Raw genomic sequence first — 72,089 nt, 5'->3', positions numbered from 1 at the left:
ATCAATTTCAAAAGAAAATACTATATTTTTAAACAAAAAATCGAAATTAGCTCAAATATTGCCAGTGGGGCCCATGTCTCAAAATCCGGTAAAACTTATAAAATCCGACAACCCATTCAATTACGAGTCCAACCATACCAGTTTCACTCAATTCTGACTCTGAATCGACACCGAAATCTAAAAAATTCGTTTCTTTGAGATTTCTTAAAGTTTCTAAAAATTTCAATCTCAAAGCACTAATTAAATGGTGAAAATAATGATATATTCGTGTATATTTATCAAATCCGAGTTAGAATCACTTACCCAAATATTTTTCCTTGGAAATATATCAAAATCGCCTCTCCTCAAGCTCCAATTCGTTAAAAATGGCAAATGGGACGAAGTCACCTATTTTATAACTTACAGATCTGTCCAGGTTGCCTTTGATCCTGGACCTCGATCATGGACCTCGGTCCTGGCCCTCGATCATTGCTTCGATCATGGCCTTTGATTATGGGGCTCGATCATGGCCCTCGGTCCTGGACCTCGGTCTTGGACCTCGATTTTGACAAATAAAGGAAAAACCAAATCAGCCAAAAAACAACCCTGCAAACACAACTTTTGCAATCTCCCAGCTTCAATTCTTGATCCGTTAACCATCCGAAACTCACCCGAGGCCCTCGGGACCTCAACCAAATACACCAACGAGTCCTAAAACATCATACGAACTTATTTGAACCCTTAAATCACAAATCACACCCCAATTCAAGCTTAATGAAACATAAGAATTTCCAACTTCTACATTCGATGTCGAAACCTATCAAATCAAGTCCGATTAATCTCAAATTTTGCACACAAGTCATAAATGACATAATGGAGCTATGAAAAATTTTGGAACTGGATTCCGACCTTGATATCAAAAAGTCAACTCCCCGGTCAAACTTCCAAACTTAAATTGCTATTTTTGCCATTTCAATCCCAATTTCACTACGGACTTCCAAATAAAATTTCGTTCACGCTCCTAAGTCCAAAATCACCATGCAGAGCTGTTGGAATCATCAAAATTATATTCCGGGGTCGTTTGTACATAATTCGACATCCGGTCACTATGTGAACTTAAGCTTTTAAAACTTTTAATTTTTTATCAAAAATTTAGGGACTTCGGAATTAGATTTTGGGCATACGCCCAAGTCATAAATCACGATACGGACCTACTGAAACTATCAAAATACTGATCCGAGTCTGTTTGCTCAAAATGTTGACCAAACTCAACTCAGTTGAGTTTTAAAGCTCTAATTCACATTTTAATCCATTTTTCACATAACAAATTTTCGGAAAATTTTACGGACTATGAACGTAAGTCGAGGAATGATAAATAGTGCTTTCCAATCCCAGCGCAGATGTAAAATCCACCGAAGTTGGGTCTACCACAGGCACCTCACCATGTTCCAAAATAATGGGATTCTCTGCTGGACCCACTGGCGGTATAACTGGAATAGTCTTGGGACGTCCTCGTCATCTACCATGGACTGGAGCCCTCCCTCGTCCTTTTCCTCGGCCTCTAGCAACTGGGGGAGTAGCTCTTCCTTGGTCTAGAGTCTCATTAGAGCGCGTTCTCACCGTTTGTGAGAGTGTAAGAGAAAGATATTTAGTACTACATCAATTGCATGATGGTAGATGAAGAAAGGTAGTTTCCTAACACCATATACCCTCTCGAAAATAAATACATACGTTTCCGTACCGATCTGCAAGACTCTATTAGGCCTGCTCATAACTTGTGATACCTACGTGAACCTAGTGCGTTGATACCATGTTGTCACGACCCAATTTAACATATAGGTCGTGATGACACCCAACACTACAACTAGGCAAGCCAACTAGTAAATTAAACATATATCAATCATTCTTTAATAATTGTCTAAGTAATTGTATTCTTTTTCCTAGAAATATTTAATGAAAATAGAAAAGATACCGATTAATTTAAATCCAAGAAAATAAAACAAATCCAAATTCTACTAGTGTGTGTGCCAAGACCTGGTGTTACAAGTGTATGAGCATCTAGTAGGTTATACAAAACTTCAAATACTGTCTGAAATAAAATAGACAGAATGCAATTATAAGAATACGCACCGGTAGCTGCAGAATGGCTCAGAAAGGCTGCTCACCACTAAGCCTCAGGATAACGTGGGTGTGCGATGATAGGTCCTTCACTAGTGCCTGTCTCAGATCCTGCACAAAAAGTGCAGCAAGTGTAGCATGAGTACGTAAACAACGTGTACCCAGTAAGTATCAAAACTAATCTGGAAGAGGTAGAGACGAGAGGTCGACTTTAACACTCACTAAGGGTCAATAGTAATAAATAAAATAAAAATTGAAATATTTAAATCAACATAATTTATAGAGTTAACAACAATTTTATTTAACCAACAGAAACAATTTAATTCCTTCAAATAAAATAATTTCCAATCTATTAATTAAATTCACAAGCTGCAATTAAAATATCAAGGTATCGTATAATTATTATTTTTATTAGGCACGATTTCTTCCGAGGTCGTACAGACCGATCTAGAGTGTCGTATATACTGCCGAGGGACATGCGGTGTGATCTATAGATGCATCTATACTGCCGAGGCGTTCGTTCCGCTCCACAAGAAAGGAGGATATTTTCTTATGTACCTCCGGAATGAGAATATATTTTTTATAAGATTAATTCGAGAGGATGAACAATTTCTTCTTACAATTAATTAATTTAAATAGAAAATTAAGTATATGAGATTTTCATCTTTTAATATCTTTCCCTAAAAATTCACAATATATTCTAATAATTTAATTAAATAAGGAATACGATTTACATATGTAATTCATGATTTGAGTCCTAAACTACCCGAACTTTAGCATAAATGGTAGCTACGTACGGACTCTCATCACTTCGTGCGTATGTAGCCTCTACAATTTGCAACAATTATTAATTTAATCACCTATGGGGTAAATTTCCTCTTTACAAGATTAGACAAGAGACTTACCTCGTCTTGCTCCAATTTAATCCACTTGTAGGGCTTTTCCTCGATTATCCAACTTCAATTGGATCGAATCTAACCAAAATAATTTGATACAGTCACCAAAAATTATAGGAATTAATTTCATAAGAAAATACTACATTTTAAAATTAAAATCCGAAATTAGCTCAATTATTGCCCGCGGGGCCCACGTCTTGGAATCCTGTGAAACTCATAAAATCTGACAAGCCATTCAATTACGAGTCCAACCATACCAGTTTCACTCAAATCCGACTCCGAATCAACACCGAAATCTCAAAAATTCAATTCTATGAGATTTCTAAAATTTTCCAAATTTCAATCTCAAAACACTAATTAAATGGTAAAAACATTGATATATTCGTGCATATTGACCGAATCCGAGTTAGAATCATTTACCCCAATGCCTTTCCTTGAAAATCTATCAAAAATCGCCTCTCCTCAAGCTCCAATTTGTCAAAAATGGCGAATGGGACGAAGTCCACTCCTTTATATTTCTGCCAAGGCAGCCCTCGGTCCTGCCTCGATCATGGCCTCTATCTTGGGCCTCGATCGTGGCTTCGATCATGGCCCTAGAGCTTGGGTCTTCGATCATGACTCTTGAGCTTTCCTTCGATCATGGCCCTCGATCTTTTCCTTCGATCATGGCCCTCAAGCACGGGCGTTCGATCATGACCCTCGAGCCTTGCCTTCGATCATGACCCTCGATCATGGCCTCGATCTTGGGTCTCGATCCTAGGCCTCGATCTTGGGTCTCAATCTTGGGACTCGGTCCTACTTCGATCGTGGCCCTTGATCCTGGCCCTTGCTCCTGACCCTTGATCCTGACCCTCGATCCTGGCCCTCAATCGCGGGCTCGACCATGGCTTCGATTTCAGCCCCGTATTTTCAGTAGAAAAGAAATATTGCAGCAGCTGTTTTAAGTCCAACTTTTGATCCGTTAACCATCCAAAACTCACCCGAGGCCCTCGGGACCTCAACCAAATATACCAACAAGTCCTAAAATATCATACGAATTTATTTGAAACCTCAAATAACATAAAACTACTCTAAAACCACGAATCATGCTCCAATTCAAGCTTAATGAAACTTAAATTTTCCAACTTCTACATTCGATGTCGAAACCTATCAAATCAAGTCCGGTTGACCTCATATTTTGCACACAAGTCATAAACGACATAACGGAACTATGAAAATTTTCAGAACTGGATTCCAACCCCGATATCAAAAGGTCAACTCACCGGTCAAACTTCTAAACTTAAATTCCTATTTTAGCCATTTCATGCCTAATTTAACTACGGATTTCCAAATAAAATTTCGAACACGCTCCACAGTCTAAAATAACCATACATAGCTGTTGGAATCATCAAAATTCTATTCCGGGGTCATTTTCTAAAATTTTTGACCGAAGTCAAACTTAGCATTTTAAGGCCAACTTAAGGAACCAAGTGTTCCGATTTCAACCCGAACACTTTCAAATCCCAAACCAACCATCCCCGCAAGTCATAAATTAATAAAAGCACATAAAGGAAGTTTTATTTTGGGGAACAGGGTTCTAAAAGTCAAAATGACCGGTTAGGTCATTACATTTCTGTTGTTGAACTATCTACGCATTCAAATACCTATCATATCTCAGTCTCTGTTACTATTTATTGATACATCACTTCATTATTTTTGGGCTGATATTTTATGACTTTGAGAGCCCGAGAGACTGGAGAGACTGATGAATGAGTGAGGCTGAGGGCCTGATGGTGAGGATATATATATATACGGGATCGGGCTACACGTCGCACCATGCTTTACTGATTTATACCAATATTGGCTTGTTATAGCGCTTGGGCTGAAGGAGCCCATCCAGAGTCTGTACACACCCCCAGTGAGTGTAGGTACCAACCGAGTGCGAGTACCGAGTGATTGGAAGGACTGAGTGGCTATGAGGACTGAGTGGATGTGAAGACTGAATGATTGGGAGGACTGAGTGAACTAATACTCTGAGAGTATGCATATGGTTTTATCACCGAGTCGCCTCGCATTTGACATGCACATGACATATATGCATAGAGATGCGTTTTCCTCATGTTGTATGTTATCACGTCATTCACAACTTCTCACATATATTGACATATGGGCATCGGGAGGAATTTTACACTTGCTATCTGGAGAGAAAATGAAACTTCATATTTACTGTTGAAAGGATTTTTGGCAAAAACTCACAGTTTTCAAACATACTTGTACTTTCGACGATTTCGGTAAAGGAGTTGTGTTTTCATTGGTATACTGGAAAAGTGGAACTATTTTCAAAAAACTATGAAAAAGCTAAGCATTTTATCTCTGAGCTACTTCTTTATTTATTTGCTTTACGTTGTTATGAATTGTTGTTGTCTATTGGTGTTAGACCCGAACTTTATTCCAGCTCGTCACTTCTTTCAATCTAAGGTTAGGTTTATTACTTATTGAGTACATGGGATCGGTTGTACTCATACTACACTTCCGACTGTACTCATACTGTACTTTTGCAACTTGCGTGCAGATATTGACTGCTGATGTTGTTGTGTTCAACGAGAGCTGGATTTGAAGACATACCTGTGTTCCAGTTGCAACTGCCACTTGTTCGTGGTAGACTTAGATTCATTAAGACTCTGTTTATGAACTTTTCGAACAGATGATGTATTTATTTCATACCGACTTTGTAAATTCTATTCTTAGCAGCTCATGATTTGTACTACCAGTGCTTGGGGAATGTATAACATTCAATTAACTTCTCTTTTTAATTGTTTTGTTGATTTCATTAGAATTGGATAGTTGTTAGTTGGCTTACCTAGCGGGTTGGGTTAGGTACCATCACGACTAGTTGGATTTTGGGTCGTGATAGATTGGTATCAAAGCTCTAGGTTCATAGGTTCTACAAGTCACGAACAAGTGTCTAGTAGTATCTTGCGGTTCGGTATGATGACGTCCATACCTATCTTCGAAAGGCTACAGGGCATTTAGGATAAACTTCCCATATTTCTTTCCTTATCGTGCGGTATTGATTCAGCTTGAAGCGTAACTCTTTGAATTCCTTCCACGCATTCGTATGCACATATGAGCGCTCGCTATCAGCTGTGCATCAACAACTTGTGATTCCATGGATGAGGTGCGTGATGTGATTTCACTATGCTGATGATGTGCCAGTCTGGAGGACTTGAGGCCGGGTTTGAGTTGTGGGTGTATTGAGGGATCATTCATGTTGTTTAATTGTGGACTGAAGTAGAATTTCTGTGTCTTGTTGTCAGTTCAGACTCAGGAAGATTAAGTGATTGCGTAGTAGTTGTGATGTGACAGGGTATAAGAGATGTCAGTTTGAGGCTAAGCAGGTGGGTTACAACCTTGATGTTTGGCTATAATTTCATATTTATAGTGCATTGCTTACCTTATATTTTGGTGCTTTAATGCTAAACTATATTATATTTGTACTTAATTGAGTTTATTTTATGTGTAGGCACATTGGAGATGAAATTGTGAGCAAACCAAATATTTTGGAAGTATATTATATGTATTTAAATGATTGCATGCAATTGTAGACACAGGAATTAAAGATTGAAGGTTGGGAGAATATCTGGCAGCACTCAAAAGCAATGAGCTTCAAATGAAATCAGAAATGAAAGCAAAGCAGCAAAGAGTCTGGCGACATGAGGGAGTTCGCTCGCGTTAGAGCTCGTGCTGCCAGGGTTAACGCGAGATGATGTCCCACAGTAGAGGTTGCGCCACGAGGCTTACAACGAGGTTCACTGGGCGTTTTGCCTCGCACCGCGAGGCCTGTAGCGAGGGTGTTTCGAAATTTTCAAGCCCATTTTATCACCTTTTTGATTTTGGACTTGGTTATTTCATCTAGGACTTTTTCCCTACACATATAAATAGTCATTAAACACCATATTTAGGGGAGAGAAGACAAATATTAGACTTAGGGAGATCACAGAGCCGCCGTGGTGGCCGGAATTCATCAGATTCCATCTTTCTTCCATCAAACTTAATAATCTTTACTTTTTCTTGACGATTTTTTGTTTTTCTACCATGTCTATGTGGAGCTAAACTTCACGTTTTATGTCAAGACCCAATTTCACCTAAAGATCGCGATGGCACCCAACACTACTGCTAGGCAAGCCAACTAATAAATTAAACATATATCGATTAGATTTAAATCCAAGAAAATAATAAATACCGTTCCAAATTCTACCAATGTGTGTGCCAAGACCTGGTGTCACAAGTGTATGAGCATCTAGTAGATTATACAAAACTCCAAATACTGTCTGAAATAAAAATAGACAGAATAAAAATACAAGAAGAGGCACTGGTAGCTTCAGAACGGCTCAGAAAGGCAGCTCACCACTACGCCTCTGGATAACGTGGATGTGCGATGATAGGTCTTCCACTAGTACCTGCCTCAGATCCTGCACAAAAAATACAGCAAGTATAGCATGAGTACGTAAATAACGTGTACCCAGTAAGTATCAAGCCTAATCTCGAAGTGGTAGAGACGAAATGGCCGACTTGACACTCACTAAGAGTCAATAATAATAAATAAAATAAAAATAGGAATATCTAGATCAACATGGTTCATAGAATTTACAATAATTTTTCTTTAACCAGCAGAAATAATTAAATTCCTTCAATTTCAATAAATTTTCAATGTATTAATTAAATTCCTTCAAGTCTAGTAATTTTCAATTTAACAATTAGGTTCACAAGCTGCAATAAACTATCAAAGTATCGTGTATTTATTATTATTATTAAACACGGTTTCTGCCGAGGACGTACGGCCTGATCCGGAGTGTCGTGTACACTGCCGAGAGACGTGCGACACGATCCATAGATGCATCTATCCTGCCGAGGTATTTGGCCCGATCCACAAGAAAGGAGGACATTTTCTATGTACCTCCGGAATAAGAGTATTTATTGTAAAATATATTCGAGAGGATAACAATTTATTTTGACAATTAATTAATCTAAACAAAAATTAAGCATATGAGAATTTCATCTTTTACTACCTTGCATGACAATTCACAATATATACATCAAATAATTTAATTAATAAAGAATATAATTTACGCAAGTAATTTATGCTTTGAGGCCTAAACGACCCGGACTTTAGCATTAATAGTAGCTACGCACGGACTCTCGTTACCTCGTACATACGTAGCCCCTGCAATTAGCAATATTTATTTAATTTAATCCCTCTAGGATAATTTTCCCCTCACAAGATTAGACAAGAGACTTACCTTGTCTCAAAGTCCACTTTCTGATTACCGCATCGCGTAAAATTATCGATTCGGAGCCGACAAATCCGAAAATATCCAAATATTATACAAAATAATTAATATATGCTCAATAACTCGAAGTTCATCTATTAAATAAATTATCCTATCCAAAATGGTAAGATTCCTAAAATTCACCCAAGGCCCATGTGCCCAGATTCCAGAAATTTTCGGATGAAAACATCACTCATAATCTCAAGAACTCAAATATATAATTTCTATCCAATTCCATAACCATTTTCGTGGTTAAAATCTCATTTTTATAAAAATCTAGGTTTTTCATCTAAACCTTTGATTTCTAAGATTTACTAGTTATAATCTACCCATAATCTATGTATTTAACTCAAGGGGTGTAGAATTAACTTACCTTCCAATTGCTAGTTGAAATCCCCCTCTCAAAAACTCTGAAATCGCTCGGAAATGGAGGAAGAATGGGCTCAAAATGTCTGAGCCCCGACATTTTAACCATTCTGCCCAACATGCATTTCCGCATCTGCGGACAGTGTACCGCACCTACGGCTTTCGCACCTGTGGAAAATCCTCCCAGGTGCGAGTTTCCTCTTGGCCAGGCTTCGCACCTGCGGACGAGCTGCTCGCTTCTGCGCAAGCGCAAGTGCACCCATTCCTTCGCACTTGCGCATTCCTCCGCTTCTGCGCACAGGGCCTTCGCACCTGTGCTTTCGCTGGTGCGCCAAATGCTTCGCATCAGCGATGGCTGGGCAGGCTCCTCTCGTTCGCACCTGCAATTGGTGGCTGGCACCTGCGGCTGTCCAAGCGCAGGTGCAATTATGACAGTAGCTGGGAGCTTCAGTCCTTGCTCAATTTCCCAAAATTGGTCTGAGCCTCGTCCGGTTAACACTTGGGACCCTCGAGGCCCCGCCCGAACATACCAACAGGTTTGAATTCATAAAATGGACTTGCTCGAACTCTCGGAACGCATAAAACAATATCAAATCTAAGAATCATACCCTAAACCAAATTGATTCAAACTTAAGAATTTCAAGTTCTTCAATTTACTTCCAATGCGCCGAAATATACTTAAACTACTCGGAATGACACAAAATTTTGCGTGTAAGTCTTAAATAACTATAAGGAACTATTCCCAAACTCGGAATGCTAAACGAACTTCAATTACTCAAAAACATACTCCAAACCAAATTTAAAAAATTTTAAACCTTCAAATAGTTGATTTTTACTATTAAGCGTCAAAACGCTGCCGGGTTATCATAAACCCGATTCGGACATACGCCCAAGTCCAAAATCATCATACGAACCTATTGGAATCGTCAAATCCCGATTCCGGGGTTGTTTTCTCAAAATGTTGACCGAAGTCAAACTTGGCCATTTAAAGCCAACTTAAGTGTCACGACCCGATATTTCCCACCGACGGGATCGTGATGGCGCCTAATATTTCACTTGCTAGGCAAACCAACATTAGAGAATCATTTACCAATTTCTTATTTCCATTTAGTAATTAACATTAATTAACTACGACAAAATATAACAAGTGCGGAATATCATAAATCTATATTAACAAGTGCAAGGGGTCTCTCCCCAACTGGAATATATGCAAGGCTACCCATACTGACTGACTTCCTACTCAAAGCGTCGGCCACCACGTTCGCCTTTCCGCAATGATACAATATGGTGATATCATAGTCTTTCAATAGCTCCAGTCACCTCCTCTGCCTCAAATTGAGTTCCTTCTGCTTGAACAAATACTGCAAGCTCCAATGATCAGTGAATACCTCACATGGCATGCCGTAAATATAGTAACTCCAAATCTTCATCGCGTGAACAATGGCTGCCAGCTTTAGATCATAAACAGGGTAATTCTTCTCGTGAACCTTCAGCTGCCGTGAAGCATATGCAATAACCTTGCCACCCTGCATCAATACCGCACCTAGACCAATACGAGATGCGCCACAATATACTATATAAGATCCCGAACCAGTGGGTAACACCAATACCGGTGCCGTAGTCAAAGTAGTCTTGAGCTTCTGAAAGCTCGCTTTACACTCATCTGGCCCCTTGAACGGGGCACCCTTCTGGGTCAATCTGGTTAACATAGCTGTTATGGATGAAAACCCCTCTACAAATCGACGGTAATAGCCCGCCAAACCCAAGAAACTATGGAACTCTATAGCGGATGTGGGTCTAGGCTAGTCTTGAACTGCCTCAATCTTCTTAGGATCCACCTGAATACCCTCTGCTGATACAACGTGACCTAAGAAAGCAACTGAATTAAACCAAAACTCGCATTTTGAGAGCTTAGCATATAACTGGCTGTCTTTCAGTGTTTGAAGAACGATCTGAAGGTGCTGCTCATACTCCTCTCGACTGTGGGAGTAGATCAAGATATCATCAATAAACACAACTACAAAGGAATCCAGGTAGGGTTTGAACACCCGGTTCATCAAATCTGTGAATGCTGCTAGGGCATTTGTCAGCCCAAATGACATCACTAGAAACTCATAATGCCCATACAGAGTCCGAAAAGCTGTCTTAGGAATATCGGATGCCATAATCCTCAACTAATTGCAGCCATATCTCAAATCAATCTTTGAAAACACCTTGGAACCCTGAAGCCGATCAAATAAATCATCAATCCTCAGAATGGATATTTGTTCTTGATGGTGGCTTTGTTCAACTGCCGATAATCTATACACATCCTCATCGATCCATCTTTCTTCTTCACAAACAACACAGGTGCACCCCAGGGCGAGACACTAGGTCTAATGAAGCCCTTATCAAGCAAATCTTGCAACTGCTCCTTCAATTCTTTCAACTCTTGTGGGGCCATGCGATATGGCGGAATAGAAATAGGCTAAGTGCCCGAAGCCAAATCAATGCAGAAATCAATATCCCTATCGGGTGGCATCCCCGGCAGGTCTGCAAGAAACACCTCTGGAAACTCACGAACAATCGGCACCGAATCTATAGAAGGAACGTCCGCACTAGAATCATGGACATAAGCCAAATAAGCTAGACACCCCTTCTCGACCATATGTCGGGCCTTCACATAAGATATAACCCTGATGGAAGAATGGCCAAGATTCCCTCTCCACTCTAATCGAGGCAACCCCTGAAAGGCTAAAGTCACCGTCTTGGCGTGACAATCTAATATAGCATGATAAGGTGACAGCCAATCCATACCTAGTATGACATCAAAATCAACCATATCGAGAAGTAGGAGATCTACACGAGTCTCAAGACTCCCAAGGGTGACCACACACGAATGATAAACACGATCTACAACAATAGCATCTCCCACTAGTGTGGACACATACATATGAGCACTCAAAGAATCACGAAACACAACCAAATAGGATGACACATAGGAGTAAGTAGATCCCGGATCAAATAGAACTAAAGCATCTCTACTGTAAACTGAAACAATACCTGTGATAACAGCATCAGATAACTCAGCCTCAGGCCTGGCTGGGAAAGCACCACCCTGAATTTCGTCCCTGGGATGACCTCTAGGTGTTGGTCTCCACCTCTAACGTCCTGACCTCCACCTCTAACAGTCTGACCTCTACCTATGACTGTTTGACCCCTGCCTCTGGCTGGCTGAGTAGGTGGTGCAGCAACTGGTGCCGGAACCATGGCATGAGAACTCTGATGTTGTGAGCTGCCCGTTGCCCGAGGGAAAATCTAGCAATGTGCCTCGAATCACTACAAGTATAACATAACTTCGGCTGCTGACCTGAATAACCACCCTGATGACTCTAGAGTGAAGGTGCACTAATAGGAGCTGGTGGTGCACTGTAGGCTAGCTGGTCGGAATAATGCATCTGAGGGCCACGACCACCCGAGGCACCGTGAGATGCCTGAAGCACTTAATGAAAGAGCCTGGGAGGATGGCCTCTACCAAAAGTACTCCTGCCTCTAGGTGAGGCACCGCTAAACTCACCAGAATGATGAGGTCTCTTGTCAGACATTAGCAGTCGCCTGAAAAGAAATCTCACTTCCCGTCTCCTTAGCCATCTGCAATCTGATAGGCTGAGCAAGTCCATCAATAAACCTCCTCACCCTCTCTCTCTCGGTGGGAAGCAGAAGAATAGCATGACGGGCTAAATCCTCAAAACGAGTCTCATACTGAGTAACAGTCATACTGACCTACTGGAGACGTTCAAACTGACGACGACGCTCCTATTTCAATATGATAGGCAGAAACTTCTCTATGAAGAGCTAAGAGAACTGGTCCCAAGTAAGAGCAGGCGACCCAGCTGGTCTGGTCAACAAGTAATCTCTCCACCATTTCTTGGCGGAACCAGTCATCTGAAATGCAGCGAAATCGACCCCATTGGTCTCCACTGTACCCATGTTCCGTAAAACCTCGTGACAGCTGTCAAGATACTCCTGGGGATCCTCTGAAGGAGCACCGCTGAAGTGAACAGTAAAGAGCTTGATAAACCTGTCTAATCTCCATAAGGCCTCAGAAGACATAGCTGGCCCCTCTCTGACCTGTGCCGCAATAACCGGCTGAACTAAATCGATTGGTTGAGCTGCTGGAGCCTGATATTGGGGAGCTATCTACTCCAGAGCGGGAGTGGTGGGAGTATGGGCTCCTCCTCCAGCCTGAGATACTACTGGTGCCATGGGAAATGCGCCAGTCTGGGACACACTCTCCATAAGGCCCACCAAACCGAACAAAGCATCCTAAAGTACTGGGGTAGCAATGAACCCCTCCGGAACCTAAGTTAGTCCACCAGGAACAGTCTAGGCCGGAACCTCCTCGTCAAGCTCTATCTGAGGCTCCACTGCTGGGGCTGCTGTTCTGGCCCTAGGTTGAGCCCTGCCCCTGCCTCAACCTCTTCACCGCGTAGGAGCTGTCAGTGGAGGCTCTGGATGCTGCTCGGCTGAGGAAGCGGTACGTGTTCTCGCCATCTGCGAGAGAATAAGAGTAAAATAGTTCAATCATCATTGAGAAAGCAAAATCGCATGACAGAGAAGGAAAGAAGTGAAACTTGTTCCTAATCTTCATAGCCTCTGGAAGATAAGCACAGACGTCTCCGTACTGATCCTCCAGACTCTACTAATCTTGCTCGTGAATCACGAGACCTAAGCAACCTAGTGCTCTGATACCAACTATCACGACCCAAAATTTCCCACCGACGGGACCGTGATGGCGCCTAACATTTCACTTGCTAGTCAAGCCAACGTTAGAGAATCATTTACCAATTTCTTATTTCCATTCAGTAATTAACATTAATTAACTAAGACGAAATATAACAAGTGCAGAATATCATAAATCTGTATTAACTACTACCACCCGGATCTGGAATCGCAATTATCGAGCATTCTAGAATTTACAACAAGTAATAGTCTGAAAGAAATACAATTGTCTGAATGAAAGAAAACAGTAAGACATAAAGGATAGATGGGGACTTCAGGTCTTTGAACGCCGACAGATCTACCTTGAGTCTCCGGACAGCGGACTAGTAGCAAATTTTGATCAACCTGAGCCGGTATCAAAATTAGCACAGAAAATGCAGAGTGCAGCATCAGTACAACCGACCCCATGTACTGGTAAGTATCGAGCCTAACCTCGGCGAAGTAGTGACGAGTCTAGGACAAGACACCCACATATAACCTGAATAGTATAATCATGCTAGTGGAAATAATAGTAAATAAGAAATAACGCAGAAGTAATGGGAGGGGAACATACAGTGGGGGAATACAACATAAAGAGTGAGAATAATGAAAAGACAAAATTAAACTGAAAATCCTTATACGAATTGAGCAATTAAGACAGCAAGGCAAACTGCACGGCATCACCCTTCTTGCTTTTACTCTCAACCTTACCAAGTAATAAATAAGACTGCACGGCATCACCCTTCGTGCTTTTACTCTCTTCCTCACAATATAAATAAATCATGCACGACATCACCCTTCGTGCTTTACACTCTTCCTCACAATATAAATAAATCATGCACGACATCACCCTTTGTGTTTTACACTCTTCCTCACAATATAGATAAATCATGCACGACATCACCCTTCGTGCGTTACACTCTTCCTCACAATTCATAGAATCAATAACAACGGATAGAGAGAAGTTTCAAAAGGAATCAATATTTCATCCATGATTACTTTCACAATTTTATTGACCTTGGTGGAACCGGGTACAAGTCTCCCAACATTTCAACAACAACAGTAAGCATGGATAACAAGATTTAAGACTACAAATTTGCAAGAAAATGGAATTTCACTCGCATGCTATGACTCAACCACAATGTATAGATGCTCGTCACCTCAACTATACATCGTATTCAACAACAAAACACGTAGCAATTACTCACACAATACCTATTCCCTCAAGCCAAAGTTAGACATGACACTTACCTCGCTCCAAATGCCACTTAATTCTCAATCACAACTTTTCCTTTGAAATTCAACTCCAACCCACTCGTATCTATTCAAAAATGACTCAATAGTATCAAATATTGCTAAAGGAATCAATTACATTGCATAAATAGAGATTTCCTAAATTTTCCTCCAAAAAGTCAAAATTCGACCCCAGGCCTGCTTGGTCAAAACCCAAGGTTCGGACCAAAATCCATTCACCCTGAGCCCGAATATATAATTGGTTGTGGAATCCGACCTCAAATTATGGTCTAAATCCCCAAATTCCCGAAATCCCTAGTTTCTACCCTAACCCCTAATTCTACCATGAAAACTCTAGATTTTAGGTTGCAAATTCAAGAAATGTAATGGGTAATTGAAAGAAAATGGTTTAGAATCACTTACCAGCAATTTGGGGAAGAAAATGACTCTTGGAAATCGCCTCTACCCGTTTGGTTCTTGAAAAATGTTGAAGAAATGGTTCAAACCCGTGTTTGGAGTCTGTTTTAAGTCAGTGGACATGCCTTCATAGTGTTTGCCAGAGGCCTGTCGCGATCGCGATGCACAGCAGCCTAAGGCCTTCGCGATCGCGAGTCTTTCTACGTGTTCACGTAAGGCAGCTCCCCCCAAGCCTTCGCATTCATGACCATGTGGACGCGTTCGCGTACAAGAACATGACCCCCCTCCCCCAGGTCAGTTGAACTATCGCATTCACGTGAGACAGATCGCGTTCGCGAAGGGTAGCACCCCTAAGGCTTCGCGTTCGCGACCTGTCCTTCGCGTTCGCGAAGAAGGAAATTCCCCTGCCCCATTTTACCTTTCATGTTCACGACACTACCTACGCAAATGCGAAAAAAGGCACATCAGAACAACTGCTGCAGCAAAATCTCAGATTTTCTAAGTGTAAATCACCTTATAGCCTATCCGAAACTCACCCGAGCCCTTGGGGCTCCAAACCAAACATGCACACAAATCTGAAAACATCATACGAACTTGTTCGCGTGATCAAATCGCCAAAATAACACCTAGAACTACGAATTTAGCACCAAATCAAATGAGATTCTCAAGAACACTTTAAAATCCATATCTTCTCAAGTGGACGTCTAAATCACGTCATATCAACTCCGTTTCTCACCTAATTTCACAGACAAGTCTTAAATATCATAATGAACCTGTACTGGGCTCCGTAACCATAATACGGACCCGATACTAACAATGCCAAATATCAATTAATTCTTGAAAATAATTAATTTTCACACTTTTAATTTTCATCAAAAATTCAGAACTCCGAATTCGATTTCGGTTATATGCCCAGGTTCCATAATTTGTTACGGACCTACCGGGACCATCAAAATACGGATCCAGGCCCGTTTACCAAAAAAATGATCGAAGTCAACTAAAATCAACTTTTAAGGAAAAAATTCTTATTTTCATTAATTTTCAACATAAAATCTTTCTGGAATCCTGCCCGGACTGCGCACGCAAATCGAGGAGGGTAAAAATGAAAATTTTAAGGCTTAAGAGCGCAGATTCGAGTTCTAAAACATAAGATGATCTTTTGGGTCATCACATTAAGGAACCAAGTGTTTCGATTTCAACCCAGACACTTCCAAATCCCGAACCAACCATCCCCGCGAGTCATAAATCAATAAAAGCACGTTCAGGGAGTTTTATTTTAGGGAATGGGTTTCTAAAAGTTAAAATGACCAGTTGGGTCATTACATTCTCTACCTCTTAAACAAACTTTCGTCCTCGAACGGGTTAGAATAATACCTGGAGTGCTAAATAAATATCGATACTTGCTCTGCATGTCCTCCTCGACCTCCCAAGTCGCTTCCTCGATTGGTTGACCCCTCCACCGGACCTTTACTGCAGAAATCCTCTTGGACCTCAACTGGCGAACCTGTTTATCCATAATGGAAAATGGCTCCTTTTCATAACTCAAACTCTTATCTAGCTGAACTGTGCTGAAGTCCAACACATGTGACATGTCGGCATGATACTTTTGGAGCATAGATACATGGAAAACCGGATGACCTCTCGTTAGACTGGGAGGCAATGCAAGCTCATAAGCCACCTCCCCAACTCGTCTCAACACCTCAAATGAGCCTATAAACCTTGGGCTCAATTTCCCCCTTTTCCCAAATCTCATGATTCCCTTCATTGGTGAAACTTTCAAGAGAACTTTTTCACCTATCATAAATGATAAATCACGCGCTTTATGATCCGCATAACTCTTCTGTCTGTACTGTGCTATACGAAGTCGCTCCTGAATCAACTTTACCTTTTCAAAGGTATCCTTCACCAAATCAGTACCATATAACTTAGCCTTACCGGGATCAAACACCCGATGGGCGAACGACATCGCCGACCATATAAAGCCGCAAACGGAGCCATCTCGATGCTAGATTGTTAATTGTTATTATAAGAAAACTCAGCCAAAGGCAAGAATGAACCCACTGACCTCCAAAGACAATCACACATGCCCTGAGCATATCCTCCAAAATCTGAATTGTCCGCTCTATCTTCCCATCGGTCTACAGATGAAAGGCTATGTTGACCTCTACACGGGTCCCCAATTCACTTTGCACTGCTCTCCAGAATGTGAAGTAAACTGAGGGCCTCTATCCTATATGATGGAAATTGGCACACCATGCAACCGAACTATCTCCTTAATATAAATCTGGGCCAACCTCTATGAAGTATACGTAGTCACAAAAGGAATAAAATGTGTCGACTTGGTCAATCTGTCAACAATGACCCAAACTACATCAAGCTTCCGCAAGGTCCGCGACAACCCAACTACAAAGTCCATAGTGATACGTTCCCATTTCCATTCTGGTATAGTCATCTGCTGAAGTAGGCAACCTGGCCTCTGGTGCTCATATTTAACCTGCTGACAATTCAGACACCTAGCTACATACTCAACTATTTCCTTTTTCATTCGCCGCCACCAATAATGCTGCCTTAGATCATGATACATCTTCATGGCACCCGGATGAATAGAATACCTGGAACTATGTGCCTCATCTAGGATCTTTTTCCTCAGTTCATCTATAGTAGGAACACATAGATGACCCCTGGAGTCACAGAACACCATCCGCACAAATAGTAACTTCCTTGGCATCACCTTGTAGTACCGTTTCTCGAAGAACCATCAAGTGTGGATTATCATACTGGCGAGCCTTGATCTTCTCAAATAGTGAAGACTGGGCCACAACAAATGCAAGAACTCGGCTGGGCTCTGAAATATCTAGCCGTACAAGTATGTTAGCCAAGGAATGAATATCCCAAGTTAATGGCCTTTCCTTTGCTGAAATGAAAGCCAAACTACCCATACTCTCCGCCTTCCTATTCAAGGCGTCTGCAACCACATTTGCTTTGCCTGGATGATACATGATAGTACTATCATAATCTTTTAACAACTCCAGCCATCTGCGCTGCCTCAAATTTAGGTCCCTCTGCTTGAACAAATGCTGCAAACTGCGATGTTCAGTATAAACTTCACGGGACACCCCATAAAGATAATGCCTCCAAATCTTAAGAGCATGAACAATCGTAGCTAACTCCAAATCATGTACTGGATAATTATTCTCCTGGGGCTTCAGCTGACATGAAGCATATGCATTAACTCGCTTTTCCTGCATCAATACACAACCCAAACCAACGCGTGAAGCGTCACAATACACTGTATACATCCTCAAACCGGAAGGCAACACTAACACTGGTGTGGTAGTCAATGTTGTCTTGAGCTTCTGAAAGCTCACCTCATAATCATCGGACCATCAGAACGAAGAACCTTTCTAAGTTAATTTGGTCAAAGGCGCTGCAATAGATGAAAAACCTTCCACGAATCGACGATAAAAACCTGCTAAACCAAAAAACTCCTGATCTCCATTGCTGAAGTGGGACGATGCCAATTCTAAACTGCCTCAATCTTCTTGGGATCAACCTTAATACCCTCACCCGATATAATATGCCCCCAAAAATGCTACAGACTCTGGCCAGAACTCACATTTGGAGAACTTAGCATATAGCTTTTATTCCCGCAATGTCTGAAGCACTACTCGCATATGCTGCTCATGCTCCTCCTTACTGTGTAAGTAGATCAAAATGTCATCAATAAAGACAATGGCAAATGAATCAATATATGGCCCGAATACCATGTTCATCAAATCCATGAATGATGCCGGGGCATTAGTTAAACCGAAAGACATCACCAGAAACTCATAATGACCATATCTACTTCGAAAAGCAGTCTTCGGAACATCCGAATCCCGAATCTTCAACTGATGATAACCCGACCTCAAGTCAAACTTAGAAAACACCCTAGCACCCTGCAACTGGTCAAATAGATCATCAATACGTGACAACGGGTACTTGTTCTTTATAGTGACTTTGTTCAATTGGCAATAATCAATACACATCCTCATTGTTCCATCCTTCTTCTTCACAAATAATACCGGTACACCCCAAGGCGATACACTCGGTCTGATGAACCCTTTGGCTAGTAACTCTTCAAGTTGTTCTTTTAATTCTTTCAATTCTTTCGGAGCCATGCGATATGGTGGGATAGATATAGGTTGGGTATCTGGAGCCAAGTCAATACAGAAATCAATATCACGATCAAGTGGCATACCTGGAAGATCTGAAAGAAATACATCGGAGAACTCCCTAACTACAGGCACTGAATCAATAGCCGAAGTCTCTATAGTAGTATCCCGAACATAGGCTAGATAAGCTAAACAACCCTTCTCAACCATGTGTTGAGCCTTTATAAAAGAAATAACCCGATTAAATAAACTAACAGAAGAACCATTCCACTCTAGCCTAGGCAAAGATAGAATAGCCAAGGTAACAATCTTCGCATGACAATCTAGAACAGCATGATATGGAGATAACCAGTCTATACCCAGAATAATTTCAAATTCGATTATCTCGAGCAATAAGAGATCTACTCTAATTTCATAACCATAGAATGTAATAATACAAGATCGGTAGATCCAGTTCACAATAACAGAATCTCCTACAGGAGTGGACACATAAACAGGAGTACTCAAGGACTCACAAGCAATGCCCAGGAATAGAGCGAATAGAGATGACACATATGAATACGTAGAATTCGGATCAAATAATATCGAGGCATCTTTGCCGCAAACAGAAATAATACCTGCAATCACGACATTTGAGGCCTCTACATCTGGTCTGGCCGGAAAAGTCTAGAATCGAGTTGGAGTGCCAACTGGCTGGCCTCCACCTGGCTGAACTCCACCTCTAGGACGACCTCTACCCACCTGTCCTCTACCTCAAGGTGGTCGGACAAATGGTGGAGCAACTGGTCTAGTAATCATAGGCTGCTGACCCTGTTGCACTAGCTTACCCCGAAGCCTGGGGCAAAATCTCCGTATGTGGCTGGGATCCCCGCACTCGTAACAACTTTGCAGTGCAATAAACCGCTAACTAGAAGTCTGACCCTGTGAACCAGAATACCCACTGGAAGAGCCCTGAATAGCCGGTGAGAGATAAGAACTCTCTGGTATAGCACTGTAATAAGGTCGTACTAGAGCACCTCGAGGAGGCGGTGGTGCTGGATATGGGGGCCTGCTAGACTGTCCTCTCACGAACTGACCTCTGCCCTCAGACAGAGCACCTCTGAACTCTCTAGAATACCTGAACTGCTTATCTCTCATAAACTGCTCTCGGCTCCGCTGACGTACACCCTTAATCCTCCGGGCTATCTCTATGACTAGCTCATAAGAAATACCCATCTTAACCTCCGGAGCCATAGTGGCTTGAATGCCAGTATGTAAACCAGCTACAAACCTCTGCACTCTCTCTGCCTCAGTAGGGAGTATCATAAGTGCATGGCAAGATAACTCAGAGAACTCGCCTCATAATCAGTCACTGACATCTGACCCTACTAGAGCTGCTCAAACTGAAACAATAACTCTTCCCTCTGGGAGGGTGGAATATACCTGTCCAGGAAGATACGGGTGAACCTATCCCAAGTCATGGGAGGAGAATCTGCTGGTCTGCCAAGAACATAAGACTGCCACCATCTACGGGCCCTGCCCTCTAGCTAAAAAGTAGCAAAGTCGACCCCATGAGATTCTAGTATCCTCATGTTGTGCAGTCTGTCCCTGCACCGATCAATGAAGTCTTGTGGATCCTCACGTCGCTCACCCCCAAGGACATGAGGATGTAGTCTAGTCCATCTATCCAATAGTTTCTACGGATCAGCGGCTGCAGCTGGCCTGGGATCAGGTATAGCTGCTACCACTGGCTGGGCTCCACCCACGGGTAGTGCACCCTGGGTCTAATATACAGTAGTTGCATGTCCATGAGCTTCTGCGGTAGGGTTCTGTTCTCCCCCGCCCACCTGAGATGTGGATGGGTCTACCGAAAATAAACCGGCTTGAGTCATAATGTCCATGAATCGCAGCATATGACCCATAACATCCTGAAATCCTGGTGTAGATGTGAAATCCACCGGAGCTGGCTCTGCCACAGGTATTTCACCCTGCTCCTCAATAATGGAATCCTCTACTGGACCCACTATTGGAATAACTAGAACAGTCCTGGGACGTCCTCTACCTCTACCACGGGCTGGAGCTCTCCCCGGGCCTCTACCTCGGCCTCTAGCAACTGGGGAAGTAGCTCTTCCCTGGTCTGGAACCTCATTCGAGCATGTTCTCACCATCTGTGAGAGAGTACAGACGTCTCTCGAAGATATAGTTTCCTAACACCATATATCCTCTCGAAGATAAGTACAGACGTCTCTGTACCTATTTGCAAGACTCTATTAGGCCTTCTCATAACTAGTGAGACCTACGTGAATCTAGTGCTCTAATACCATGTTGTCACGACCCAATTTCACCTAAAGGTCGTGATGGCACCCCACAGTACTTCTAGGCAAGCCAACTAAAAAATTAAACATATATCGATTAGATTTACAAAAAAAATAATAAATCATCAAATTCTACCAATGTGTGTGTGCCAAGACCTGGTGTCACAAGTGTATGAGCATCTAGTAGATTATACAAAACTCCCAAAATTCTGTCTAAATGAAAATAGACAGAATGAAAAAAAAATACAAGGAGAGTCACTGGTAGCTGCAGAACGGCTCATAAAGGCAGCTCACCACTATGCCTCCGAATATTGAGGATATGCGATGATAGGTGCTCCACAAGTACCTGTCTCAGATCCTGCACAAAAAGTGCAGCAAGTGTAGTATGAGTACGTAAACAACGTGTACCCAGTAATTATCAAGCCTAATCTCAAAGTGGTAGAGACGTGATAGTCGACTTTGACACTTACTAAGGGTTAAAAATAATAAATAGGATGAAATAGAATTTATTAAATTCAGCATGTCCCATAGAATTAACAATAATTTTTCTAAATCAGCAGAAATAATCCAATTCTTCCAAATGCAACAATTCTAAATGTATTAATTAAATTCCTTCAAGTCTAGTAATTTCTAATTTATCAATTAGCTTCACAAGCTGCAATAAACTATCAAAGTATCGTGTATTTATTATTATTATTAAGCACAATTTCTGCCGAGGACGTACGGTCCGATCCAGAGTGTCGTGTACACTGCCGAGGGATGTGCGGCACGATCCATAGATGCATCTATCCTGCCGAGGCGTTTGGCCCGATCCACAAGAAAAGAGGACATTTTCTATGTACCTCCAAAATAAGAGTATTTATTGTAAAATATATTCGAGAGGATAACAATTTATTTCGACAATTAATTAATCTAAACAAAAATTAATCATATGAGAATTTAATCTTTTGCTACCTTGCATAACAATTCACAATATATACATCAAATAATTTAATTAATAAAGAATACAATTTATACAAGTAATTCATGCTTTGAGTCCTAAACTACCCGGACTTTAGCATTAATAGTAGCTACGCACGGACTCTCGTTACCTCGTGCGTACGTAGCCCCCGTAATTAGCAATAATTATTTAATTTAATCCCTATGGGATAATTTCACCCTCACAAGATTAGACAAGAGACTTACCTTGTCTCAAAGTCCACTTTCCGATTACTGCGTCGCGTAAAATTCTCGATTCGGCACCAAAAAATCCGAAGCTATCCAAATATTATACAAAATAATTAATATATGCTCAATAACTCGAAGTTCATCTATTAAATAAATTACCCTATCCAAAATGGTAAAATTCCTAAAATTCACCCCGAGCCCATGTGCCCGGATTCCGGCAATTTTCGGATGAAAACATCATTCATAATCTCAATAACTCAAATATATAATTTCTATCCAATTCCATAACCATTTTCGTGGTTACAATCTCATTTTCGTGGTTAAAATTCCTCTCGTTCACACCTGCGATTGGTGGCTCGCACCTGCGGCTGTCCAAGCGCAAGTGCGATTATTACAATAACTGGGAGCTTCAGTCCTTGCTCAATTTCCCAAAATTGGTCTGAGCCTCGTTCGGTTAACACTCGGGACCCCAGAGGCTCTTCCCGAACATACAAACAGGTTTGAATTCATAAAACGGACTCGCTCGAACTCTCGGAATGCGTAAAACAACATCAAATCTAAGAATCATACCCTGGACCAAATTGATTTAAACTTAAGAATTTCAGGTTCTTCAATTTATTTCCAATGCGCTGAAATATACTTAAACTACTCGGAATGACACAAAATTTTGCGTGTAAGTCTTAAATCACTATATGGAACTATTCCCAAAATCGAAATTCCAAACGGACTTCAATTACTCAAAAAAGTACTCCAAAACAAATTTAAAGAATTTTAAACCTTCAAATAGTTGAATTTTACTATTAAGCGTCAACATGCTCCCGGGTTATCCAAAACCCGATTCGGACATACGCCCAAGTCCAAAATTATCATACGAACCTATTGGAATCGTAAAATCCCAATTCCAGGGTTATTTTCTCAAAAGGAACCAAGTTTTCCGATTTCAACCCATACACTTCTAAATCCCGAACCAACCATCCCTGCAAGTCATAAATCAATAAAAGCACATTCGGGGAGTTTTATTTTAGGAAACAGGTTTCTAAAAGTTAAAATGACCGGTTGGGTCATTACATTCTAGGGTTGTGGTTGTCATGAATTATCATCTTTGGTTGTTTCTCTAATTATGTGCGTAATTGCTTAATTGTTTGACCAGCAGTTGAGTTCTATTTACTATCTATGCTATGCTTGGGAAAATCGTGTTTAGATTAGAGTAGAATTAGAGAGAGCTTGTTTCTGAACCCGTGGCTTGGGGAATGATTTCGCAGTTAGGATAGGAATATACCTAACAACCTTGCTTAGTTTAATACCGCATTATATTCGTTCATGATAGATTCAAGGCCATAGGAATATAAGGTTAATATATTATGGATAGATGGATAGTATTGTGGGAACATGCTCTTTATATAAACAATCCGTTCAACTAGAAATCATAGATATTCTGGTTTAACGAGTGTGATTATTGAACTTAATAGGATTGATAAACCGACCACAACCCTGGTATCTATATCTCCCTTGGTTACGTGTTTAAATTTTGTAATAGTAGTTGTAACAGAAAAATTAAACGTTTGATCATCTTGGACAATTAACTGATTTTAGTTTTCTTAGTTGACGATTGATCTAAGTCTCTGTGGGTTCGACATCCGACTTACGAGTCACTTTATTACTTGACGGCCACGTATACTTGCGTGTACTTGGGGAACCACCAAGTATTTGGTGTCGTTGCGTGGGACTTAGTTATTGTTTGCTTATCTAAGTTTAGCTTTTAGTTGATTTTTGTTCAAGTTTTTAATTTTCTTATTTAGTTAGCATTTTCTTTTCTTATTTCCACATGGCATCTTGGAATGAAAATTATTTGAATGATTATTATTCTTACTTTGATGATTCTTGTCCATATTTTGGAGGACCCCATTGGTGGAAATATTGTCAGAATATTCGCAGGAGCGAGTTGTGCACAAAATCTCAATCCTTTGAGTGGAATATTTGTAATATATGTGGTGGTTAAGATGGTCATTGGGATGGTTGTCTTAATTCTTTTCATCCTTCTCTAAGTCGTTATTATGATCTTTCTAACAGTGTTTGTGAGTTTGATAGGGGCAATGAAGTACATGATATGGAACATGATGCATATATTAGGGATATTTTGAGGCAAGTAGCAGAGCAACATGATGAACTCAAAAAAGATATGAAAAGAATGAGGGCAGAAATCACAAGAATGAAGGCCAATATGGAAGAATTAAATGAAGAAAGCGAGTACCATCAAGAAGAATATTTTGAAAAAGAGGAGATTTTGAGTCAAACTTGGCTGGTAGAACAAGCTGAAAAGTTAGAAATACATGACTCTCAATGTGAGAAAATTACAGATGAGGCTAAAGACTTAATAGAAGGAAGAGTTGAACTGGTACAAGAGATCGAAAAACTTGGTACTGCTATTCACGACTTGGAAGCTCAATTGAACGCAAAGGTTCATGCGTCTGAGTTGTGTGAAACTGAAAAAGAGCATATACGCCAAATTGAGGAGCTAAAAGTGGAGAGTCAATCATTCAACCGTACTTTTATTAATGATGTCCATGTTGAGGAAAGAATTCTAGAGTCATGTGAGGAAGTAGATAATATTATATGTGAAGACTCTAGTCTGTGTACATATGAGGATGTAAATAGTGATGCAATTCTAGATTTTGGGCGTACTGGTCCTCATTCCATGCATTTTTCAACATTGTGTTTGGATGATGACATGGAAATCGAGTCATCTGAGCCTTTGGAGGAGCCAATGGATGAGGAACGAGGTGCTTATGTTCTTGAATTTGTTGTGCCAAAAAGAAAAAAGTACATTCCTCATCTAAAGGTCAAGAGGTGTACAGCGAAACTTTATTGCTTGACATGGTTTTCTTTGTAGCCCCACCGAAGGAGCATAGCCACAGACTGGATGCCATGTTAGGGGTACAATTCATAAGTTCGAGGTGGAGGAAAAAGTGGTTCAAATCGTGTCGCGACGTTAAATCAGGCACTTGTTGGGAGGCAACCTAGCTTTACTACTTTCTTTTATTTTTATAGTGTCTATTTTTGATTTGTAGGATTATAAGCATAGGAAGCAAAGTCATTTGAAGAGTGAAAAAGCGAGCAAGATGGTGAGAACTAAGTGTGGGGTGCCCACACAAATGACCATGCCTGGGGAAAGTCTGAGTACCTCGAGCGTGATTGCTTCGGCCTTTGACCTTTCAGGGAGTTTCTTGTCAATCCTCGTTATGGTTTTGCTTTATTTGTGCATTGCAGACACTGCACTCTTTAAAGTGTGGGGTGGGAGAATTCCTCTAGATAATTAGTAGTAGTATATTAGAAAATGTTAATTTCTTATTTTGATTTTAGCTTCTTATTTTTGTTTTCGTAGTTGTGTAGTATTTTAGTAGCTTAATTATTTATTTTAAATGTAGAAAATAAGAAAAATCAAAAAAATAAAAAAAGGTAGAAAAATTAGACTTTTCCGACAATGGATCTCCTAGACAGTTTTCTTGAAGGATTAAATTCTAAACAAAAAATCCAAAAATATGACTTTTTATTATTTAATTTTTTTACGTAGTAATAATCCCCTGTAATTTTTCTTTGTGCATCGGTTCATTTCCATGGGATGTAGTTTGAACCGGGTAGTAGTTTTTCCTTTTATTTTGTTTCTTTTAGATTAGATTAAGAATTGAGGGAATAAATGGAGGAAGAAAGATGAGATTCCTAGGCACCTTGACTTGTTTGATAGTAACATATTTAGGCTTTGGCATGTGTAGTATCTTCACTATATTTTGAAGCTGATATTGATGCCTTTATATACTGGATAGCATGTTTTGTGACGCCTATATCTCATTTTCTTGATTTATGTTCACTCTGTGCTGAATGCTTAATATCTTGTGGCTCTGTGAATACTTGCATTAGTTTGAGAGTCGGAATGAAACTGTCCTTAGTGAGTCATGTGCCATGTGTGGTGAGGTTTTTGTGTTGTCTATGTATTGTACTTGTGTCTAGATCTTGCCTGGCATGTGAGTTAAAGCGAAATTTAAGGTGATGCTCGGTTTGAAAAATGATTTTAGGTTTTATTTGATATTTTCGAGTGTTATCGCTAGCACAAATAAAATCTATCCCTATTTAACCCTTTTGATCCTATAGACGTTTATTTGGCACCCAAATTACAAGCTTATACCTTTTTTTATTCTTAATTGACGTTTTTTTTATCCTTTTACCTCTTAAAGCACTTTAATCGTAAGATAAGCGCTAAAATAAGTAAGGAGGGAATTTGGGTCGCTTTCGAGTGGAACCAATAAAAGAAAGAAGGGTGCACTTATTTTGTAAATAATACACCACTAGCAGAAATTGAAAAAGAAAACAAATCTGAAAAAAGAGAAGGAAAAATATAGGTGAATAAATTGTTGTCTTGTTCTTGCTAGTGGGTATGGATTAAAGTAATGCCTAAAGAAAGAGAGAACATTGTTTGGGACGATTTTAGTTGTGAAATTAAAATTGTGATTGAAGAATTTGCACTTACAGTTGATTATGTGCGGTGTTAAAGTGCTTAGGCGGGTTAGACACTATTCCTAAATATATCCTGCCAGTCCCTTAGCCCACATTACAGCCATAAAAAAATTCCAAATTAATTTTCGACAGAGTGAGCCTACATTAGTAGAGATTTACATTAAGGGCAAGCCTATAGTGCCAATTGCATACATGTGACTTCTTTTGTGAGAGTGAGAGATTTTCTTTGATATATATGAGCCTTTAAAATATATTTGAGCATTTGATTTAAGTGTGTGGATTCAACTTACTCTTTTGTTCTAGTTGTGTGGCCACATGGTTTCATGAGGGATAGGTAACATTATTAGACATCTCTAGGATGTTGGTGTCATGACCCAAAAACATAATCTGTCGTGATGGTGCCTATCATAGAACTAGGCAAGCCGACTTATTTCCAAACAAACCGATAATTTCATTTCAAAGATAATTTCAATACTATTTAACATAAAACCTTCATTTAAGGAGTTCAAATCAAAGAAAACAGAACTGCGGAAAAGGAAAAGCCCGACATCAGGGTGTCACTAGTCATGAGCATCTACTACAATATGTCTAACAACATCAAGGCTAACTCAGCCTGGAAAATAGCTAAATACAACTATAGGAAAATAAGAGGGAGAAGAGCAGGGGCTGCGATCGCCAAACAGCTACCTTGCTATCTCCAAGAAAAATCTACAACCAGAACACTCAATAACGGCTACCGTGTCCAGCTACACCTGAATCTGCATACAAGGTGTAGGGAGTAACGTGAGTACGCCAACTCAGTAAGTAATAACAATAAATAAAGACTGAGCAGTAGTGACGAGCAATAAAGCATATAACGTTCATATCAGGAAATCTCAGTAAAGTACAATAGGCTTTAAAAATCATTGTTTGAATCAAATCATATCGTTTAAACCCGGTTCCAGTAAAAATCGTTTGAAGATATTTTTCCAATAGTTTTTCAAATAAAGGATCAATGCAAAGGTGAGAAAAAAATGATGAAATCATACACAGCCCCTCGGGCAAAACATCACTCATATATAGCCCCTCGGGCAAACCTCACAGTCACTCCTGCCACTCGGGCATACCTCAATATCAATCTTGCCACTCGGGCATACCTCACAATCACTCCTGCCACTCGGGCATACCGCACAATCACTCATGCCTCCCGGTAACTCAGCACTCAGCACTCGACACTCACAATCAGTAGGTACCTGCGCTCACTGGGGTATGTACAAACTCTGGAGGGGCTCCTTCAGCCCAAACGCTATAATCTGCACGGACAACTCACGTGCTGCAAGGACAACTCACGTACCATAATAATAAACTATGCTGCAGGCGGGAAGCTCCGATCCACACTCATTCTCACAAATCAGGCCCTCGGCCTCACTCAGTCATAAACCTCTCAAGCCACGCGGGCATTTCAGTAAAACAGGGCATTCGACCCAAAATATTTGTATGAATCAAAATAGAGCCATAAAACTGAGTTATGCGGTAAACAAGTATAAAGATGACTGAGTATAGATTTTTAATCGAAAACAATGAGAGGATGGTAAGAAACAGCCCCTAAGGGTCTAAATAGGATTAGCGCAAGGCCCAAACATGGCATTCAGCCCAATTTACAGAAATTCTTTCTAAAACATATAAGTATCATATGGTTTCAACAAAGTATGCAACTTTACAATTGCTATGGGACGGACCAAGTCACAAATCCCCAATAGTGCACGCCCACACGCCCGTCACCTAGTATGTGCATTACTAAAAATAGTAGAATGATACAAAATCCGGGGTTTCATACCCTCAGGACTAGATTTACATTCGTTACTTACCTCAAACCGGTCAAATCTCTGCCCCGCAATGCTCTTTCCTATGTACTTGGCCTCCAAATGCTCTAAATCTATTCACAATCAGTACAATACCATCAATATACACTAATGGAATGAATTCCACAAGAAAAGCTTCAAAATTAGACCAAAACCCGAAATTCGCTCAAACCCGGCCCACGGGCCCACATCTCGAAATTCCACAAAATTTACAAAACTAGAAAGCTCATTCACTCACGAGTATAACCATACCAAATTCATCACTATCCGACATCAATTGGTCCTTCAAATCCTTAAATTACTCTCCAAATATTCCAAGTCCTAACCCCTCATTTTCACTAATAACCATGATTAAACAATGGAAAATCACCATATATACAAGTATTAGGGCTCAAGTGACTTACCTCAACAAAACCCCCTTGATTCCCTCTTCAAATCTCTCCCAAAAGCTCCAAAAATCGAATAGAAATGGTGAAGAATGTACCAAAATCGCAAAGGGTTCTATTTATGGTTTATGCCCAGTATTTTCGCACCTGCGGCCATTTTCTCGCACCAAACTCACGAAGGGTTCTATTTATAGTTTATGCCAAGGTTTTTCACACCTGCGACCATTTTTTTGCACCTGCGCAACTCACTTATGCGCCCAGGCTAATAGAACCATCAGAATTAAAATTCGAGATCGTTTACACATAGGTCAATAACCAGTTGACTTTTCCAACTTAAGTTTCTACTTAAGAGACTAAGTGTCTCAATTCACTCTGAAACCACTCTGTTCCCGAACCAACTAACCCGATAAAACATAATATACTTGAATAACACAGAAAGAAGTAGAAATGGGGAAAACGGGGCTATAACTCTCGAAACGACCGGCCGGGTCGTTACATCCTACCCCTCTTAAACATCTGTTTGTCCTCGAACGGGTCTAGAAACATACCTGGAGTCTCGAATAGGCATGGATATCTACTCTGCATCTCCCGCTCGGTCTCCCAGGTAGCCTCCTCCATGGGCTGACCTCTCCATTGCACCTTCACTGAAGCTATATCCTTTGACCTCAACCTTCAAACCTGCCGATCCAAAATAGCCACTGGCTCCACATCATAAGTCATATCACCCTCCAACTGAACCGTGCTAAAATCCAAAACATGGGACGGATCTCCAATATACTTCCGGAGCATGGAAACATGAAACACTAGATGCACACTCGACAAGCTGGGTGGCAAGGAAAGCTTATAAGCCACCTCTCCTATCCTCTGAAGCAACTAAAAAGGCCCAATAAACCGGGGGCTCAAATTTCCCTTCTTCCCAAACCTCATAACACCCTTCATGGGTGATACCTTCAACAAGACCTTCTCCCTAACTATAAAATACACATCACGGACCTTCATGTCCGCGTAGCTCTTCTTCCTAGACTGCACTGTGCGAAGCCGCTCCTGAATTAATTTCACCTTATCTAATGCGTCCTGGACCAAACCATCCAACCAGAGATCTACGTCTCCTCCCATATAAAGCCTCGTACGGAGCCATCTGAATACTCGACTGATAACTGTTGTTATATGCAAACTCTGCGAGTGGCAGAAACTGGTCCCATGAACCCCCAAAGTCAATGACACAAGCACGCAACATGATCTCCAATATCTATATAGTGCGCTCGGACTGCCTGTCCGTTTGAGGGTGAAAATCTGTGCTCAACTCAACCTGAGTACCCAACTCTCGCTGCACGACCCTCCAAAACTGTGATGTGAACTGATTATCCCTATCTGAAATGATGGAAACTGGGACACCATGCAGGCGAACGATCTCTCGGATGTAAATCTCAGCCAACTGCTCTAAAGAGTAAGTAGTACCAACTGGAATGAAGTGCGCGGACTGGGTCAGCCGATCCATAATAACCCAAATAGCGTCGAACTTCTTTGAAGTTCGTGGGAGCCCAACTACAAAGTCCATGGTGATCCGCTCCCACTTCCACTCAGGGATATCTAATCTCTTAAGCAAGCCACCCGGTCTCTGATGCTCATACATAACCTGCTGACAGTTGAGACACCGAGCCACAAACCTAACTATATCCTTCTTCATCCGCCTCTACTAATAGTACTGCTTCAAATCCTGGTACATCTTCGTGGCATCCGGATGGATGGAATACCGCGAGCTGTGGGCCTCCTAAAAAAAACTCTCAAAGCCCATCTACATTAGGCACACATATCCGGCCCTGCATTCTCAGCACGCCATCATCACAAATAGTCACATCCCTAGCATCACCTCTCTGAACCCTGTCCTGCAGAACGAGCAAGTGGGAGTCATCATACTGATGCTCCCTGATACGGTCATAAAGAGAAGACCTGGAGACCACACAAGCTAATACCCGACTAGGCTCTAAAATATCCAATCTGATAAGGTGGCCTACTAAGGCCTGAACATCCAATGTCAAAGGTCTCTCTGTTGCTGGAAAATATGCTAAACACCCCAAACTCTCTGCCCGGTTACTCAAAGCATCGGCCACCACATTGGCATTCCCCGGATGGTACAAAATAGTGATATCATAGTCCTTAAGAAGATCCAACCATCTCCGCTGACGCAAATTAAGATCCTTCTACTTTAACAAATACTGTAGACTCCGTTGACCAATATAGATCTCATAATGAACCACATACAAATAATGATGCCAAATCTTCAAGGAGTGAACAATGGCTGCTAACTCAAGATCATGGACAGGACATTTCTTCTCATGGGTCTTCAATTGGCGCGAGGCATAGGAAATTACCCTACCCTCCTTCATCAAAACACAACCAATGCCTATCCTCGAGGCATCATAATAAATGGTGTAAGAACCTGAAGTTGATGGCAGAACTAACACTGAAGCTGTGGTCAAAGCAGTCTTGAGCTTCTGAAAGCTCTCCTCACATTCAATTTGGTCAAGGGCGATGCAATAGATGAAAATCCCTCCACAAAGCGACGGTAATAACCCGCCAAACCAAGAAAGCTCATAATCTCCATGGCTGAGGACAGTCTGAGCCAACTCTGCACCGCCTCTATCTTCTTTTGAACCACCTGAATACCCTCACTGGACACCATGTGCCCCAAGAATTCTACTGAACTGAGCCAAAACTCACATTTGGAGAACTTTGCATAAAGCTTCTCCTCTCTCAATATCTATAATATAATCCTCAAATGTTAAGCGTGCTCCTCCTGGCTACGAGAGTACACCAGGATGTCATTAATGAATACAATGATGAATGAGTCCAAATGGGGCTGGAATACACTGTTCATCAAATGCATGAACGTTGCTGGGGCATTGGTCAGCCCAAAAGACATCACCAAGAACTCATAATGGCCATATCGGGTCCTGAAAGTTGTCTTAATAATATCTGAATCCCAAATCTTAAGCTGGTGATAACTGGACCACAAACCGATCTTGGAGAACACCCTCGCTCCCTGAAGTTGGTCGAATAAATAATCAATACGAAGCAAAGGATACTTGTTCTTGACTGTGACCTTGTTCAACTGCTAGTAATCAATACACATTCTCATGGAACCATCCTTCGTTTTCACAATTAGAGCCGATGCACCACAAGGTGACACACTAGGCCGAATAACCCCCTTATCAAGGAGTTCCTAAAGTTGTTATTTCAATTCCTTCAACTCCGTCAGTGCCATTCGATACGGTGGAATAGAAATGGGTTGAGTGCCCAGCACCAAATCAATACCAAAGTCAATATACCTATCAGGCGGCATGCCCGGTAGGTCTGCAGCAAACATAACCGGAAACCCACACACCACCGAAACAGAATCAATGACAGGAGTCGCTGCACTAACATCCCTCACAAAAGCCAAATAAGATAGGCAACCCTTCTCAACCCATGCGCTAAGCCTTCAAATATGAAATCACCATACTTGGTACATAATCTACAGAACCGCTCCACTCAACCCTCGGAATTTCCGGCATAGCCAACGTCACCGTCTTAGCATGACAATCTAGAACATCATGACATGGAGATAACCAATCCATACCCAATATCATATCAAAGTCAACCATACCGAGCAACAATAGATCCACTCGGGTCTCTAGACTCCCAATAATCACCACACATGATTGATATACGTGGTCCACAATAATAGTATCGCCCACAGGAGTAGATACATGTACATATGAAACTAAGGACTCACGGGGCATATCCATAAAATGGGCTAAATACGAGGAAACATATGAATACGTGGAACCAGGGTCAAATAATACTGCGGTATCTCTGTGACAATCTGAGACAATACCTGTAATTACAGCATTAGAAGAAATATTATCTGTTCTAGCAGGGAGGGTATAGAAAGAGGCCTGACCACCCCCTGATCAGCCTCCCCCTCTAGGGCGACCCCTAGCTGACTGACCTCCACCCTAAGCTGAATGGGCGGGTGGTGAGGTAACTGGTGATGTAGTCGGAGGCTGACTCCTCTGCTGAGATAGACCTCCATGATGACGAGGACACTGCCTCCACATATGCCCAATCTCCCCACACTTAAAATAACTCCCTGGTGCTGGCGGCGGAAACTGAAGGGAACCCCTAGCACCGGGATGACTGGTAGAAGAATCTGGCAAGGAAAAGCCCTGAACAGGTGGAGCACGGGACGAACTCTGAACTGGAAGGGCACTAAGTGATGAGTGGACCTGATAAGAACTATGAGAACCATGGCCAGATGATGTACCCCGATGAAATGCCCGAGCTCACTGAGCCTGCCTGAAAAAACAACCTCTACCGTGTTGGAACTGACCCCCAAAAGGAGCACCGCTGAATTCACCCTGATCACGAGGCCTTTTGGCCTCCCTCTCAACTCTCCCCCAACCGTGAACCATCTCAATCTGCTGAGCAATGTCGACAACCTCATCAAAAGTAGCACCTGAAACCCTCTCTCTGGTCATGAGAAACTGTAGCTGATATGTGAGACTATCAATAAACCTCATGATCCTTTCCCTGTCTGTAGGAACCAACTATATCACTTGATGGTCCAACTCAGAGAATTTCATCTCATCTTGTGTCACAGTCATATCACCCTGATGAAGCCGCTAAAACTGTGTGCGCAACTCCTCTATGCGGAATCGAGGCACGAACTTCTCCAAAAAGACCACGGAGAACTGCTGCCAAGTAAGGGGTGCTGCGCTAATAGGTCTACACCTCTCGTAAGTCTCCCACCATTTGAGTGTAGCCCCAGAAAACTGAAAGGTAGTGAATGAGACACCACAAATCTCCAAAATACCAGCAGTACGGAGTTTCCTCTGACACCTGTCCAAAACGTCCTGAGCATGCTATCTCTCTGTGCCACTGAAAGGTCGTGTCTGGGGTCTCCCAAACCTCTCCAACCTACGCTGATCATCCTCAGGCATAGCAGGAACCACATAATCCTGAGCAACTGCAACAGGCTGGGCTGGCAGTGCCTCCGATGTCTGGAGTCCCTGAATAACCTGCTCGGGTGTATGAGCGACGGGAGTCTGAGTGCCTCCTCTGGCCTGAGAAGTGGTTGTGGCCGTCGAAATAGAGACCGCCTAAGCAAGGCCAGTACATGCTGTCAGAATCTAAGCTAGGACCTCCTGAAGGCCTGGATTCACAATAGGCATAGGTGGTGCCTAAGCTGGTGCATCAACAACTAGAACCTCATCCTGATTGGGGACAACCGGTGGATCTGCAGGTACTGCCCGGCTGCTGTACGGGCTGCACCTCTGCCCTTACCACGGCCTCTACCGAGGCCGAGGCCTCTCGCATCCCTGGCTGGTGGTACTGGTGGCTGGCCCTCCTGACCGATAGTACGAGTCCTCACCATCTGTGAGAGAATGAAACAACGGAAATTTAGTTACTAGAATCAACAGATTAGCACGGCAAGAATTCATGAATGTGGAGTTTCCTAAAGGTTCTGCAGCCTCTCTAAGATAAGTACAGACGTCTCCGTACCGATCCATAAAATTCTACTAAATCCGCTCATGACATGTGATACCTATGTAACCTAGACTTTGATACCAATCTATCATGACCCAAAAACCTAATCTATCATGATGGCGCCTATCGTGGAACTAGGCAAGCCGACTCATTTCCAAACAAACAGATATTTGCATTTCAAAGATAATTTAAATACTATATAACATAAAACCTTCATTTAAGGAGTTCAAATAGAAGAAAACAGAAGTGTGGAAAAGAAAAGCACGACATCGGGGTGTCACTAGTCATGAGCATCTACTACAATCTGTCTAACAATATCAAGGCTAAATCAGCCTGGAAAATAGCTAAATACAACTAGAGGAATATAAGAGGGAGAAGAGCAGGGGCTACGATCGCCAAACAGCTACATTGCTATCTCCAAGAAAAATCTGAAACCAGAACACTCAATAACCGCTACCGTGTCCAGCTACACCTGAATCTGCACACAAGGTGCAGGGAGTAACGTGAGTACGCCAACTCAGTAAGTAAAAATAATAAATAAATACTGAGCAATAGTGACGAACAATAAATCATATAACGTTCATATCATGAAATCTCAGTAAAGTACAATAGGCTTTAAAAATCTGTGTTTGAATCAAATCATCTCGTTTAAACCCAGTTCTAGTAAAAATCATTTAAAGATATATTTCCAACAGTTTTTCCAACAAAGGATCAATGCAAAGGTGAGGAAAAATGATGAAATCATAAACAGCCCCTCGGGAAAAACATCATTCATATACAGCCCCTCGGGCAAACCTCACAGTCACTCGTGCCACTGGGGCATACCTCACAATCACTCTTGCCACTCGGGCATACCTCACAATCACTCTTGCCACTCGAGCATACCTCACAATCACTCATGCCTCCCAGTCACTCAGAACTCATCACTCGGCACTTGGCACTGGGCAATCGCACTCAGTAGATACCTACGCTCACTGGGGGTGTGTACAGACTACGGAGGGGCACCTTCAGCCCAAGTGCTATAATCTGCACGGACAACTCACGTGCCATAATAATAAAGTATGTTGCAGGCGGGCAGCCCCGATCCACACTCATCCTCACAGATCAGGACCTCGGCCTCACTCAGTCATAAACCTCTCAAGCCACTCGGGCATTTCAGTAAAACATGGCATTCGGCCCAAAACATTTATATGCATAAAAATAGAGTCATAAAACTGAGTTATACAGTAAACAAGTATAAACATGATTGAGTATAGATTTTAAATCGAAAATAATGAGAGGATGGTAAGAAAAAGCCCCTAAAGGTCCAAACAACATTGGCGCAAGGCCCAAACATGGCATTCAACCCAATTTACAGAAATTCTTTCTAAAAGATATAAGTATCATATGGTTTCAACAAAGTATGCAACTTTACAGTTGCTACGGGACGGACCAAGTCACAAATCCCCAACAGTGCACGCCCACACGCCCGTCAACTAGCATGTGTGTCACTAAAAATAGTAGAATGATACAAAATCCGGGGTTTCATACCCTTAGGCCTAGATTTACAATCGTTACTTACCTCAAACCGGTCAAATCTCTACCCCGCAATGCTCTTGCCTCTGGACTCGGCCTCCAAATGCTCCAAATCTATTTACAATCAGTACAATACCATCAATATACGCTAATGGAATGAATTCCACAAGAAAAGCTTCAAAATTAGACCAAAACCCAAAATTGGCTCAAACCAGGACCTCTGGCCGGCGTCTCGAAATCCGAAAAAATTTATAAAAATCAAAATCTCATTCACTCACGAGTCTAACCATACAAAGCCCTCCCCTCATTTTCACTAATTACCATGATTAAACAATGAAAAATCACCATATATACAAGTATTAGGGCTCAAGTGACTTACCTCAACGAAACCCCCTTGATTCCCTCTTCAAATCTCTCCTAAAAGCTCCAAAAACCAAATAGAAATTCTGAAGAATGCACCAAAATCGCGAAGGGTTCTATTTATGGTTTATGCCTAGGTTTTTCGTACCTGCGGCCATTTTCTCGCACACATACGACCGCACATGCGGGCCAATGAGCCGCACCTGTGCAACTCACTTACGCGCCCAGGCTCCGCATCTGCGGCAACAATATCGTCGCACCTGCGAAGGCGCATCTGGGCATTTTCTTCCGCTTCTGCGAGGCCTACCCAGCATTCCCCTTTCCGCATCTGCGCCCCAAGTTTCGCACCTGCGGGCTCACAGATGCGAACTCCAACTCGAATCTGTGCAACCTGTATAATCCAGCGTTGCCCTCACCTGCGCACTCCCCACGCACACCAGCGGCCTCGCACCTACGAGGCTTTCTTCCGCAGGTGCGAAAATAGCAGTAGCAGCAGCTCCAGCTGCAAATTCCAACTTCGACAAATCCGTTAACCACCCGGAATCACCCCGAGGCCCTCGGGACATCAACCAAAAATACCAACAAGTCATATATCAACATACAAACTTAGTCGAACCTTCGAATCACTCAAATCAACATCGAAACACCAAATTACCCTCGGATTCAAGTCTAAGAACTTCTAAATTTCCAAATTCGGCAACCGATGCCGAAACCAACCAAACCACATCCAAATGACCTCAAAATTTGCACACACGTAAAAAATAAGACCACGAACCTACTCCAACTTTCAGAATTCCATTCCGACCCGGATATTATATTTTCCACTGCCGACCGAAATTGCCAAACGGAGCTAACGGAACCATCAGAATTCAAATTCAAGATCTTTTACACATAGGTCAATAGTCGGTTGACTTTTCCAACTTAAGTTTCTATTTAAGAGACGAAGTGTCTCAATTCACTCTGAAACCACTCTAGTCCCGAACCAACTAACCCGATATAACATAATATAGCTGAATAATACAAAAAGAAGTAGAAATGGGGAAAACGGGGCTATAACTCTCAAAACAACCAGCCGGGTCGTTACATCCTCCCCCTCTTAAACATCCGTTCATCCTCGAATGGGTCTAAAAATATACCTAGAGTCTCAAATAGGCGTGGATATCTGCTCCACATCTCCTGCTCGGTCTCCCAGGTGGCCTCCTCCACGGGCTGACCTTTCCATTACACCTTCAATGAAGCTATATCCTTTGACCTCAACCTTCGAACCTACCGATCCAAAATACCAACCAACACCACGTCATAAGTCATATCACCCTCCAAATGAACCGTGCTAATATCCAAAACATGGGACGGATCTCCAATATACTTCCGGAGCATGAAAACATGAAACACTGGATGCACACTCCACAAGCTGGGTGGCAAGGCAAGCTTATAAGTCACCTCTCCTATCCTCTGAAGCACCTCAAAAGGCCCAATAAATCGGGGGCTCAACTTTCCCCTCTTCCCAAACCTCATAACACCCTTCATGGGTGATACCTTCAGCAAGACCTTCTCCCAAACCATAAAAGACACATCACGGACGTTCCTATCCGCGTAGCTCTTCTGCCTAGACTGCGCTGTGCCAAGCCGCTCCTGAATCAATTTCACCTTATCTAATGCGTCCTGGACCAAATCTGTACCTAAGAGCCTAGCCTTACCCAGCTCAAACCATCCAACCAGAGATCTACACCTCCTCCCTTATAAAGCCTCATACGGAGCCATCTGAATACTCGACTGATAACTGTTGTTATATACAAACTCCGTGAGTGGCAGAAACTGGTCCCATGAACCCCCAAAGTCAATGACACAAGCACGCAGCATGTCCTCCAATATTTGAATAGTGCGCTTGGACTGCCCGTCTATCTAAGGGTGAAAAGTTGTACTCAACTCAACCTGAGTACCCAAGTCTCGTAGCACGGCCCTCCAAAACTGTGATGTGAATTGAGTACCCCTATCTGAAATGATGGAAACTGGGACACCATGCAGGCGAACGATCTCTCGGATATAAATCTCAGCCAACCTCCCTAAAGAGTAAGTATTACTAACTGGAATGAAGTGCGCGGACTTGGTCAGTCGATCCATAATAACCCAAATAGCATCAAACTTCCTCGAAGTCCGTGGGAGCCCAACTACAAAGTCCATGGTGATCCGGTCCCACTTCCACTCTGGGATATCTAATCTCTGAAGTAAGCCACCCAGTCTCTGATGCTCATACTTAACCTGCTGACAGTCGAGACACCAAGCCACAAACCCAACTATATTCTTCTTCATCTGCCTCTACTAATAGTGATGCCTCAAATCCTGGTACATCTTCGTGGCACCCGGATGGATGGAATACCGCGAGTTGTGGGCCTCCTCAAGAATGAACTCTCGAAGCCCATCTACATTAGGCACACATATCCGGCCCTGTATTCTCAGCACGCGGTCATCACCAGTAGTCACATCCCTAGCATCACCTCTCTGAACCCTGTCCTGAAGAACGAGTAAGTGGTGGTCATCATACTGACGCTCCCTAATACGGCCATAAAGAGAAGACTTGGAAACCACACAAGCCAATACCCGACTAGGCTCCGAAATATCCAATCTGATAAGCTGGCCCGCTAAGGCCTGAACATCCAATGCCAAAGGTCTCTCTGATACTGGAAGATATGCTAAACTCTCCAAACTCTCTGCCCGGTGACTCAAAGCATTGACCACCACATTGGCCTTCCCCGGATGGTAAAAAATAGTAATATCATAGTCCTTAAGAAGCTCCAACCATCTCCGCTGACGCAAATTAAAATCCTTCTGCTTTAACAGATACTGCAGTCTCCGGTGATCAGTATAGAACTCACAATGAACCCCATAAAAATAATGACGCCAAATCTTCAAGGCGTGAACAATGACTGCTAACTCAAGATCATAGACAGGATAATTCTTCTCATGGGTCTTCAACTGGCGCGAGGCATAGGAAGTCACTCTACCCTCTTGCATCAAAATACAACCAATGCCTATCCTCGAGGCATCACAATACACGGTGTAAGAACCTGAAGCTGATGGAAGTACTAACACTGGAGTGGTGGTCAAAGCAGTCTTGAGCTTCTAAAAGCTCTCCTCACATTCATCCGACCACCTTAATGGAACACCCTTTTAGGTCAATTTTCTCAAGGGCAATGCAATAGATGAAAATCCCTCCACAAAGCGACTGTAATAACCCGCCAAACCAAGAAAGCTCATAATCTCCGTGGCTGAGGACGGTCTGGGCCAACTCTGCACCGCCTCTATCTTCTTCAGATCCACCTGAATACCCTCACTGGACACCACGTGCCCCAAGAATGCTACTGAAGTGAGCCAAAAGTCACATTTCGGGAACTTTGCATAAAACTTCTCCTCTCTCAATCACTGTAATACAATCCTCAAATGGTGATCGTGCTCCTCTTGGCTACGAGAGTACACCAGGATGTCATCAATGAATACAACGATGAATGAGTCCAAATGGGGTTGGAATACACTGTTCATCAAATGCATGAACGCTGCTGGGGCATTGGTCAGCCCAAAAGACATCACCAAGAACTCATAATGGCCATATCGGGTCCTGAAAGCTGTCTTAAGAATATATGAATCCTGAATCTTCAGCTGTGATAACCAGACCTCAAATCGATCTTGGAGAACACCCTCGCTCCCTGAAGTTGTCAGAATAAATAATTAATATGAGGCAAAGGATAATTGTTCTTGACTGTGACCTTGTTCAACTACTTGTAATCAATACACATTCTCATGGAACCATCCTTCCTTTTCACAAATGAACCGGTGCACCCCAAGGTGACACACTAGGCCGAATAAACCCCTTATCAAGGAGTTCCTAAAGTTGTTCTTTCAATTCCTTCAACTCAGTCGGTTCCATTCGATATGGTGGAATAGAAATGGGCTGAGTCCCTGGCACCAAAGTCAATATCCCTGTCAGGCGGCATGCCCGACAGGTGTGCAGGAAATAAATCCGAAAAATCACGCACCACCGGAACAGAATCAATGACAGGAGTCTCTACACTAACATCCCTTACAAAAGCCAAATCATACCAGCAAAAGACCAAAACTTCAAAAATTTCTCAACTTCCATTCCAAGTCCGTTAACCACCCGAAATTCATCCGAGGCCCCCGGGACCTCAACCAAAGATACCCACAAATCCTAAAATACCATACGAACTTAGTCAAGCCCTCAAACCCCATCAAACAATGCTAAAATCACAAATCATCCTCTGATACAAACTTAAAGAACTTGAAATTTCCAAATTCGACAACTGATGTCGAAACCAACCAAACCACGTCCGATTGACCCCAAATTTTGCACACAAGTCATATTCAACATTACAGACCTACTCTAACTTACGGATTTGGAATCCGGCCCTGATATCAAAAAGTCCACTACCGGTCAAAATCTCAAAAAATTTGACTTTCATCATTGCAAGCCTAAATGAGCTACAGACCTCCAAAACATTATCCGGACACGCCCTTAAGTCAAAAATCACCTAACGGAGCTAATGAAACTGACAAAACTCCATTCGGAGTCATCTTCGCACAGTTCCGACTATGATCCAAATCTTAAGGCTTAAACCTCTATTTAGGGACTAAGTGTCCCAAAACACTCAAAAAAAAACTAAACCTCCCGGCAAGTCACAATAGCAGAAATAGATATGGGAGAAGCAGTTAATAGGGGATCGGGGCTATAAATCTCAAAACGACCGGTCGGGTCGTTACAAATGGTTTCTAAGTTTGATACGGGGTATATCAAATAGTGTATATATTGGATAACACATTTAGGAATATCCTATGTAAGTGTGAAGTGTAAGCCGCTTCAAGGAGAATTCTATAAACCCGTTTTCTATACACTTATAAACCAGGTGGTGTTCATGGCTGAAACGAACGCAACAATGAGAACCAAAGAAGGTGAAGGATTGATTGTATGACTTATGGTTGTCTAGGTTTACACCAAAGCTCGACGGTTCAAAGATATCAAATCTACCGATTGACAGAGTATATCCGACATAAGTTCACTACGAAAAGTTCAAAGGGAAACCTATTTATCCAGATGTGATTAGTCCTTTCAAATCACACCGTTTTTTCATGCATGTTTTACACTTATGTTCATTCCCCATTCACGTGGGGGATTGTTGGGTTTTTCTTTAAAGGGTGTGAATGGAAAATGAAAAAGGCATCGTTTGGGTGACACCTCTCTATCTCACCCTTATATTTTCTATAAATTTAGAGGTTTGGCCTTATTTTTCATACATTGAAAATTCTGAGATTCTCCTATTTTCTTTGCATTATTTTTCCAAAACAAAATATAAGTCTCATGTGTGATTTGCTCCGCCTTATTGTGTTCGCTGAAACACTGGGGTTTGAGAACACCAGAGTGGATAATTTGTTCTATTCTGGGAGGAAATAATCTTAAACCTCGGGTACTAGGAGGGGATTAAGTTCCTTAAGGACACACTGTGAATTCAATGGATTCGGATTTAATTTTGTTCTTCCTATGCATTTATGTTTCTATTTTGCTTTACAAAATTTTCTGGTTTCGAACACAGATTACTAGCACATTGTCCTCTCTGTGAAGAATTTAACTGGAATATATTTTTAAGCAAAAACTCCGTGTAGTACTTGTTTCCATTATGCATCTTAAAATTGCGCAACTTCTCTGTTATAGTGGATTGGTGCATATGTTTAACCCTACCCCAACATAAATTATCAAGATATGTAGTTATACATTCAATCTTTGAGCTCTAATTCCCTCAAGATTTGTATACGTTATCTATTTTATCTGTGACAACAATAACAACAACAAAATATTCAATGTAGTCTCACAAGTGCAGTCTGGAGAGGTTAGTGTGTACACAATCTTATCCCTACCTCGTGAATGTAGACATGTTATTTTTGATAGACTCTCGGCTCAGAAAAAGCATAGTCACAGTACTATATGTTATATGTGACATGACAAAAATTTGAGCTAGTGGGTGCTTTCGTGTCACGATCCAAAATTCCACCACAGGTGTCGTGATGGCACCTAGTCTCTAAGACTAGGTAAGCCGATTTCAATTACATTTTGAAGCTATTTTTTTCTTGAAACTAACAGTGGAAATAATTACAATATACAACCTCCCAAGACTGGTAGTACTAAGTCATGAACTCTAACTGAATGCATGGAATGATCGCGAGGACCGAATATACAACACTGTTTGATTACAAATTAACAGTACAATGAAATAAAAAGACTCCAAGGGACTGCGACGACTAAGCAGCTCTACCTTGAATCCTTACGATCCCTCTTATACTCTGGTCAAGTCTAATGTCTCCAATACCTGGCTCTGCACAAAAATGTGCAGAAGTGTATTATGAGTACACCACGGTAGGTACCCAGTAAGTATCAAGACCAACTTCAGTGGAGTAGAGACGAGGTACAGTCAAGACACTCACTAGTCTAATAACCTATACAATATAATATACAAAATAATAGGAAACAAATAACAATAAGAGCAATATAAAACAACCAGTGAAGTGCACAGTAAGAAAATAAAAATACCATTAATATCGCTCAACAATTGATAAATACATTTACACTCAGTTAAATCAAGTTCTTCAATTAAATATCTTTCACACATAATTCTTACGAATAAAACTCTTTTTAAAATATAATTTCCTCAAATAAACATCTTTCGAATATAAAATTCTTTCAATAAATATCTTCAAATATAATTTCCTTAAATAAATATCTTTCAAATACAATTCTTTCATATAATTCTTTTTGAATAAAAATCCTTACAAATAAATATTTTTAATATAATTCTTTCAATTAAAAGTCACCATGTGATACCTCATTTCAAAATCATAAAAATACGGGTCTCGGCCCATTTTTATATTTTTCATAAACACGGGTCTCAGCCAATTTTTCATTTTTCCACGGCACCTCGTGCCCATAATTAAATCATCATATTTCCCCGGCACTTCGTGCCCTCATTTCATATCACAATTGCACGGACAACTCACGCGCCAAATATCATTATCATGTCATCACAACACCTCGTGCCCACATTTCATATCTCAACTGCACGGACAATTCACGTGCCAAATATCCTCATTATTTACTCACGGCACCTTGTGCCCACATTTTATGTTATAATCCGCTTGGCCATAGCCACGGGCTCTCAATTTCAACATAAATCAGATTGTTATCAATTTACCAACAACAAGACAAATTGCACAAGGTATAAAAATAAACACAAAAAAATCACAACATCACATGAAAACCATCAACACCACAACCCCACATCATCACATATCGTCCCTGACAATAGCCACCCTTATCGCTCATATTGCCACCCTTATCGCTCCTATAGCCACCCTTATCGCTTCGCCCAGACAATATCAATATCCACCCTTATCGCTCATATTGCCACCCTTATCTCTTCGCCCAAACAATATTCCAACAACACAACAACAGTGAAATGCCACCCTTATACCGACATAATATCAACGGTGAAATGCCTCCCTTATCTCCTCAAAATAATAATTCACACAATACAACAATTTACACGGCAAATTATCACGGCAACATAACAAAATCAATTCACATTACAGTTTGCTCAATGGCCACAACAAATTCCAAGGATATAACAAAATTAATTAATTTCACAACAAATAGCCAAAAGCTGCACTCAATGTCTACAACACCCAAAAACAACCAATACAGATAGAAATTACTCAACATAAAGCAAAGTCTTCATTAAATTCAAATTTTTAATAATTATATAAACACCTCTTCTTAAGCTCATTTAATTAATTATTTGCAGAGGAAATATTCATAATGAAATTCAATTCCAATGATTATCAAACCAACAAATTCACGGAATTACATAAATAATCAAGTAATAATCATATCAAATTGTCATATAACAACAGATTCAATAACAACAAGGATTTAGGCAAGACAAATAGATGATTAAATATATACCAACAATTACCCAATTTACAACACAATATGCTCAAGACTTTAACTCAATGAAAATTTACACATATAAGCCGAGTACGTACTCGTCACCTCGCGTACACGGCTTTTTACATTTCACAAATGTCACATAAGACTCGATGCCTAAGGAGTAATTCCCTAACTCTAGGTTAAGCAAGACACTTACCTCTTTGAAGTTATGCCGATATTCCAAAATCTCCTTTTTGCTTGAATTGACCTCCGGACCGCTCAAATCTATCCAAATTAATTGTATAACTTCATTAAAATTCATCGGAAACAATTCCAGATAATAATACGTCGACTTAAAATTTTATTCCAAAAAGTCAACGCGGGACTCGCCTCTCGGAACCCGACATAATTTTTATAAAATCCCGAAAACCCATTCCGATACGAGTTCAACCATACCAATTTTATCGAATTCCAATAACAAATCGACCTCCAAATCTTAAATTTAAACCAAGAGGATTTTCTAAATTTTTCAACCCAATTCACTAATTTAGTGATAAAAACAACAATAGATTCATGTAATTTAACCAAAATCAAGTTAGGAATTCTTACCCTAAAGTTTTCCTTGAAAAACGCTCGAAATCTCGCCTCACCCGAGCTTCCTTGGTCCAAAAATGGAAGAATGACACGAATTTGGACTTTATTCTGCTGCCTAGGGCTAACTTTGGAAGCTTATATCTCATAATATATAAGCAATTGGGAGATGAATAACAAATGAAAGTTATAGCCCTTGGAGTCTAGTTTTCAAAAAGTAAAACCATTCATCATTTAGAACTTTGTACAAAACGTTATGCCCATTATACTAGAGGCTGTCTCAGAAGAGTTTGAAAATGACTTTTGAAGAATTTGTTCGTCGCGAACGCGAGGGGAGTCTCGCGAACGCGAAGAACAACACCAGAACCATCAACCAGCAACATCAAAACACCAAAACTTGGTCCGGAACCACCCCGAATCAAACCCGAGGCCCCCGGGACCCCGTCCAATCATACCAACCAATCCCAATACATAACACGAACCTGCTCGAGGCCTCAAATCATATCAGTCAACATCAAAGCCACGAATCATACCTCAATTCAAGCCTAATGAACTTTGAAGTTTTAAATTCTATATCTTGTGCCGAAACACATCAAAACAATGTGGAATGACTTCAAATTTTGCACACAAGTCATAATTGACATAACGAAGCTATTCCAATTTTCAGAATCGGATTTCGGCCCCTATATCAAAAAGTCAACCCCCGGTTAAACTTTCCAAAATTCATCTTTCGCCATTTCAAGCCAAATTCCTCTACAGACATCCAAATAATTTTTTTGACACACTCTTAAGTCCATAATCACCATACAGAGCTATTGACATCATCAAAATTCCATTCCGGAGTCGTCTTCACACAGTTCCGACTACGGTAAAAATTCTAAGACTTAAGCTTCCATTTTGGGGACCAAGTGTCCCAAATCACTCAGAATCATCCGGTAAATGAATTCAACCACACACGCAAGTCAATACACATAATAAGAAGCTGCTCAGGGCCTTGTGCCGCTAGACGGGGCTTAAATTCTTAAAACGACAAGTCGGGTCGTTACATTTCGTTAGTTCTTCCATAGTTGTTTCGAGATGGAAGTTCCAAAAGACAATCTTTCCAATGAAAAATGTAATTGGATGAAGAAACAACAAAATATATAATATATATGCAACTAATCTTCTATTAATTAGAACCACATTTTTGTTTCTCATGCTGAACTGCGGGGATAAGGAAATTAAAGGAGAAAGTGCCTCAAGCAAAAATGTAGCTTAAATATTGCCGAGAATTACAGAAACCTAAAAGGTTGAAACACTTAACAATCTATATATAACTGAAATTTTTGTTTCAGTTATTGCAAGGAAAATTGTTTTCAGCCCTTTCTGGGACACACTCAACTCTAGGTTTATAATTAGCAATAAGATATCTGAACTCATTTAATATTGTAGTAATGACTGGGAAATGTTTAGAATGGATCGTATAAGGGGGGAGTGTTGTCTTGTGGACATTGGCTAATGTTGGTTCGAAGGAAAAGAAGATGGTACTGTCCATATCCAAAAGTAGTGTATCTACTTTTTCATCCGTCTTTCTCTCTGTATCATACTCGTATAGATATCCGGTGGACGCACCCCGTGAAGCCGAATGACTTACCACGAAAAACAACTTTTTGCCGTCAAACCATTTTAGAAAATCATCACCATGGTTTCGCAGATCGGGCATGAAATTGGGCAAAGTGTATGAAACTGTCCAATTGCGGCTTACGTGATCATAACCAAAAATGACTATAAATTTTTTGAAGACACAAACAAGGGTAAGTACACCTCGCACCAACCCCAACCATGCATCACATGAAAAATAAATTACGCCATACATGGGATCAAAAAATAACGTGTGATGATCTCGGGACGGTTGAAAATTCTAGCCTTCCCTCTGCTACTCTTTGTATCGAAAGCAGGAATATTACCGTTGTTTATGAGCCAATGCAAGCAATCGTGCACGTAAACGGGTTGTGGATTGACTAAGGAATTACCGTGAACGTCCATTCTCAGTTGGAATTCATGCCACACTACTCCAGCTTCTTCCGATGAAAATACGCAAAATTTATACCCTTCATATCTATTCAGCATCCCAATGGTTACCAACTTATAATGTCCGTTGGGTGTATGATAATCAACAACTAATCCTACGCCACCACCCCTAGTAGAAAAATAATTTCTAAGCTCTGGGTAAGGTATCAATTGGTGCATCCCTGTTATAGGATTGAAAATACAGAAAGTCTTTAATTGATGAAACTCAAAGAGAAGGAGACCCTTGCAAGAGGCCAAAACTGAAACGTTAAGGGGTGAAATTGTTGATATTTCGCCTCGGCTAGTACTGTTTAAGTGAACTTTACGGAAAAAGTTTGATATTTCGTACCGTGATGATGATGAGTATATGAGTAGTTTAGAAGCATAACTTTGAGAAACGTTTGGTTCACAAAGTTTGTTATTAAAGCTCTTGCTAAGAACTCTACATTGAAGTGCAAGCTTCACAGGTAAGCGGGAGATAATACCCAGAACTAAATCTTCATTCAGTTCCATATTAAAGGATCCAGAATTTTTAATTAATGATATGGAGCGGATGAGAAAGAGATATCCAGTAGAGACAGAAGAAGATTGAAGGCGTTTGACGGGCTTTTAAGTTTTTCTTTGTAAGGTGCGTTACTGTGTTAGGGTTTATATAGAAAACAATATCCTACATAAAAAGGAATAAGGACAAGGACAAGGAAAAGGAAAAAACAAAGGGTTAAGAAAAAGAATCAGCTATAGCCTATATGTAACACGGGATACGAAAAAGAAAAGAAAACAAAAATTAAAAATGCATTACGGCGGTTTGGAACCGGTGACAGAAAATCGATGCACCAAACATACTGTAATTAGGTTGTCCTTGAATTCAAGTAGTAACTTAGGGAGTCTTCTATCATGTAATTAAACACAATTATTGTAGCTTAGGAATATGTAAATTTCAATTAGCCATATATTAAACGCCCAACTTCGAATTCGATCCACATGCAAATATGCCGACACGCCTCTTGTAACCCTCCAAAAAGATTATTTATTTCTTCAAAATATAATCATATTATGAATAAAATTGTATTATCTATCTATTTATTTATTATAAATGTATTAATACAATGATGATTGACCAAAATATTTCTTAAATAATATTTTCATAAAACAATTAATATAGGCTATAACTGTAATATTGGATAGAAACCTTTTTCCCGTTGGGATTCCATTCCTTCTCTTAAGCAACGAGTAATTAAAATTCCAAAGTAATTAGTAACACCTCTTCTGTTGGGACTCATTCCTTTCCTTAAGCAACTGTTGCATTATTTACCTTATTACACCAAATTATTGATCGGCTAGCTTCACCAAATTACTCTTTTTTTTTTAATTAAATACATGTTGCTCAAAGAAGCTGGTATTTTTGTATTTTTCTCTTAGGTTTTTTAGTGCTCTGGTTTAGATTATATCGGAGGTTCATTTTTAAGTTATCCTTATATATTAGTAGTAATCTTTTTTGTTGGGGGTGTATTTGAATTAGTTTGGGATTATGTAGTGATAACAATACAGTCATCTGAATTCTTCATGATTTGGAGCAGCGAATAATAGTTATTAAGGTGAAAAAGTATTTATAAATAGTAACAACATATTTTAATTTATCACGTGGAATATACGTGCCTAAACATACTTGGCTAACTTTTTTGTTTTGTTTTTGAATTTGAGGTATATCAAGGACTCCTTTAATTTGATTTCACTTAATTAACTGTTATTTTGTATTTTAGACAATCAACAAGTTGTAAAAGTAAGATAAATGTTTTCCGATCCCTAGCTATATTTATTATCTCAATTAATTATCAAAATACTACATCCACAAGTAAGTAATTTCAGTTGGCTTACGATATTGTTCATTGTTTTACGATTAGTTTTTCTTCCTATATATCTTTTTTATTGGAGCTTCCACCCAATTGAATGATGATATAGGAAACTAATATTGGAGTTCAATTTAGCAAAATTTCACATAAACATTTGGGTCGCAACAAAGAGAAGGCAATACAGTTTTTTCCCCTTTTTGTGATATTTTCATGCTCACAGTTAATGGAAGAAAGTGTCAAACGTTCAAGAAAGCTGCAAACGAAAGAGGGTTACTAGAGTCAAATAACAATATTTCAATGCACGATTAGAACTAAATCATAAACAGAGCACACTTTCAAGACTATATTTTAAAGAGTCGGCTTTTGATAAAGCAGGACTGCTCTTTGTAGGTGGACATGGAGAAATCAAAAAAATATTCCTATATCATGTATTACTTGCAAATGTCAAAAGGAGGCATGCTAGCGTATTAGCAACAACAACAATCAAGGTAATTGGAAAATCCCAAGCGAGTCAATGCCATGGAAGGGGTGAACATGATGGCAAACAAGAGAAGAACAAAGGGTCCACAAGTGCAAAATCGAGTGAAGAATTATGTGCAAGAGGATAGTGGGTTTGATCAAGATGACTCTTATAATGAACAAGAATAGAAGGTGCAATATGTGAACAATTTTCAAGGGCAAAGTAATAACTTCCAAGGCCCGAATTAACAACAATGGCGACCTCAAAATAATCAAGGTAATTGAAACTCTAAAAATTAAGAAAATTGGAGTAGTGGCAACAACCAAGGTAATTGGAGTGGTGGCAACAATCAAGGGAATTGGCAAAACAACAACAATCAAGGAAATTGGAGTGGCAATAATCAAGGAAATTGGGGGGAGGGGGTGTAAAGGGAGGGGGGCATAACAATCAAGGTGGATGGAACAATGATCAAGGCAATCGGGGGTCGGGTTTTCAAAGGCCCCCGATGAATCAACAATCGAGCAACCCGCCTCCTTATCCTTCCCATGGTCCAAGTTCTTCAAACAATGAGATGAGGCATATTGAGAATATGTTCAAGAAAATAATGGAAAAGAATGTCGATTCAGATGCCCAACTTGCCTCACACAACACATCAATCCGCAACTTAGAAGTTCAAATGGGGAAAATCTCTCAAGCTCTAAATACTAGTCCTAAGGGGGCACTACCAAGTGACACAGTGGTAAACCCAAAGGGTGGTAACAACAAGGGGCATGCCATAACCGTTACTACAAGAAGTGGAAGAGGTGGGAATGCACCTACCTCAAGTCAAAGGCAACTTGTGGATGAAGAGCAAGTGGTGCAAGAAGAAGAGATCCCAAACAATGTAGTGCAATATAATGATGGGGTTCGGATTGATATTAATAATAGTGTGGAAGAGACTCAAGATGAGGTGAACCAGTCTAGGGATCACATTATTGACATATCGGAACCGGTAGTGCAAAGGGCTAAGGCACCATTTCCTAGGCCTCCACCTCCATACCCTCAAAGACATGCCAAACAAAATGGTGAAAATCAATTAAAGAAGTTTATTCAAATGATGAAGAGTCTCTCAATCAATGTGCCATTAGTTGAAACTTTGGAACAAATGCCCAGTTATGCAAAGTTCATGAAGGATCTTGTGACAAAGAAGCGGTCAATGAATTTCTGAAACTATCAAAGTCACTCATCAAGTGAGTGCAATTGTGCATTCAATGACTCCTAAGTTGGAGGATCCCGGTGCTTTCACGATTGCGTGTACAATTGAAAGTGCCGAGTTTGCATAAGCTCTTTGTGATCTTGGGATAAGTATCAATTTGATGCGCTATTAGGTTTTCAAGATATTGGGAATTGGACAACCAAGGCCTACCTCTATGAGATTACAAAATGGCCGATCGTACTATGAAGAGACCCTTGGGAGTGATTGAAGATGTCTTGGTTCGTGTTGATAAATTTATTCTTTTGGCGGATTTTGTCATTCTCGATTGTGAAGTCGATTATGAGGTGCCGATTATTCTTGGAAGTCCTTTCCTTTCTACAGGGAAGACTCTTTGAGATGTTGAAGCCGGAGAACTTACCTTCCGGGTGGGTGATGAAAAAGTGGTTTTCCATGTGTGTAAGTCCATGCGGCAACCAAATAGCAATGAGGTGTGCTCTTTTATGGACTTGGTGACCGTTGTTATTGTCGATGAAACAAGTGTTGTGATTGATGTTGATGATATGTTGGAGGCCGTCTTGCTCAACTTTGATGATGACGATATGGATGGCTTCATGGAATGTGTGAATTCTTTGCAAAGAATGGGGTCGTACAACTATGCACCCCGAAAATTATCCTTGGATCTTGAAAATAGGACAACTCTTCCTACAAAGTCTTCTATTGAAGAGCCTCCTACTTTGGAGTTGAAGCCATTGCCTCTACATCTTCGGTATGAATTTCTTGGTCCTTCTTCTACTTTACTAGTTATTATTTCCTCTTGTTTGACTAACAAGCAGGTAGATTCTACATTGGTGGTTCTACAAAAGAGGAAGAAGGCTATTGGGTGGAAATTGGCGGATATTCAGGGGATAAGCCCCGCCTTTTGCATGCATAAGATCAACTCTGAGGAAGGCGCCAAACCATCTATTGAATATCAAAAGAGACTCAATGAGGCTATGTAAGAATTTGTCAAAACGAATATTATCAAGTGGTTGGATGCTGGGGTTATCTACCCATCTCCGATAGTTCGTGGACTTCTCCGGTTCAGTGTGTCCCGAAGAAGGGGGACATGATGGTGATCATCAATGACAAGAATGAGTTAATTCCTACAAGAACAATGACCAGTTGGAGAGTGTGCATGGACTATCGTAAGCTCAACAAAGTCATAAGGAAGGATCATTTTCATTTCCCTTCCTAGATCAAATGCTTGATAGGTTGGCCAACCGTGCTTTCTATTGCTTTCTTGATGGTTATTCAGGCTACAACCAAATTCCTATTGCTCCGGAAGATCAATAGAAAACAACCTTTACATGTCCCTATGGTACTTTCGCCTTCAAATGGATGCCATTTGGTTTGTGCAATGCACCGACAACTTTTCAAAGGTGTATGATGGCTATTTTCACGAACACGGTGGAGGACTACCTTGAAGTTTTCATGTATGACTTCTTGGTAGTCGGGGATTCTTTTGATGATTGTCTTGCAAATTTGGATAAAGTGTTGGCAAGATGTGAAGAAACAAATTTGGTGCTCAATTGAGAGAAATGTCATTTCATGGTGGAGGAAGGCATTGTCCTTGGCCACAAGATTTCAAAGAATGGAATTGAAGTTGAAAAGGCAAAGATTGAGGTGATTTCTAAACTTCCACCTCCAACTTCGGTAAAGGGCGTGCGGAGTTTCTTAGGTCACACAGGGTTTTACCAGCGCTTCATCAAAGATTTCTCTAAGGTGGTGAACCCGTTGTGCAAGCTTCTCGAGAAGGATGCTAAGTTTAACTTCAATGATGATTGCATAATAGATTTTGAATTGTTAAAGTTCAAGCTGACAACTACTCCCATCATTACCGCTCCAAATTGGAGTGTCCCTTTTGAACTCATGTGTGATGCAAGTGACATAGCGGTGGGGGCTATTTTGGGGCAACGCATCAACAAGATTTTTCATCCGGTCTACTATGCTAGTAAGACCATGAATGGTGCCCAATTCAACTATACCGTTACAGAGAAAGAGCTCCTTGCCATTGTGTTTGCAATTAAGAAGTTGCGCCCGTACTTGATGGGTGCAAAAGTTATTGTCCACACGGATCATGCGGCACTTCGTTATCTTATGAGCAAGAAAGATTCCAAAGCTCGGTTGATGAGATGGGTACTTTTGTTGCAAGAGTTTGATATTGAAATCCAAGATAGAAAAGGGAGTGAAAACCAAGTGGCGGACCACTTGTCTTGTTTGGAGGAGGAGGGGAGGCCGCATGATAGCCTTGAAATCAATAACTCATTCTCCGATGAGCAACTCTTGGCTATTTCAATGAAAGAGGTGCCATGATTTGCGGATCTAGCAAATTTCCTTGTGTGTGGTGTCATCCCGGATGAGTTCTCTTCAAACCAAAGAAAGAAGCTCAAACGGTATTGTCAAGATTATTATTGGGATGAACCATACCTTTTCCAGATTTGTACGGATGGGGTGATTTGAAGATGTGTACCAGAGAAAGGTGAAATTCTTGCGGCTTGTCATTCTTTGCCATATGGTGGTCATCATAGTGGAGCGAGAACGGCAACCAAAGTACTTAGTTGTGGTTTCTATTCGCCCACTCTTTACAAGGATGCAAGTGATTTAGTGAAAAGACGTGATGAATGTCAAAGGGTCGGTGGAATCTCAAAGAAAAATGAAATGCCCCTCACCACCATTTTGGAGATTGCTATTTTCGATATGTGGGGTATTGACTTCATGGGTTCTTTTGTGAGTTCTTGTGGAAACACCTACATCTTGGTCGCGGAGGATTATGTGTTCAAATGGGTTGAGGTCGTTTATCTACTCAACAATGAGGCGCAAAGTGTGGTGGCGTTCTTGAAGAAGAATATTTTCACAAGGTTTGGTACTCCGCGGGCTATTATAAGCGATGAGGGGTCACATTTTTGTAACAAGGCTTTCGACACTTTACTTTGCAAGTATGGTGTTACTCATAAGGTCACGACTCCCTATCATCCTCAAGCTAGCGGTCAAGTGGAAGTCTCCAACCGGGAGATAAAGAGTATTTTTTCCAAAATAGTGAATGCTAACCGGATGGATTGGTCCAAGAAGCTTGATGATGCACTATGGGCTTATCGGACAGCTTGCAAAACACCTATCGGGATGTCGCCATATCGGTTGGTGTTCGAAAAAGCTTGTCATCTTCTGGTGGAACTTGAGCACAAAGCCATGTGGGCTCTAAAGAAGTTGAATCTTTATTAGGATGTAGCCGCTAACTTGAGAGTTTCACATTTGAATGAATTGGATGAATTTTGGTACCATGCCTGCACAAGTTTGTCCTTGTACAAAGAAAAGATGAAATATCTTCATGACAAATACATTTGGAACAAACAGTTCAAGGTGGGCGTTCTAATATTGTTGTTCAATTCAAGGTTGAGGATGTTTCCCGGGAAGCTAAAGTCTAAATGGAGTGGTCCCTTTGAAATTATGGGTGTGACACCTTTTGGTGCATTAGACTTGAAAAACAAAAATAGTGAAGTATTCCGAGTCAATGGTCACTGGGTAAAGAACTATTTGGGAAGAGTTGGAGATAGCCAAGTCGTGGCGGTCATCCATTTAAATTGATGGTATTCTGCGTCGTGCCGCGATGTTAAATCAGACGCTTCTTGGGAGGCAACCATGTTTCTTTTTCTTTTTTTTCTTTTGTAGTTAGGTATTATTTTTGTGCTAACTTGATTTGAAGTGTGCTACAAGGATGAGTGTGCCTTAAAGGAATTGTGGACAGAAATCTGACTAAGTGTTACAAGAATTGCAGACCGTAGTTGAATTGTGCAGACTGCACATTTATAATTATTGCAGCAAAAGTGCTCTGCAGCTGCATAATTATCTTGCGGACCACATAAATAAAAGGTGGAAAATTCCAACTCTCTGAAGTTGTTTTGTCAGAAAAATGGTCAATTTGCGGCGGCAAAGAAATTTGCGGCCGCAACAAGGAATCTGTGGTCGCACAAACAATTATTCGGATCATAGACAGAATGCTAGCTTAAGCTCACCAGGTAACAGAGTGCGGACCGCAATTGAAATTGTGCGGCCGCACTCGCTCCTCCTCCCCTTAGAAAATCAGTAGTATAAATAGAGGGCTAGGGCAACAGTTACACTTTTCCCTCTCTGAGCACAAACACAACAACAACAACAACAACAACAATAACAACAACAACAACAACAACAACAACAACCCAGTATAATCCCACTAGTGGGGTCTGGAGAGGGTAGTGTATATGCAGACCTTACCCCTACCATGAGGTAGAGAGGCTGTTTCCAATAGACCCTCGACATCCTTCCCTCCAAGAACTCCCCACCTTACTCTTGGGGTGACTCGAACTTACAACCTCTTGGTTAGAAGTGAAGGTTGCTTATCATCAGAGCAACCCCTCTTGTCCAAACACAACACTAAATTGAAATATCTTGGTGAATCATCTTCCCACACGCCCAACACTTGTTGATCACTCATTCCTTTCACTTATTCATATATGGTATGCTTAAATTCCTTGTTAGATTTTTACATTTTTAGTTTAATTTATAGCTTTTTAATTATTTTTAGGCCTGTTGTCAGTAGAACTAAATTGCGCATTCATATGGGGGTACATTTGTAGTGGGTCAACTAGTACATGCTCTATAGGGACTGGGTCAATGTGTTTTCATACCTTTATGTTGTTACCATGTCAAAACTTGCACAAAATTGCAAGACCTATATAGACATACTGAACGATTCGTAGTTTTTTGAATTCTGCGGCCGCACTTGAAATTGTGCAGTCCGCAGAAGTTGATCTAGGGAAACATTAGCGAGGAGGGAATCTGCGGCCGCAAGAAAATTGTGCGAACCGCAGAATTCCCATTACAGCCGCAGAACAGCCCTTGTACTGTCATCAGAGAGTTTAAAAATTTGTGACTCAAATGTGCGGCCACAGGAAAATTGTGCGGACCACAAAAAACATGTTGCGGCCGCACATCAACCAATTCTCTATCATCAGAGAGTTAGCATATTTTTGGTTTCTGAGTTGCGGCCGCAAGAAAAGATGTGCAGACCGCACATCACATTTGCGGCTGCAAGAAAGAATTGTGCGGTCCGCAAGGCCTCATCTGCGGCCGTAATAGAATTATGCGGATCGTAGATCCCTATCCTAGAAGCATGATTAAACTGTGACCCCCACTGCATTCTTTGACCGAGCATTAAATTGCAACTAACAATCACTTCTTCTTGATACAGATAATGGTTTGATCTAGAGGCAGATGTGATACTTCTAAAGGGTGGGGTGAACCTTCAAGTGGTCGAGGTAAGAGTGATTTACCCCTCGGCCTATAAAGAATAATTACAAAGAAAGCTACAGCCGGCAGAGGGAGAGGTGCAGACCTCTCCGAGTCGAGCTCTTATGCCCTGTCTAGGGAAGCATCAGAGGGCAACTCAGCCTCTATTCAAGAGCAACCGGCTGTCCAGTCAAGGCCGCCAGGGAGATATCAACTCAGGGATGAGTCGTCCTCATCTCATAGCACTTTTGAGGGTTTGGAAAGTTCTAGTCATGCTTCTAAGCCATCCACTACATCTGTCCCTGAGGCACCAGATACAACAGTTAGGACATCCCCGATGATGGCAGAGGGGGAGATTCTACAGCTGCTGGGCTTGAAAGGTCGAAGAAGAAAGATGTTTAGAAGGACCATTTTGTCAGTTTGGCTTCCTTCACCAGCTTTCGTACTTGGTGGCCAGTAAGGTCGCTCACTCTTGAGTGACAGTTTCAGTTGAAAGATCTAGAGAAGTATTACCCAACAGTGTTGAGACAATTCAAGGAACGCAAAGGGTGGATGTGGTTCACCCTGAGTGTGGTGGATGCCAAAGAATACCTAGTCCATGAATTCTTCGCCAATATAGCGCATATCAAAAAGGGAACAAAGGTAACCAAAGTGCGTAACCTTAAAGTGAGATTTGATCAATATACACTCAACACGTACTTGGGTTTCGAAGATGTCAAGTCGAAGGAATACTTAGAGAAGTATGAAATGGTAGATGCAACCAGGACTTGGTTAGCAGAGATTCTAGCAGCTCCTGGGCCACCACCACCATGGATTGCAGCTGGGGTTCCTATCCAAAGGAGCACTCTAAGTTTCGAGGCAAAGGGGTGGAAAACCTTTGTCTGCATCAGACTAGACCCGAGCCAGAATAAGACCTACCTTCCGATTCTTCAGGCAGTTCTAGTTGCTTCTATCATGGCCGGGTACCCTATGCCGTGGTGTCAACCAACATCTCAGTGATTGCTTGGCAAGATGACTCGTCCTACCCCTATCCCAACACCATTATAGAATATCTTACGGATGCGTGGGTAGAGCTGAGGGATTATGATACAAAGGTGTGGGCGAAGAAGCCTTTCTCTTGGTACTCACTAATGGATGCGAACAACACTAAGAGAAACGGTTAGCCATCTACCACCACATACCAGTTTGATGAGCCAGTTATGGTAGTTGCGGAGGTAGTTGATGTTCCATCCACTTCGGCCGAGCCCTCATCTAGTGCCACAGATATGCCTCTACCATCATCTTTAGTCCCTACTGCAGTTCCTGCCATAGCTTCCACCTCGGCTTTGAAGCTGGATCCCATGCCTACTGCCCCACTTTCTGCGCTACGAGTCTCCCAGATATTAGCGTGCCTCAACAACTGGATGCAGACAGCCACTGCAAAGCTGTCTGACTTATCCAGTACTATTGTAACACAGTCCTCTGTTCAGGCACCTCAGTTTCCCCCGACAGTGGAAGAGACATTGAAGAAGCTCTTAGAAAACCAGAACACTATCATGGCTACTTTGGTATAGCACGGGTCAGTGATCGAGGAGCTGGGAAAAGAAATAAAAAAAATGAGAAAGTCCCAAGCCAGCAAGAAGTCAGTGGACAAGCTCCGGAGATAGGTGACCAAGATTGCGGCAGCCGGAGATCTCCCATTTGATATGCTGATTAACCCACACCATCCAGGCCCAGATCCTAAAGCACCAGTGGCACCAGCTGGCCAGTCTGAGGAGCCAGACCTAGCTGCCGACACTAACGAGGCAGTGCGTCAGATGTTCACCAACCCAGCAACTCCCAGTGTTGAGGATGATGAGATCCAGTTGGACGAGTTTGAGAGCGGTGACATTGCTAGGGACACAGAGATGTCCAAGGAGCCATTGGGAGTTTTCTTCACTCTTTTTCCTCTTTTACTCTTATTTTGTTAAGCATTGGGGACAATGCTTATTTTTATTTGGGGAGGGGGTGGAGTTACTTTATTGATCTTATTTGGTACATTCTGAGATATTTAGCTTGTAATAACTTGATATATTTTCTTTTTCTTTCTCATTTTGTATATATTCTCTCTCTTCCCTCATTATGTATATATCTTATCTTTCTCTCTCATTATGTAGCTTCTTTATCTTTGTTTTTGTTTATTAGCTTCTTTATCTTTTCCATATTAGTTCTTGTTTTGTTAAGTAGTTCCTTTTTATGCTTTAGTAGATAATAAGCCTTTGGTTTTCTTAATGCCACGGTTCTTTCCAAAGGTAGTTGTTGTGTGAACCGGGTGACTCATCCCAACGATGGATGGCGTGACAACCTTCTTAAGGGAATGAGTCTATTTTTGTGTTTAGGTAATAATAGTAGTAGTAGTAATGAATAAAAAGACCTAATCAAGTCATGCTCGAAGAGTCGACCATACTTCAATAGGTACCAACACACTTAACTACGTGCTTATGGTTAGAGACAAGGTTTTTGAAAAAAATAGCTCTAGTTAGTGACTTTGTGACTCTTGAGTTGACTTTGGAAACCATCAAGTGGTTTAATTGGACCATAGTGATCTTCAATCTTGAATGTGGTCGTTGTGGGCCCTCGACTCTATCCTCTTTAACAATCTAGTTTCGTGAGGGGTGAGATACTTTGTTGCTAGTCCAAGTACCCATGCGAAGGGTCTAGAACTTGTCCTGAATATGTTTTAAGGCGAAATCTTAAGTTTTGCTTGGCTTGAGAAGTGATTGTACACTTTCCTTGGCCCGTTTGAATTTTCTATTGCCTACCAATGTTGTCATCCTTAGTCAACCCCTTCAAGCCTTTATCCTGTCTCATTTGAAAACTATGTCACAAGCCTTTACCCGTTCTATCGTGATCCTCTCTTGGCACCCGAGATTTTCTTAACACTCATGTGAAACAAATGGCTAAAAGCATATGTTTGGGGGATATAAGAGGAAATTGAAAAATGAATCAAGGCATAAAAAGAGAAAAGAAAAGATGAGAAGGAAAGGCAAGAAAAGAAAAGAACAAAAAGAAAAATGCAAAAAAGTGAATAAGTGGAAGAGTTGAAAGGATTCAAAGAGAGGTAATGATCCCAAACATGGAGAAATCAAAGAGGAAGAAAATGAATGTAATGATCAAGAAAGAGTGATGTTAAATCTCTCTAGTACCCCAAGGAAAAGAAAGTGCCTCAAGGAATTGGCAAAGTGCGAGCCGTGAAATGAAAAATGGAGTGCTTAAGGAAGTTGTAACCACTTACCCATATTGTATTGAACCCTAATCCAAAAGCCTTCATTACATCCCGAAAGAATTGATTTTGAACCGAGTGAGCTTACATTAGTGGTGATCTACATGAGGGGCAAGCCTATGGTACTTGAAGCCGTACTTGTGACATTCTCTTGAGAGAGATGAGTGATCCTTTCATAAATCTTTGAATCGAGTGCTAATTTCTTAAGTGAGTTTGGAAAATGGAAAGTAGAGGAGGAAGAGTTTGGAGTCCACTATGACCTATAAGATAGAGCGAGAGTCCTTGATGAGTAAAGTCAACTCTTGAAGCTCGAATGTCACATTAAAGCTATATGTGCATAAATGTTTAACTTGTCGCCTTGTTGATAATACATGAGTAGTGTGGGTAATTGTTGGTCCCAACTGAGATGTGAATGGCTCACCCGTGTCTATCTATAATGACCCTTAACTGTTGGAGGTGGGAACTAATTTATTTGCTTGAGGACAAGCAAAGACTTAAGTTTGGGGGAGTTTGTTAAGTGGGGATTTTGACTACTTATTAGCGCTTTTTAGCTTTTGTTTTAGTCTAAAAGCATTGAAGTGTGTTCCCAAAACTGATAAAATTGTACAAAACTGCAAGAATGATGGAAGTTGATCTCCCGAGATGAAATCCGACTCAAAAAGGAGTATTCCTAAGCACAAGGAAATAAAAGGCACAGAAGCACAAATGTGCGGTCAGCCATCTGTGGCCGCAAACCAAGAAGAAGAGTTTAGCAGACATTTGCACAAAGTGCGTACTGCACATGAATTGTGCGGCCGCAAAGCTAGGCTAAGAGTCGAAGATTAGAGAAGTCCAGGAGCCTCTGTGAATTGCGGACCGCACAAGAATTGTGCGGCTGTAGAAGAATACCTTACTGTCGCAGTCTTAATTGTGCGGACCGCAGAATAGTTGCCTTGCAGCTGCAGTTCAGAAGTGTGCGGCCGTAGAAGATTGCCTTGCAAACACAGAACTCCATTTCCTGCTAGCTGAAGAAATCTACGGACCGCACATAGAATTGTGCGGCCACAGAACCTCTAGGGGGCATTTTTGTCCGAGATTTTCAGCCCTGTATAAATAGACGAGTTTCACAAATTAGGTAAGTTTTGTACCTCTGAAGTTGTTGTCGTCGTTTTCCTTTGCCTCTTTAGGAAGTTTTGCATTATTTTGGTGGTTTAAAATTAGATTTATTTATTTTAATCTTCTACTATGAGTTTAATTAGTTTTTCTTTTCTAATTTTTGTGATTTCTATCATGAGTAGCTAGACTTTGACAAAGGTTTTGACCCAACCCTAGTGTGGAAACCTTATGGGTGATTAATTTAGTATTTGTTTATGATTGGGTGTTTATTATTTAGCTTAGTTCATGCTTCAATTGTAGAATTGATGGTTGCAAATATCGATTCATGCCTATTTGACTTAGCCTCTACTTGAGAAAGAGGGACATAGTATAGGATAACTTAGCTAACAAGGAATTGGGTCAGTTGAGAGATTGATTAACCCAGTTAAAGGGTTCAACCTAGAGATAGTAACAACCCGACTTGAGCTCTTATCAACCATTTTGGTACATACCCATTTGGTCTTGAGAAAGCCAAGTTGGGCAAAACCACTCTCTGACCGAGAGGTATTGAGTAGGTAATGTAGAGTTGTAAGATATAATACACCCCAATCAATGACACAAGCATAAATGTCTTTATCCCATTAGGCAAACACCTAGGTTATAGTCATAGCCTTAGGCCTTTAATCCAATTAGAAAAACATCAAAAACAATTATCCCTAATCTCCTGTCTTTAATTTGCAACCATTAGATTAACATTAGAAATAGAAACAAAAATCTGTTGTGGAAGTGCAATCTTGATAGCCCATTTGCTTACGTCAAATATATACCCCTAGCTCCTATTATAACTCCCAGTGGATTCGACCCCGACTCCTAGTTGGGTATTCATTATTGCATACAACCGTTACATATCCCTATTGAGGTGTGCATTTGGACGTGATCAACAACAGGCGTTGAACCGGGTAAGGTTCTAACACCTTCGATCTCCCCTTATGAATCACTAATAATTTTCCTTCGATGTTTCTTACTTAATTCCCTTTATTTACAGGCTCCAGTGATTCACCACGAGAGTTTCCTCCGATACTGGTTGGAAACAAGCCAGCTGGAGTTCAAGATCAAGGAGCAGGCCCCGAAAAAAGGACATGTACAAGCTCCTCAATGACAAACAAGACGGGGTCATCAAGGACCTTGCCGAGCTAGACAAGGCTCAAAAGGAAGCTTCGAAAAGGTAAAGGTCTTTGAAGTTAAAAATGAGGAGCTAGTTATGGTGACTAACAACAAAACCTCGCAGGTCTAACAAAAGATCAACCATATCGAGCAACTCCTAATCGAGATGAACAAGGTCCAAACCATCGCCGATGGGTGGAAGAGAAAAATGGACCTGCTGGCTTCGGAGAGGGAAACCTCAAAGGCGAAGCTGGCATCAGTGGAGATCTAACTCTGGGTGGCGAAGGAGAAAGCTGATAAGTGGTCTCAGCTGAATGATGATATTCGAGCACAGTTGAGCTCGGCTGTCACAGAGCGGGACGCCCTTGGTAGAGAATACGAGTCAGTGAAGTCCAAGTTGGATACAACCTCCGCTGATGCCGAAGAAATGGTGGCCCAATACAAGGCTGATGTAGAGGAAGTTGAAGCCCGCCTGAAGGCAAAGGCTGAGTATATGAATCGGCTATCCTGAAGAGAGACCCTCGAGGAGATCCACGCGTGAGGTTTTGACTTGTCAGCTAAAATCGAGGAAGCCAAAAAATCTGAGACTGAGGCAAAGAAGCTTTACGAGCCTGAGGGTGCCGGAGGATCTGAGGATTCCGAGGGTTCTGATGGCTCTAGCGACGAGTCGGGTCCTGATAAAGATTAGGCATAGATGACTTAGTACTTTTTTAGTTTTTGACTTATGTACATTCTTTTGTTTATTTTGAGGCCATTTTTATTGGGCCTTTGTAAGTATGTCCCGTAATATATATAAAATTTTCCCTTTCTGACAATTTCGAGTCTTTACTTTTTCAGCATCCTTCCATAATTTCTATCCTTGTAATAAATCTAATGCCTTAGCATAGAATCAGATGTAGTTATAGGGCGTTAATTTTTCAGAGGTCCGAACGGAGCCTGACTCCGATACAACTTTGTTTGTTCAAGGCTTTGGAAACTCGGTGTGACCGGATGTTTTTTCAAGATGCTTAAGTGATTTTAGACGAGGCTTTTGCGAGGGTAACCTTCTAGCAGGTTATGAGTTTTTATAAAGACCTTACTTTTGATTACGAACTTCGGACATATCCGAGCCTTTTTTTTTGGGTGGTCGTAGCCTTTTGTTTTTGGGCACCGTCTAATAGGTTTGGTGCTTCTGGGATTTGGTAGCCCGGTTTATCCGAACTTTTTTTGGACGATAGTCCCGAGTGGGGGTAGCCCTTGGGCTCGATAATTCCCGAATAGGGGTAGCCCTTGGGCTCTTAGGATACAGGTTTTAAGAGGCAAGGAAGTGCGTAATAGCAAGACGGAACTTTCTTTCATTTCAATGTGTAAAGTACATGATAAAAATTTATATCATGCCTAAAGTGGACTATGTGGGCACGGTTTTCACGACCGTTTGGCCCTTACAATGAATCCTAACCACCGATCCTTAGCTACTCAAGTACAAAATTTCCTTCTTTCTTTGCTACGAAACATCTCAAGTACAAAGTTTCCTTCTTTCCTTGCTAAGAAACATAACCCGATGATAATGGCCCCCAGTATTCGAGGTCGAGCTTGAGAGGGCTCAGATACTATTGATGCGCCCATTGACTTCGGTTTAAGACCGGCCTTCGAATCTAAGTTAGCGCGATTTACTGTTGCCTCGTTAATAACCTTACCAAAAAACCCTTTTTGGGACAAAACCGGTTCAAGAGAAAAAGGGTGCAATACGTGCTTTCAAACCTAACAGCCATATTCATCCTTGTCTGTTGCCTGCAAGTGTTATTCTGATTCATAATATTATTAATGAATAATTGAAATTGTACCTTAGCAGTAGTATCACTTTAAGTGTGTCACGTTCCAGTTGCTCGGTAGTTGCACGCAGTTTCCCGCTTCGAGTTTGTATGAGCCTTTGCCAATAATTCCAACGACTTGATATGGTCCTTCCCAATTCGTCCTAGCTTTCCCTCATTCGGGTTCCAGGTATATAATGTTACTTTCCTTAACACCAAGTACCCTATCTTGAAATATCGGAGGTTGGCTCTATGTTTGTAGTACCTCTCTATCCGCTGTTTCTGGGCGGCCAACAAGACTAGGGCGACCTCATGCCTTTCATCTAATAGTTGCAGGCTCGTGATCATGGCCTTACCATTTGACTCATCAGTTGCATATCGGAACCTGAGGTTTGGTTCTCCAACTTTGACTGGTATTAAGGCTTCAGTCTTGTATACCAATTAAAACAGGGTGGCCCTGCTACTAGACTTTGAGGTAATACGGTATGCCCATAGGACTTCAGGAAAGATTTCCTTTCATTTTCCTTTGGCATCGGTCAACCTCTTTTTTGGGTTTTGAAGTATGGTCTTGTTCGTTGATTCCGCCTGTCTGTACCCACTAGGATGGTAAGGTGTTGATAGTATCTTCTTAATCTTGTGGTCTTCAAAAAAAAATTTTACCTTGATGTCGACGGACTATTTCCCATTATTGCATACGATCTTGGCCGGCATCCCGAATCGGCATATTATGTGGTCCCAAATAAAGTCAATGACTTCTTTTTCTCGGACTTTCTCGAATGCTTGAGCTTCGACCCATTTAGAAAAATGATCAGTCATGAATAGTATGAGTTGAGCCATACCAGGTGCCCACGACAGGGGGCCGACGATGTATATTCCTCATTTCATGAATGACCTTGGGGACAAGACCGAATAGAGTATCTCTCCCGATTGATGGATAATTGGTGTGTGTCTCTAGTAGCCGTTGCATCTTTCTCCATTTTTATCCAGTAATAGCCGGCCCTGATTAATTTCTGAATCAAAGATTCTGCCCCCAATGTTTCCCGCAAGTGCCTTTATGAACTTATCTCAAGGCATATTTGGTATCTCCCAGCCCTAAGCATATGGCCAGTGGGCCGTTGAATATTCTTTTGAACAGAGTCCTTTGGATAAGATAAACTTGGTAGCCTCCGTACGCAGAGCTCTCGATTCTTTAGGATCCGAGGACAATTTCCTAGTATTCAAGTAATCTATGTACTTGTTCCTCCAATCCCAAGTTAAACTCGTGGAATTTACTTCGGTGTGGCCTTTTTCTATCACCAATTTCATGAGTTGTACTACTGTCCCCGAGATGAACTCATCGTCACCAACCGAGGACCCCAAGTTAGCCAGAGCATCAGCCTCGTTGTTCTAATCTTGGGGCATGTGCTGTAGGGTACATTCCTGAATTGATGTAGCATTACCTGTAACTTGTCTAGATACCTTCGCATTCGTTCTTATTTCACTTCGAACGTCCCATTAACTTGATTTACCACGAGGAAGGAATCATATTTAGCTTTAATCACCTTGGCCCCAAGACTTTTAGCCAATTCGAGACCTGCAGTCATGGCCTCATACTCGGCCTCACTGTTAGCTAATTTCATAGTTCTAATAGGCTGCCTAACTACATTCCCTGTAGGTGGTTTCAACACAATGCCGAGCCCAGACCCCTTTGCTTTCGAGGCACCGACCGTAAAAAGGGTCTAGATACCCGAGGTAGTCCTCGAGGTTAACAGTAATTCCCTTTAGACTTTGGCTATTAAGGCCGGCGTAAAGTCGTCCATGAAGTCTGCAAAAATTTGTGATTTGATGGCGGTTCAGGGTCGATACTCGATATCGTACCCACTGATTTCGACGGCCCATTTGGACAAACGGCCCGAGATCTCGGGTTTGTGCATGATATTCCTTAGTGGGTAAGAGGTTACGACATATATAGGGTGGCATTGAAAGTATGGTTTTAACTTTCTGGAGGTGCTTAGCAAAGCGAGCGCCAATATTTCCAAGTGAGGATACCTTGTTTCGGCCTTACCTAGAGTTTACTGATATAGTAAATAGGAAATTGCGTACCTTCCTCTTCCCAGACTAAGACTCTATTTACCGCCACCTCGGATATCACCAACTAAAGGTACAATTGCTCGTCCGCCTTCGGAGTATGGAACAGGGGCGGACTCGAAAGGTACCGTTTGAGTTCTTCCAAAGCTTCTTGGCACTCCAGCTTCTAAGAAAGGTTATTCTTCTTCTTCAACAGTGAGAAGAACCAATGGCTTTTGACCGACGACCTCGATATGAACCGGCCTAGGACGGTTATATGCTCGGTCAGCCTCTGAACGGCCTTGATGTTGTCCACCACAGTGATGTCTTCTATGACTTTGATTTTGTCAGGATTAATCTCGATCCCCCGATTGGATACCATGAACCCAAGGAACTTTCGCGATCCAACCCCGAATGCGCACTTCTCCGGGTTCAGCTTCATATTCGTATTTTTTCGATATGTCGAAGGTTTCCTGCAAATGTTTCAAATGGCCCTCTGCTCTTAGGGACTTAACTAACATGCCGTCAATACAAACTTCCATTTATTTTCCTATATGTTCTTCGAACATCCGGTTTACTAGGCATTGATAGGTGGCACCAACGTTCTTTAATCCGAATGGCATTACATTTTAACAGTAGGTGGAGAATTTAGTGATAAAGGAAGTCTTCTCTTGGTCGCTCGGGTCCATCCGAATTTGGTTGTACCCGGAATAGACATCGAGAAAGATGAGTATCTTGTGTCCGGACATCACATCGATCATCTGGTCGATTCTAGGCAAAGAAAAAGAATCCGTAGGGCATGTTTTGTTCAAGTCTTAGTAATCTCCACACATTCATAGCTTATTTCCCTTTTTAGGTACTACCACTACACTAGCTAACTAGACTGACTACTTAACTTCCCGAACTATCACGACCCAAAACCTTACCTGTCGTGATGGAGCCTAACATGGTACTAGGCAATTCGACAACTCAATAAATTCCAACACTTTTAGATAAAAGATGATCTAAAACAAGTTTGAATAATTAAAGCATTCATAAACTGGATAAAAGGTCAAAACTCAACTCAAAATTCCCATAACCAGGGTGTCACTGAGTACATGAGCGTCTATATAACACAAGTCTGAAAATACTGTCTATGAAAAGTTGTAACTAAATACATAAAGCTAAAAGATAGGGAAGGAGAGTCAAGGTCTGCGAACACCGGGCAGCTACCTCAAAATCTCCGAACGATCAAGCCGCTCAGATAATCGGCACCCACCATGTCCGAAACACATGGATCTGCACACGAAGTGCGGGGTGTAGCATGAGTACAACCAACTCAGTAAGTAACAAAACTAACTATTGGACTGAAAGTAGTAAAGAGCTTCACAGGTACAATTCAATTACATAAGTACATTACAAGAAGGTAGGCATGCTTTCAAGTTCAATAGTTAAAGCCAATAACAATTGAATTATGTCAAGTTCAGTGAAACAAGATATGGCACATCTCAGTAACCACTTGACATTCATATAAACCAACGAAAGTACAAAACAATAATGAAATCAGGTACATACTCTCAGAGTATCAGTCACTCAGTCCTCCCATTTACTCCATCCTCACAACCACTCAATCCTCCTAGTCGTCGGGCACTCGTACTCAGTAGATACTTGCGCTCACTGTGGATGTGCAGACTCCTGAGGGGTATTTCTAGCCCAAGTGTTATAATAAGCCAATCATGGCATGAATCAAAATAACATGCTGCGGCGTGCAGCCCGCTCTTATAAAATATTCTCCCAATCAGGCCCTCGGTTTAACTCAGTCATCAATCTCTCCAGTCTCTCGGACTCTCAATAATCATGATAATTAGCCCAAACAATGAAGATATAATGTATCAATAATTAGCCCAAACAATGAAGATATAATGTATCAATATAAGTTATGACTGAGTACAAAATGACAGTTTGGCAAATAACTCAACATTTAACACAGCCTCTGCGGGTCCTTGCAGTACCGACATATAGCCTAAGAATGATTCTAACATGGCTAACAGCTCAATTACTTTAACACATGATGAAAGTACTGATAATGACAAGATAAATCAACTATATAGTTCCAAGAATCGACCAAGTCACAATTCTTACGGTGCATGCCCACACGCCCATCACCTAATATGTGCGTCACCTCAACACCAATCACATAACACGTAATTCGGGGTTTCATACCATCAGAACCAAGTTTAGAAGTGGTACTTACCTCAAACTGTGCAAATCCCTAGTCCAATAAGCCCTTGCCTCGCGAATCGGCCTTAAAATGCCTCGAATCTAGCCACAAACAATTCGATACAATCAACACGAGCTAAAGGAATCAATTCCATAAGAAAATACTAAGTTCTTAATCAAAAGTCAAAAAGTCAACTCAAAAGGCGGCGCCTGGGCCCTCGTCTCGGAATCCAATAAAAGTCACAAAATCCGGAAGCCCATTTGACCACGAGTCTAACCATACCAAATTTATCAAAATCCGACATCAAATCGTCACCCAAATCCCAAATTAAACTCTCCAAATCCCTAGCCTCATCTCCCAAAATTACACCTCAAAACCACACAATCTAGGTGGGGAATTTAATGAGGAAACATAATTATTGAATAAACTTCAACAAAAATGACTTACCTCAAGTATCCCTTCGAAATCCCTCTCAAAAATCGCCTAAGCCCGAGCTTGAAATGTCCAAAATGAAGAAAATCTCGGAAACCCTCGAATTTAAACATTGTCCAGCTTTCCGCACCTACGGCTTCACAGGTGCGACAAAAACATCCGTTCCTGCGACTGGCTTCGCTCCTACGGACCAAAATACCACTCTTGCGGACTCGCTTCTGCGAACACACTATCACTTCTGCGGAGCCAGCTTCCTTTCCCATTTCCGCTTCTGTGCTCATCACTTCGCACTTGCGACCTTGCAGGTGCAACAAACTATTCCCACCTGCGAGCACTGCCCAGTCCTCCTCCTGGCCACTTTTGCGCATCCCATCTCGCACTTGTGAGCTCGCACCTGTAACCAAAACTTCACAAGTGCGATTGCACTAGAAGACTATAGCTACAACACCCCTTTTAACTCCAAAGTTGATTCAAAAATCATCCGAACATCACCCGAGGCCCCCGGGACCTCAACCAAAAATACCAACAAGTCCTAAAATACAATACTAACTTAGTCGAACCTTCAAATCACGTCAAACAATGCTAAAATAATGAATCACGCATCGATTCAAGCCTAATGAACTTTTGAACTTCCAACTTCTACATTTGATGCCGAAACCTATCAAATCACGTCCGATTGACCTCAAATTTTGCACACAAGTCACAAATGACACCACAAATCTACACCAACTCCCAGAACCCCAATTCGAGCCTGGTAACCACAAAGTCCACTCTCAGTCAAACTTCTAAATTTCCAAATTTCGTCATCTCAAGACTAATTCAACTACGGACCTCCAAATCACAATCCGGACATGCTACTATGTCCAAAATCACCCAACAGAGCTAACGGAACCATCAAAACTCCATTCCGGATTCTTTACACATAAGTCAACACCAGGTCAATCTTTTTAAGTTAAGCTTCCAACCTTAAGACTAAGTGTCTCAATTCATTCTGAAGCCTCTCCGGACCCGAACTAACTACCCCGGCAAGTCACATAACAGTTATAAAGTATAAAATGAGCAGTAAATGAGGGAACGGGGCTACAACTCTCAAGATGATCGGCCGGGTCGTTACACGAATGGACCCCTATTTAAGGAGTTTAAATACCTCATCCTTGATGAATATATGCTTGACCTAGGACTGGGGCCTCCTCTTCTATTTAACTGGGTAGAACTTTGGGTCCAAACTCAGCTTATGAGTGGTTATCTCAGGTGGGATCCCTGTCATGTCAAAATGGGACCAAGCAAGTTATGTTAGTTTTAAGAAAATTAATGAGTTCTTTCCTGAGCTCGGGGGTTAACCCTGTGCCTAGGTATACCTTTTGATTCGGCAGGTGTTCGATCAATACGACTTGCTCCAGTTCCTTGACCGTTGATTTGGTGGCATCGGTATCATCAGGTGCTATGAATGATCTCGGAATTTCGTAATCATCCACCTCGTTATCTCCTTGTTCATCTGATCTAACCAGGACCGGCATCATTCATTGCTATTTGACTTCGACCTTTCTGGTCAGCTCTGTGTTCCTTAATGTCGAGATGGCGGGTACTTGGAGTACTTCATCGACTGTGAACATCTCCTCTGCAACCGGTTGTTCCCCGTACACCATTTTGATTCCTCCTAGGGTAGGGAACTTTAACACCTGGTGTAAGGTCTAAGGTTCTGCCCTCATGTTGTGAACCCACGGTCTTTCGAACAGAGCATTGTATCTCATGTCCCCTTCGATTACATAGAACTTTGTTTCCTGGATGGTCCCGGCGTTGTTCACTAGTAGGGTTATTCCCCTTTAAGTGGTTTCACATACCATGTTAATTCTGTTCAACACCTGGTTTGCAGGCACCATTTGGTCTTGTAACCCCAACTCCTCTATGAATCTCGATCTGATGATGTTGGTCGAGCTACCTGGATCAATTAACACATGCTTAACTCGAGATTTATTGATAAGTACAGATATTACCAGTGCATCGTTATGAGGTTGTACGATGCCTTCGGCATCCTCATCATTGAACAAAATGGTTCCCTCCTGGATATAATCTCGGGTACGTTTCTCCCTTGTGATATACACTTTTATGTGTTTTATCATCGGTCCTTGAAGGATATCGACCCCTCCAATGATCATATTGATGATATGTTGAGGTTCCTCATGTTCGGTCTGTTTGTCGGCATCCTTGTTTCTTAAGTGGTTCTTGGCTCGATCACTCAAAAATTCTTGTAGGTACCCATTATTAAACAACCGGACAACTTCTTCTCTCAATTATCGGCAATCCTCGGTCATGCGACCATGAGTGCCATGAAACTTACACTTCAAGTTAGGGTCCCTCTGGGTGGGGTCGGACTGCAATGGTCGAGGCCAATTGGTATCCTTGATGCGTCCGATGGCTGATACGATACTGGCAGCGTCGATGTTGAAATTATATTCTAACAATCTTTGTGCATCTCTGGCCCCGAGTGGCCTGTCGAAACCATTTTTGCTCATCAAACCTCGACTACTGATCCCTCGATCGACTCTCCTTTCGTTCCTCGTAGAATGACGCCCGGACCACTTTCCCATTTGATTTCCATATATGGTTGATACTTGTCTCGGATCAGCTTCGGTTCACTATCAACGACTCTCTTAGACCTGTCTTCGGTTCTAACGGGATAAACGAACCCGGAAGGGGCTCCTAGTTGGGCATCCTCGACTCTGATTTTTGATTGGTACCTATTGTGGACGTCGGCTCAAGTTACCACCGGATACTCCACCAAATTTTGTTTTAGCTACTGTGAAGCCAAGAAGCTTCGAGGGTTAAGTCCTTGAGTGAATGCTTGAACAGCCCAATCATCGGCCAACCGGGGGTAGATCCATTCACTCCATCTAAAACCTCGACACGAATTCCCTGAGCATTTCGTTATCTCTTTGTTTAACTTTGAAAAGGTCTGATTTCCTGGTCTCGACCTTGATGGCCCCAGCATGAGCTTTCACAAAGACATATGCAAGCATAGCAAATGAATCAATAGAATTTGGAGGTAAGTTATGATACCATATTATTTCTCCCTTTGATAGAGTTTCCCCGAACTTCTTTAGCAATACCATCTCGATTTCGTCATCTTCCAAGTCATTCCCCTTGATGGCACATGTATAGGAGGTCACATGCTCGTTTGGATCTGTGCTTCCGTTGTACTTTGGAATATCAGGCATACAAAACCTCTTCCAGATCGGCTTCGGTGCAACACTCTCAGGGAAAGGCTTTTAGATAAACTTCTTGGGTTTAATATTGTGGGATGCTCTCGGGTTTTGATCGACCCTGGAGTTATATGTCTCCACTTTTTTTGTCGTTGGCCTCAATTTTCTTATCTCTTGATTCCACCAGCTTCGTCAATTCCTCAAACATTTTCATTATTTCGGGGTTGGCCCCGGGCCGACCTCTCGGTGGTCTGATCTTTTCTTCGGGTGTTCTCCATGGACGGCTCGGGCTCTATCCTACTGGGAGGGTGGCCTTGATTCTGTAGTTATGCTATCGCCGCTTTCTGAGCCTGCAACATTTCGAAGATTGGCAGTAGGCTTATCCCATCACCTTCGCCTTCGGGCATTTCTCGAGCCGTTAGTCGAAGGCCTCCACGAACGTTGTTTTTGGGGTTAGTTGGCTGGTGGGCGTCGATAGCAATCTGTGAATTGGCGTCGATTTGATCGGCAACCGGGACTCTATTGGGATCAACATGGGACACCTCATTGCTAGGTACTAGGTTGTTGCTTTTTCCATGATGGTCAGATTTAGCTCAACGTTCAAATGAGCGGATTGGGAATTTGACATCTTTAAGCAAACCTGAAATTGAAAACTTAAAGAACAAGCGTAAAATAAAGTGCGTTATGGAAATTCGTATT

Source organism: Nicotiana tabacum, chromosome 4 (assembly GCF_000715075.1).
Source record: "Nicotiana tabacum cultivar K326 chromosome 4, ASM71507v2, whole genome shotgun sequence".
In the NCBI taxonomy this organism is placed as follows: Eukaryota; Viridiplantae; Streptophyta; class Magnoliopsida; order Solanales; family Solanaceae; genus Nicotiana; species Nicotiana tabacum.
This window is presented reverse-complemented; position numbering follows the sequence as displayed.